General features: G+C 41.6%; 1 long non-coding RNA gene across 1 annotated transcript; it reads right to left on the bottom strand.

Moving 5' to 3' along the window:
• Window positions 1-19,135: 19,135 nt before the first annotated feature.
• On the bottom strand, window positions 19,136-23,410 carry LOC138370942 (uncharacterized). The gene is made up of 4 exons (XR_011230269.1): window positions 23,373-23,410; window positions 20,766-20,855; window positions 20,409-20,455; window positions 19,136-19,797 (listed from the first exon to the last, which is right to left on the bottom strand). It is a non-coding gene; the product is annotated as an uncharacterized lncRNA (long non-coding RNA).
• Between the last annotated feature and the right edge of the window lie 48,679 nt (window positions 23,411-72,089).

Here is a 72,089-nt window from a genome sequence, read left to right as displayed (position 1 = left end):
TTTGTATTTATATCTTTATGCAATTAAATGACTGAAGTAAATAAATACAATGGATTAATAATACATTATTAATCCGTTTTAAATTTTTAATGGATCCTGTAATTAATTAAAATTAAATATATTTAAAATATTTTCATTGTTGAAGGTTCTGACATGTTCCCACGGATTCCAACTTGAACTTGACCCCATTAGCTTTAACTCTGTATCTTTTAAAATACCTATTTGGTAGAATATCACAAACTTCGCAAAGTCTACATGTATAATAACATATTAATACAATACTCTCACCCAGAACGGGTAATGGAAGTGCAAATACCCTGTGAGAGACAGCCAGGACAAGGCTGCAGTAAACAGGCAAAGTTACAACTTCTACTGTAATGTACACTTGAAGCCACTCATTAGAAATGCAGTGGTTTAAAATTTGTGTATAAAGTGCAGGTATAAGAGTATCCTATAACCTTTGATTCGTAAGGAAATAAAACTTTTTCAACAATGTGATATAGAAGCAAATTGTTCTTCTACACATTCACTCAAGTCTCAGAATACAATACAGTTTTCCTACACATTCGCAGCCTCCACTTAGCCTCCAGCTCAGTGTTGCACTCACTAGTAGTACAGAAGTGTGGCTTCGTCGGTTGGTTCACGCCTTGTGGCTGACAGATCAGAAGCGAGGGCTTATATATCCCACTGTCATCAAATCACCTCCTTCTTGTTTCACCCTGTAATCATCTGGGCGAGCGGTCCACTTTAATCAGGTTGATAATTTCTATAATACCTCGCCTTTCAGCACATTTCCACACTATTCTATACGATCTGCTGTGTGAGTATCAGAAAGCCAGGAATATGTCAGCATAGTAGGTACTGTTGTGAGTTTTTATAGCAGATCGTACAGAATAGTGTAGAAATATGCTGAAAGGCGAGGTATTATAGAAATTGCCAATCTGGTTAAAAGTGGATCGCTCGCCACGATAATTATAGGGGTGACAAGAAGGGAGATATGGGGGGAGGGGGGATGATAGAGGTATATATAAGCTTTCGCTTTCGATGAGTGAGTTACAAGGCGTGAACCAACAGACGAAGCCCCACTTCTGTACTACTGGTGAGTACAACATTGAGCTGGAGGCTTAGTGGAGGTAGCGAATGTGTAGGAAAATGGTGTTGTATTTTGAGACTTGAGTGAATGTGTAGAATAACAATTTTCTTCTGTGACTTGAATGAATGTGTAAGACAGCAGATATTGTGGGCGACAGGTGTCCCTGAAGAGGCATATATCACATTGTTGAAACAGTTTGATTTCCTTATGAATCAAAGGTTATAGGATACTCTTATACCTACCTGCACTTTATACACAAATTTTAAACCACTGCATTTCTAATGAGTGGCTTGAAGTGTACATTACAGTAGAAGTTGTAACTTTGCCTGTTTACTGCAGCCTTGTCCTGGCTGTCTCTCACAGGGTATTTGCACTTACATTACCCGTTCTGGGTGAGAATATTGTATTAATATGTTATTATACATGTAGAGTTTGCGAAGCTTGTGATATTCTTCCTCACGAAAGAATGGATAAAAAGATAGAGACGAATAATTTTGGATAGGTAATCTTAGAATCAATTTGGAAATAGTTACTTTAAAAGATACAGTGTTAAGGTAAATGGAGTCAAGTTCAAGTTAGAAACCGTCGGAACATGTCAGAACCTTCAACAATGCAAGCATGTTTATTATATATAATTTTAATTATTTACAGGATCTATAATAATTTAGAACGGATTAATAATGTTTATTAATCCATTCAATTTATTGACGTAAGTCCTTTAATTGAATAAAGTAGTATTACAAAAATGCTCTATCCCTCAACTATATTAACGTTCTTATATTATCTGGTCAAGGTGTTCACCAGTTTGTTATTACAAAGGGAGGTTGGTATACCTAGAATGTACAGCATATTAAACAAGAAATTTAGTACATCCATTAGAAATGTCAGAGGAACTGTTAAGCAAAGATTTCTTATGATATGCCTGACAACTGTTAAAGGTGTGTGTTTACAGTTCTCTTGTAAGATTGTAGTCAATTATAGTTAGGGTAAACAACTAAACACTTTTGCCAGACAACTAAAAGTAAAAAATGAAGAATGTCAGGAGACCAGTCCCAGGAGACCAGTCCCAGGAGACCAGTCCCAGGAGACCAGTCCCAGGAGACCAGTCCCAGTAGGCCAGTCCCAGCAGACCAGTCCCAGGAGACCATTCCCCAGGAGACCAGTCCCAGTAGACCAGTCCCAGGAGACCAGTTCCAGTAGACCAGTTCCAGTAGACTCGTCCCAGGAGACCAGTCCCAGGAGACCAGTCCCATGAGACCAGTCCCAGAAGCAGAAAGGAAATCATCTCCCCAACAGAGTCGAGAACCCGTCGTCCATCAACCACCACAATGAAGGTGTTAATGGTTATCTTCCTGACGGTTGTAGTGATGCTGGCATTTGCCCAACGCCGCAGTGGTGAACATGAAGGTCACAGCGGTGAACGCTGAATTCGCGCGTGCCTTTGTATGTATTATTGTGTTAATTGTTATGATGTTATTTGTACTAACAACTGCTACATTAGTCGTAACAGCAGCAGCAGTGGTAATATAAGTATGAATTATTGTTATGTTAGCTGTACTAACGAGCAGCTGAAGTAGTAGTAACAGCTGCAGCTTTGGTAGTGGAGGTGTTAATAATTTACTAATATTAATAATAATGTTATTAATAATGGCAATAATGTTGTAATAGTGTTAGCTGTATTAACAACAACAGTATTAGTAGCGGTTGTGGCGTTAGCTGTACCAGCACTAGTCATAACAGCAGCATCAGCAATGGTTGTATAAGTGTTAATTGTTGAGGTGGTTGCTGCACTAATAGAAAATGTGATCTCATCATCACCAGCAACGGTAGGGAAAGTAGATCTTGTTGTCTTAATAGCAATATTAGTCAATATTGAGATAGAAAATGCAATTATGGTTGAGAGTGAGAGTTTAGAAACTCCTTAAAACTAGATGAAGATCTAAAGCCACACTTGGGACGTTATTAGAACCTATGATATTCACCGTTGAGCGACATTACAATTTACATTTAGGCTTACTAATCTTTATAACGAGACCTGTGAGAGAAAGAAAGAGTCAAAGAAGTCAGTCAGAGAAGAAAGAGCAAGAATTTGGATCTATATAAACACGATCATGAGGATGTTAGAAAACTGATCGTTGGATATACCAACAATGAAATGAAACAAAAAGTGATATAATCCGAGGTTTTAAAGGAATGCGAGGAAGAGCTATGATATCCACTGAGGGTTAGTTACAAAATATCGCTCTACGAGGCGAAATTTATAAATTCATGGAAAAGTTGGAGAAAATATAATCCGGCATTAGGGAAGCCCTGTTGTGAACAGTAAGCCTTATTGTTGCAAGTGAAGTTTCCAGGACGCTGACAAAAGAATCCTGACCCTAAAAAATCGTTTCGAAGGAAATAGATACAAAATATGAATGTCAACAGCATGTTACACGATGTGAAATGCAAACACAAACATAAGCATGGGGTATTAACACTTTTTAAAAAATTGGTGATATTTATGTTATTTTACCATGTGTTACAGATCAGGTTTGTGGCAACAGCACAACTGTGTCAAAGCCCTGAAGCTTTCAGGGTGTGAGGATTTTTTTCTACGCCTACCTCCCTTAGGAGGTGGATGTTACGGCCCTCTCGGGACGCAACGGGGTTCTTACTCTGATGTTGTTAGAGGAAGTTGTATCCGACCCCAAGCCAGTAGTGGCTTTCAAGGGATGTGATCCATGACGCAAGAAACCTAAAGGGGGAAGGGAAAGAAAGTTAAGAACTTAAGACTATAATTGATACCATCACCAAATAAATAATATATAAAAGAGTGCACAAGGGGGGAGGGGGTATTTACACTGTACAGAGGAAATACACAAACTTCTTCTGCTGAAGACTCTGGATCCAGATTCTCGGTGCTGAGTCCTCGGTGCTTACGTGGCCTCACAACGAATCCTCTGAGAATGCTGAGCCTACCCTGGCCACAGGTCAGCCAAAACACAAGTCCACTGGGGACACCGCCGTGGAGGCCGTCAACCACACGTCCAGCAGGTCTGCTGGCAGGTTCCGGATCAGCAAGGCTGGTCAGGCCACTCCACGGGCGATATTAGGGTAACGCCCTAGACAGGAGCCTCGTGTGATATCACAAATCACTCTCCTGTCCTCAGTACCCCAGTGGATAATCTTCTCCAGCAGTCGGTCCCGGGTATGACGATCCTTCTACTGCCACTCCACTGGCAGGGTAACACCACAGTGTTCTTCCGGGAAGCGACTTCACAGCTGCTACAGCAAAGCACAAGGTCTGGGGACGGCTTCCTCGGGTAGACTGACTCAACTTTCATCACAGCAGTCCCAGGTCGACTCTAAGCAGACACGTCATCAATAACTGGGACACACTAAGGCACCTCACTTACAGGCTCAGACACAAACGCCCACCTATCCACTCCATAGATGGCGCTAGTGTCTGAGCACCACCTCACCAGAGGTCAGCAGCGGCGGTGTTGTGAGCTGAACAGGACTGGAAACTGGCCCTTGTGGCCGGTACACTCCGTCCTCACCAGGTGTCGTCGTCCGTTTGGAGGGGGTTTCGGGAGCTGACCCACAGATGGCGCGGTCGTCACTGCTCCGTGCTCGGACGCTGAATCCGGGTTCGTAACACCTCCCCACCAAAAAGAATTTGGTTTGAGGTTCTATAAAAAGAGACACAAACCAAATTAGTACGGCGACACTACTCCAAATGGACTCACATGCTTTATATACTGGAACGGCGAGGCTGTCTCGTCCACAGAACTGTACTAAGGGGAAACCCTGGCACAAAGGGAACTTAAAAATGGCAGGCGATGACCTGCCTGACGTAATTTTCCACATCTCCACTGCGATGTCAAGCAGGGGCATCATCTCACATCTCTCAAGTAAGGATCGGTGTGGACACGATCTGGGGCGACTCGACACTTCCCTATGTCGTGGCACCGATGATGGCTGGACACAGACGGCATTTCTGGTACCGATCCGGCGGTCCTTCAGGGAGACGGGAACTTGGAATACAGGGGTCTAATAATTCAGAGTGATAGCGACAGTGGGTAAGTCAATACTTACTGCATACGCCTCTATTAGGCTTACACCTAGTTTCAACAGGCCTCCTTGCACAACGAAGATGGCATTCGCTCTGCCACCGTCAGGTCGACCAACGTTCCTCATAACGCTGCATTGAGGCTCAGCAGTCACGCGGGGGGTGTCAACCTGTCGGAAACAGTCACTCACATTATCATATCTCGTACCTCCTGTATCAACCATCACCTTCCAGGTCCACTCTTCGACTGCACTACTCACTGTGCACGTCTCCAAACCCTGGGACCTCTTCCCGATGTTCAAGGGAGCCATCATCCTTCGAGTCGTCCACTGATCCTTACCGAGACCACACACGAGAATAAAACAAAATACTGCTAGGAAACATTTGGTCACCTGAGGGATAAGCTTCCTGAGCTTGAAATGTCCATAGCCGGCTACATTCATTAGCCTGGTTTGGACCAAAGAGGGCACTAGACCTTTCGAATACACCTCACATACCTCTGACGTCTGGGGAATCTCTGGCCGGTTCAATGAACGTTGTACCTTGCCATACCGCAAGTACACCTCCGCCTTTGCTCCAGACTCGTTGGTATCCGTGGGTGCCAGCACACAAGGCCTCTCTTCTAGCTCAGGTACTTCTGCCATCGTAACCTCATGTTCCTTGTCGAGAGAATTAGGAGACACTGTTAGAACACTGTTGATCTGCGGGTGAGAGGACAAATTAAACATGTTTAAATCCGGGTCTGTTTTTACCTGGACATTACCACGGCCCGTCGTTACCTCAGACCTTGCTGTTCTGGCTGACTCGTCCGTTATCTTGGGATGATTGGTGCTCCAATCGGTCACCAAGTCGTTGGCTAGTACCACGTCAATCCCAGCCACAGGGAGGGTATCGACTACTGCCAACACACATGTGCCGCTGAAGTAAGACGAGTCGAGATGTACCGGCACTAAGGGGGCGATGTACTGCGTCCTAGGAAACCCAACCAGGACAACCTGTTGTCTCCCATCCACACTTACTCCCTCGGGTAACGAGCTCTTCATGATCAGGGACTGGGCTGCTCCACTATCTCTGAGCACTACTACTGATCTACCAGTATGATCACTCGATACATACCCGCCTGAAGTGTGAGGGGAAAACAATCTGGGTTCTTCCTGCGCAGTCGTAGACTAGTTTCCAGCTGGTGATGTTCCACAGCTCATCAACATCACCTCCCTTCGTGCGCCGCCACCTCTTCTGCCTCGGCACATAGCAGCTACATGCCCTTTCTGCCCACAAGTCCAGCACACCATATTCCTCCTCGGACTCCGGTGTTTCGGACTACTAGGACTAGTCCTTCGAGGGCTACTTGGGGGCGTCTTTTTAGCGTTTCGTGGGATGGGAGTCTCTTCTTCCTGAGGTTTATCGAACCGGCGTTGGTAATGCCTTGGGACGTACTTAGCAGAAGGCCTATGCGTCAGGATATACTCTTCAGCCATGGTGGCTGCCGCACTCAAGGTCTCTACCTGCTCTTCCTCTAAGTACGTCTTCAGGTCTCCAGACAAACAATCCTTGAAGTCCTCTAGCAGTATCAGCTGCTCGAGGTCTTCCTTGGTCTCCACCTTCCGAGAGGCACACCATTCCTGGAATAGTCGCTCCTTGATTGTGGCGAATTCGGTGAACGTGTGCTCTGAGGTCTTTTTCAGGTTTCGGAACTTCTGCCTGTATGCCTCAGGTACCAATTGGTACGCCATGAGCACAACCTTCTTCACCTTGTCATAATCGCCGGAGTCGTCAAGGGATAACGTGAAGTAAGCGATTTGGGCCTTCCCAGTCAAGACTGACTGTATCATGATGGCCCAATTCTCCCTTGGCCACTCCAAAGAGGCAGCGACTTTCTCGAAGGCTGCAAAGAACTTCGAAACTTCCCTCTCATTGAATTTGGGGACCATTTTGATGTTTCCTACCGGATCGAAACCGCTGGTGTCCGTTGTTGGCCTCCGACCACCGCCTAATCGCAATACTTCTAGTTCATGTTGTCTCTGTCTTTCTTTTTCTTCTCTCTCTCGCTGTTTCTCTTCTCTCTCTCTCGTTCTTCTCTTTCTCGTTTCTCTTCTCTCTCGTTTCTCTTCTCTCTCTCGTTCTTCTCTTTCTCTTTCTCGTTCTTCTCTCTCTCGTCTCTCTTCTCTTTCTCGTTCTTCTCTTTCTCGTTTCTCTTCTAATTCTAGACGCCTCATCGCCAATTCCTTTTCTTTCATCTCGATTTCTTTATTTTTCATCTCCACTTCTTTATCTTTTAATTCTCGTTCTAATTCTAACTTCTTCCATTCTATTTCGCGATTTATCTCTAGGGCACGCATTTTGACTGTTAGGAAGCTGATATTAAGCTCACCTGCATCACTGTCAATGTCACTGCCCTTATCTTCCTTTTCCGTGGAAGCTATTTCCTCACCTTCCTTTGTACTAGGAGCCTCGCCTTCCTGTTTCTCCTCTGCCTTCAAGTGCCGGTGAACCTTGGACAAGATCTCCACACGGGAATCACTGGCACGGATCTTGATCTCCAGGTAGGCGCTCACTAGTACAAGCTCTGGTTTGCTCAGATATTTTAATCTGGCAAGACAGTCCTCTCTGTTCAGAAAAGCCTGAACATCGTCCAGATCATCGATGGTAGCATTTTCTGCCATTGTCACAGACGGAACACTTAGCACTTAACACACCGCTTACACGTTAGTACTTAGCGCACCGAGCACTGTTCTACGACAATATTGCACTTTATCGCACCAAACACTGCACTTGCTAATTTTGCACGTAATTACTTCGGGCACCGCACTACCCAATATTGCACTGAATCACAGCGAACACTTCGCTCTACAGTATTGCACTGAATCACTGAGCACCGCACTACTCAATATTGCACTTAATCGCTTAATCACAGCGAACACCGCACTGCACAATATCGCACTTAGTCACTCTTGAGCACCGCACAGGACGTATAACGTCCTAATCGTCGCACAGGGCTAATTATATACAGGGATTACGCCACTTCACCACCCCTGTGAAACATACTTAACAAGGGGACGGATCCCGCTGGGGATACCAATTATGTTACGGCCCTCTCGGGACGCAACGGGGTTCTTACTCTGATGTTGTTAGAGGAAGTTGTATCCGACCCCAAGCCAGTAGTGGCTTTCAAGGGATGTGATCCGTGACGCAAGAAACTTAAAGGGGGAAGGGAAAGAAAGTTAAGAACTTAAGACTATAATTGATACCATCACCAAATAAATAATATATAAAAGAGTGCACAGGGGGGGGGGGGGGGGTATTTACACTGTACAGGGGAAATACACAAACGTCTTCTGCTGAAGACTCTGGATCCAGATTCTCGGTGCTGAGTCCTCGGTGCTTACGTGGCCTCACAACGAATCCTCTGAGAATGCTGAGCCTACCCTGGCCACAGGTCAGCCAAAACACAAGTCCACTGGGGACACCGCCGTGGAGGCCGTCAACCACACGTCCAGCAGGTCTGCTGGCAGGTTCCGGATCAGCAAGGCTGGTCAGGCCACTCCACGGGCGATATTAGGGTAACGCCCTAGACAGGAGCCTCGTGTGATATCACAAATCACTCTCCTGTCCTCAGTACCCCAGTGGATAATCTTCTCCAGCAGTCGGTCCCGGGTATGACGATCCTTCTACTGCCACTCCACTGGCAGGGTAACACCACAGTGTTCTTCCGGGAAGCGACTTCACAGCTGCTACAGCAAAGCACAAGGTCTGGGGACGGCTGCCTCGGGTAGACTGACTCAACTTTCATCACAGCAGTCCCAGGTCGACTCTGTAAGCAGACACGTCATCAATAACTGGGACACACTAAGGCACCTCACTTACAGGCTCAGACACAAACGCCCACCTATCCACTCCATAGATGGCGCTGGTGTCTGAGCACCACCTCACCAGAGGTCAGCAGCGGCGGTGTTGTGAGCTGAACAGGACTGGAAACTGGCCCTTGTGGCCGGTACACTCCGTCCTCACCAGGTGTCGTCGTCCGTTTGGAGGGGGTTTCGGGAGCTGACCCACAGATGGCGCGGTCGTCACTGCTCCGTGCTCGGACGCTGAATCCGGGTTCGTAACAGTGGACTACAAGTTTAAATGCTGCTCACGGCAGTTAAGCATGAGTCCAATAGAAAAAGGAAAAGCGGGAGCAAACTGCCAGGCCTCCACCACTAGGGGTAAAAACCTTTCCACAATAGGCCGCTGGCTCCTGCTAGTTAAACAGGACGTTAAAACTAATAAAGGGTAACCGACGGGTTCTCTCAATCAAATATTTATATTTGATGTGGCGCTATGAATTGGAATTCGAATTCCCAAGAACAGCCGCCTTATCAAGATCACATCAACATTTAATAATATGCAGAAATATGGTGGAATAATATGGTTGAAGGGTTGACAACAAAGACCGTTTTCTATAACATAACAATTTAATAATAACAAGAGACTAACTACTACATTACCGAGTTTACGTTACGTTAATGTCCATCCAGTGGCACGATAACAAACAGCTAAATAGCTACCCTTGCTGTGCGGCTGCATACTGAACTAACCTGAACACAGGTGTGCCCACTGATGACGCAATATTGCAAATAAAAAAAAAAATATCACAGACTAAGTTACTCCACAGCGAATGGTTACGTTATTGTCTATCCAGTGGCAATTGCAACACAGCTATTCAACAGCCCCTCGAGAAATGACAGCATGCTCCATCTTGCTGACACTTCGGGCTGACAAGTGAACTAACTGAACAATGATGACCACTGAAGACGCAAGCATGCAATCAATAGTGTCACGGCTTCCCTGACAGCTACTATAAACACAAGCTTAAGGGTCCTCCCGCCCCCCAGGAGAGACCCACGTAACTAGGCGGGAAGTCCAACAGTGACTCTCCCTATCACAACCCAGTGTGAACACTCTTTGCAACTCCCTACAAGAAGTTGCACTGTAAACAGTAAACAAAGACAGGCAAGGCGGGATTCTGGGACACAGCTCCACAAATCCCTAGATTACTCTACTCTCGTCACCAGACGACAACCAAAAGAAATTGCCTTAATCAATACGTTGATTATGTGATTAATTACGTTAATTGACTGATCGCAGCAATCAGCAACAAAGTACTACGGTAATCACAAACAATTGTCTCTCACTAGACAACAACATGATGATACTCTACGTTAATCTTTAACACTTGTCTCTCTTGTTAACAATAACTCAAACTTATATTACATCACACTTGACTCCTTGCAAGTATTCAGTGAGTAATTCTTAATTAAGGTCAAACGGACCACTAATTACATCCCCATTGAGCTACGTTAACTAAGCCTACCCTAACTTGGTAGCTTCTCAACAGTCTGTGTCAAAAAAATTACTAGTGAGTGTTAATTACCCTAATTAACTCCAAGCAATTAAATAACTGTCACCAGGACCGATAATTAATCATCCATAAATACGTCTCACTCCGCACTGCCTAAGCAGGTCTCATCAAACACTGTGAATTCCTGGGAATGGAGTTAATTACCCCTAATTAACCTGAGTGCAATTAATCCACTGTCCTCAGACAGAATATGATTAATACAACGATTTATGCTAGCTCCATGACCTCGCTTTACCGAGTCATCTGAGCCCTCCAGACGTTAATTACTCCACTAATTAACATGAGCCACTAATTGCTATACCCCAGAAAGGTAATTAGTCTCGAGCAAATTACTTTAACACAAATACTGACAGACTCTGACAGATCCTCTCCCACTACGTGAATTCATGATGAGAAGGCTAATTACATAATTAGCTAGAGTGGTCAATTAGTTGTCACACGAACAATTAATTGCTCCCAAGACGTATCTCACTCAAGCTCAACGCTGTTCTCTCATAACAGCCCTCACTCACTCAACAATAAGTGTGCACCCCTTATCCAGTTAATTACCCCAATTATTAACTCACTGAATCCTTAAGTCCTCAACACAACTTAAAGAAACAACGTAACCCCAGTGTTATATAGGTCACACTACAATGGCATGCAACAACACAAATGCACTGCCCACATACGGTTGCAGCTACTGCAACTTGTTAATTACTGTGCCCACACAATAATGCCACACGGTTGTGCAACAACAAGAGTATACCAATAATACTGCCCCCCCCTTATCTTGCAACCGTTGCAAAGGACTACTGTGAGCACACACTTACCTCAGCAAGGCAATTAACCAAACAACTGCCTGCTCTCATTAAGTACTGTGAATTCCTCTGAATAATCCTAGAGGTCCCTTAAAACCTCAACACAGCTCCCAGGGCAGCAATATCGTATAAACGTATAACAACACTGCACAAACCTGCAACATAATGATGCCGTCAGCATACCCTACATGCTAATGACATCATTAGCCCACCGCCGGCACTCGGAGCACTATTTAGGCACTTGGGCACTATTTATGCCCAAGATTACTATCCGAGTGCCGGCGGTGGGGTGGTTCAAATAGCCTCGGCTATCACCTCATTATGTCCGGTCGTGATGGTCAAGTGGATTAAGGCGTCTTGTACATACCAGTTGCGTTGCTTCTGGGAATATGGGTTCGAGTCACTTCTGGGGTGTGAGTTTTCAGTTGCATATTGTCCTGGGGACCATTCAGGCTTGTTCACATTTGTGTTCCTCACGTGTGCCCCAAAGAATGAGGTGATTTGGTAAAATGCTATGCCCAAGATTACTATCCGAGTGCCGGCGGTGGGGTGGTTCAAATAGCCTCGGCTATCACCTCATTATGTCCGGTCGTGATGGTCAAGTGGATTAAGGCGTCTTGTACATACCAGTTGCGTTGCTTCTGGGAGTATGAGTTCGAGTCACTTCTGGGGTGTGAGTTTTCAGTTGCATATTGTCCTGGGGACCATTCAGGCTTGTTCGCATTTGTGTTCCTCACGTGTGCCCCAAAGAATGAGGTGATTTGGTAAAATGCTATGCCCAAGATTACTATCCGAGTGCCGGCGGTGGGGTGGTTCAAATAGCCTCGGCTATCACCTCATTATGTCCGGTCGTGATGGTCAAGTGGATTAAGGCGTCTTGTACATACCAGTTGCGTTACTTCTGGGAGTATGGGTTCGAGTCACTTCTGGGGTGTGAGTTTTCAGTTGCATATTGTCCTGTGGACCATTCAGGCTTGTTCGCATTTGTGTTCCTCACGTGTGCCCCAAAGAATGAGGTCATTTGGTAAAATGCTATGCCCAAGATTACTATCCGAGTGCCGGCGGTGGGGTGGTTCAAATAGCCTCGGCTATCACCTCATTATGTCCGGTCGTGATGATCAAGTGGATTAAGGCGTCTTGTACATACCAGTTGCGTTGCTTCAGGGAGTATGGGTTCGAGTCACTTCTGGGGTGTGAGTTTTCAGTTGCATATTGTCCTGGGGACCATTCAGGCTTGTTCGCATTTGTGTTCCTCACGTGTGCCCCAAAGAATGAGGTGATTTGGTAAAATGCTATGCCCAAGATTACTATCCAAGTGCCGGCGGTGGGGTGGTTCAAATAGCCTCGGCTATCACCTCATTATGTCCGGTCATGATGGTCAAGTGGATTAAGGCGTCTTGTACATACCAGTTGCGTTACTTCTGGGAGTATGGGTTCGAGTCACTTCTGGGGTGTGAGTTTTCAGTTGCATATTGTCCTGGGGACCATTCAGGTTTTTTCGCATTTGTGTTCCTCACGTGTGCCCCAAAGAATGAGGTGATTTGGTAAAATGCTATGCCCAAGATTACTATCCGAGTGCCGGCGGTGGGGTGGTTCAAATAGCCTCGGCTATCACCTCATTATGTCCGGTCGTGATGGTCAAGTGGATTAAGGCGTCTTGTACATACCAGTTGCGTTGCTTCTGGGAGTATGGGTTCGAGTCACTTCTGGGGTGTGAGTTTTCAGTTATATATATATATATATATATATATATATATATATATATATATATATATATATATATATATATATATATATATATATATATGCCGTACCTAGTAGCCAGAACGCACTTCTCAGCCTACTGTGCAAGGCCCGATTTGCCTAATAAGCCAAGTTTCCTGAATTAATATATTTTCTCTAATTTTTTTCTTATGAAATGATAAAGCTACGCATTTCATTATGTATGATTTAATTTTTTTTTTATTGGAGTTAAAATTAAAGTAGATATATGACCGAACCTAACCAATCCTACCTATATATATATATATATATATATATATATATATATATATATATATATATATATATATATATATATATATATATATATATATATACTATATGTATCTACAGTGTGGTACCGTGTACAACATCTATCTCCAGGTACTCTCAACCAGTCACCTGGATGAGCTACAGACAGCTGTCTCTCAGCTGCTTCCCTAGCCTGGCAGGGCTATGGGATAACACAGCTTTACCGAGAATTTCCCCTAATACTGAGACACTGTTACATACTAACTATTGTACTCACGTTTTCCTCTCATTTCACTCATTTCCCAGGTTACTACCTCTCTGGCTGTCAACACTTAGCTTGTTCCTCGTGCGTCGACAAGATGTGGCCCTAGGCTGTCCTGGGAAAGTGGCCAAGTGGCCCAAGGGGGTGGCCAAGGCATGTGGCCACTGCGTGGCCCACAGCGCCCCTCCTGAGCTGAGAGGGTGGGGGGGTAGCCAGCGCGCTGGTGGCCTGGGGTAGCCGGCGCGCGGACAGGCGGGGTGGCCGGGCGGGCGGGGTGGCCGGGCGGGCAGGGTGGCCGGGCTGGGCGGGTGGCCTGGGTGGCCTGGGTGGCCTGGGGGTGGCCCCCGGGCATACACACATGGATGGGGAATCAGCAACAACCCCATCAAACCAGAGCCTGCCTTGCTCTACACTGGGGTGACAATGGCCGGAGGCGTCCCCACACTGACGCCGCCTGGCGGAATTCAAAGTCCAACCGGGGCCTGTAATCTCACAACAATTTCACTAGGATGCCCTGCCCATATTCCGCCAATTGTCCATCAACACTAGACAGGTTATTTGAACTACCTGTTACACCATGAGGCTCTGCCAGCTGTTTCATGGGTGCCCACTGTCTCTGAGGCTATTTTACTGGTCCTTCCGTACCTCATCGGCCCTAAATTTCACGAAAACTGGGCCTAGACACAACTTGGGATGGCAGGAGTGCCATCCCTGCTGAACAACACGGTAACATCCGCGATTAATGGGGGTGGAGGGGGGAGACTTCCCCCTCCACCCAGCTATGTCCTCGTCCACCTGCTACCCTGCTCAAACTAACGATTTCGTGGGCTAAGGAAACTCAAAATGCCCATACCTCCCCCCTACTTTGTCTTGACCAATCAGCAGGAAGCCGGCACACCACTATGGTGCCGCTTCCAATCACAGCTGTTCGCGCCAACACACAGCTCAGAGGAGAGGGCCTAACCCAATCACAGGCCTCACTCACCCTCAGGCGTCCCGTGACGTCACAAGGAGGGGGAGGCTATCTTGAGGTTATCTTGAGATGATTTCGGGGCTTTAGTGTCCCCGCGGCCCGGTCCTCGACCAGGCCTCCACCCCCAGGAAGCAGCCCGTGACAGCTGACTAACACCCAGGTACCTATTTTACTGCTAGGTAACAGGGGCATAGGGTGAAAGAAACTCTGCCCATTGTTTCTCGCCGGCGCCCGGGATCGAACCCGGGACCACAGGATCACAAGTCCAGTGTGCTGTCCGCTCGGCCGACCGGCTCCCTCCTCGGCCGACCGGCTCCCGGCCTAAAGACAGTGGCGCACTGTCTCACTTGGTGGGGGGGGGGGGGTGGGCAACGTTCACCCCTCTGTCCCTTCCCCCTGTAAAACCGTTGGGAGAGTCAAGTACCTCCCTACACCACTTCACACTCAACTCCCATCCTATTTCACAGAAACAGGAAAATTTCTGTAATTCTCTCTACAGAGCAATCACAAACTCCTAACCAGTCCCAAACGAAAGTCCTTAACATAAGCTTTCATTCAACACCCCACAAGTATATGTTTGTTTGAAAGCTTCAGTTTCTTAAGTCCGTAGAGCGACTAGCCTAATCTAGAAACTAGGAAAACTAGCTGAGGGAATCTAGATTCCCTCACACAGGGAATGTCATTAAGGGCTGCGTAGGGTTCAGTAAGTATCTTTCACACCTTACGGTCTTCCTCACCTTGACTGACAGAGAGATTGCTCCATCTTCCTCACCTTACGTGACACAAAAGTGGCTCTGTCTTCAGTGACACTTCTGTATCACTATAATAATGCTAATTAACAATATAATTTTAAACATTGAAAACAATAACAGTATTACTAAGAATTTGAACTGTTTAATTAGCCGCCGTGACACCTCTGTTAATTTACGTAAGAAGACATAAGGCAAACATTTACTAATGTGTGCAATATTTCCAGATTGCACCAACGCAGCGACTGCGAGCACCTGTATCACCACAGCTAAGGTACGTCATGTGGCAACACTTTACAAATATTTAACACCTGACTACCTCAACCTTTGCTGTCTCCCACCGTCTAAACTTTTAACACGACACAAACGTGAGAGAAAGTCCTGGAGCCCACGCGTCCTGAACGTGGTTTTCTCTCGTTCTCAACTCGGGTAAAGCCACAAAAGTGACTTTACCTCCTGTGAATCTCTTTCTCTAGCCAGGATCACAGTTCATATAATATCGCTATTGATATATTATTACGATTTTCTACTTTGTACATTCTTGATCGTTATGGTCCACTTGTGAACATTGTTCTAATTAACGCATTAGAAAGAATAGGAGAGAGAAAGTCGTCACTTAGAGCTGTGGTGTAGAGGAAAGCTCAATTACACCATCTTTTGGTTAGAAAATACCGGTTAGGTGTTTGCAATGAAATTGTGACTTGACAGTCAATGGACAGTTAAGGAACAGTTTCAAGAAACGCTTTGGAATTAGACCTTTCCAAAAAGTCGAATTCATGTAATTGTATATGGCTAATAAATGGTTTCAAAATCTAATATAACTATGTTATATATATTGTGAATTAACATACTATATCTCAACAGAGCAACACATGTTTCACCACTACTGGCTGAGTTGAGTGCATCAACTACGTCCAGTCTGTCCTGCTGACGAACCGGACCACTATCACTGATGACGACTGACTTCGACACCATCTGTCGGCAACCATATTGGCTCACTATCTGTTGACATGCAGCCTGATTCACCATCTGTTGACATGCAGCCTGATTCACCATCTGTTGGCATGCAAGCTGGTCTACTACCTTTGTCGAGCAGCCTGAACCAACGTCTCGTGCAGCAAACCCCACCATCTGCCCAGAAAACTCCTGTCCACCACCTGCTGGCGTGTAACTAACTCTCCACGTTATCAAACACATAAATGACATAAAACAGGTCAAAGAGATGGTAAAAGATACAACAAATGTTAATAAATAAAATAAAATAAAATAAAATAAAATCTCCTAGCAGCACAACCTTCAAAAGCAGCACAAAATTCTTTCTTCAATTGGCAGTCATTTAACGTATCGTCTCCGCTCCTGCCCAGCGGCCGGAAGATATCTTTATTTTCACTCCGTTAAAATTTTGTCACTTACAGGTTTCAAATAAATTTGTATGTAGTAGACACTGTGTTTATAATTCCTGATAAATTGACATTTTTGCTGTAAGCTGACTCATCCTACATTAATATGGAACTTATGGGTTGTCCACATTGCCCAAGTCCTACATTGTCTGCTGCTATAAACGCGAACTTCGTCGTTCATTATTAATAAAGTCCTCTAACAACAATAATTTAAAACCTCATAAATTGAAAATATTTAATGTTGGAAATCACGAAACTTCTAAACTTGAGCTGACTAGATAGTAGTCGAGTCGGCAACAAGGAGGTTGCTAGATATACAAATGTTAGATCAAAAGGACAGACTCATGGAACTTCTCTTCATACAAAGTGTTAACAGGACAAATGAAAGAGACTTGATTACATCATAGAAGATACCTACAGACAGGTAGCAACGGAACGTAAGGTCACATCATAGAAGATACTTTCAGACAGGTAGCAACGGAACGTAAAGTCACATGTTAGATATCACGTGCGTAAAGCCACATGTACAATGTGACATGCGTGAGGTCACATATTTAAGGTCCCATGCGTAAACTCACATGTGAAAAGTCACGGTTTGGACACATACGGTATTTTATGGAAGGTCAGCGGCACTAACAACATACAAAGTTGTCTGGGTAGAAATGTAACACAACAGGAAAGTTGCAACCACCTGTTGTGTGTTGTGGGGAACACAACTCCGCAGATGGTCTTATACAGCACCATCACTAACACAGCACTGCGATATAAACATATCACAAATCAATATATTTATTGACAGTACTGTAATATGCCATTACTGAGGTTACAAGACCAAAACTAACAAGTTATTGTGTTGTAACATGTCACTAGATTCTTACCTTGCCATAAAAACCAAGCGAGGAAGGAAGCAGTCTAACATTCCTCCTCATTAACGCTAATAATATAATCATAGCCTCTTTCTCCACGTCAGGACAGGGGAGGTTTGGTTAGGAATGCTTGTCACAATAGAAGTAGAAAATCTGCCCGGAGTTCTTTCACTGCAAGCTCGGTCCCCACAGAATATGTTTCTTTTTTCTGATCGACTTATTCCTGTTGGATCAAGCTTTAGCTCCAAAATCCGGTCTTTCCCTTCGCCAATTGTCTAATGCAATGACAATTGCATAATTGAAACGGTTCCGAAATTTGCGACAAGGGTCGTCACTGAGATGCGAATAATGGGGTAGGAAGAGCGACTGAGTAAGAGGGTATTCCTGAACGACAGGAATAAATCGATCAGAACAAAGAGGCATATTATGTAGGGACCGAGGTTGCAGTGAAAGAACTCCGGGCAGATTTTCTACTGCTATTGTGACAAGCATTCCTAACCAAACCTCCCCTGTCCTGACGTGGCGAAATAGGCTATGATTATATTATTAGCGTTAATGAGGAGGAATGTTAGACTGCTTCCTTCCTTGCTTGGTTTCTATGGCAAGGAAAGAATCTATTGACATGTTACAGCACTATAACATGTTAGTTTTGGTCTTGTAACCTCAGTAATGGCATATTACAGTACTCTCAACAAATATATTGATTTTGTGACATGTCTATATCACAGTGCTGTGTAAGTGATGGTGCTGTATAAGACCATCTGCGGTGCTGTGTTCCAATAACACACAGCTGGTGGTGCTGTACAACACCATCTGAGGCGTTGTAGTGTACCCGTAACACGCAGCTGGTGGTTGTGACCTTCCTGTTGTGTTACATATCTACCCAGACAACTCTGGATGTTGTTAGTGACTGTGACCTTCCATGAAACACCATATGTGTCCAAATCGTGATTTTTCACATGTGAGCTTACGCATGGGACCTTAAATATGTGACCTCACGCATATCACATTGTACATGTGGCTTTACGCACATGATATCAAACATGTGACCTTACGTTCCGTTGCTACCTGTTTGTAGGTATCTTCCATGATGTAATCAAGTCTCCTTCATTTTTCCTGTTAACACTTTGTATGAAGAGAAGTTCCATGAGTCTGTCCTCTTGATCTAACATTTGTATATCTAGCAACCTCCTTGTTGCCGACTCGACTATTATCTAGTCAGCTCAAATTTAGAAGTTTCGTGATTTCCAACGTTAAATTTTTTTAATTTATGAGGTTTTAAATTATTGTTGTTAGAGGACTTTATTAATGATGAACGATGAAGTTCCCGTTCATAGCATGAGACAATGTAGGACTTGGGCAATGTGGACAACCCATAAGTTCTATATTAATATAGGATGAGTCAGCTTACAGTAATAATGTCAATACATTATTGCTGTAATACATTAATACATCAGGCATTATAAATCAGGTATCAGGCAGTTAATACATTAATACATCAGGCATTATTAAAAAAACAGTGTCTACTACAAACAAATTTATTTAAAAGCTGTAAATGACAAAATTTTAAAAGAGCGAAAATAAAGATATCTTCCGGCCGCTGGGCTGGAGCGGAGATGATACGTTAAATGATTACCAATTGAGGAAATTATTTGATGATGTTTTTGAAGGCTTGTATTACAAGGGGATTTTTTTAATTTGATTTATTATCATTCGTTGAATCTTTTATGTTCTATCTTTTATCATTTCTTTCACCTGTGGTATGATATTTATATGTTTGATAACGTGGAGAGATAGTTATCCGCCAGCAGGTGGTGGACAGGAGTTTTGTTGGCAGATGGTAGATTTTGCTGCATGAGACGTTGGTTAAGGCTGCTCGCCAAAAGGTGGTAGGTCAGCTTGCATGCCAACAGATTATAAACCACGCTGCATGCCAACAGATTATAAACCATGCTGCATGCCAACAGATGGTGAGTTAGGCTGCATGCCAACAGATGGTGAGTTAGGCGGCATGCCAACAGATGATGAGTCAGGCTGCATGTCAACAGATAGTGAGTCAAAATAGTTGCCAAATGATAGTGTGGAAGTCAGTCGTCATCAGTGATAGTGATCCGGTTCGTCAACTGAACATGCTGGACGTAGTTGAGGCATTCAACTCAGCCAGTAGTGGTGAAACATGTGTTGCTCTGTTCAGATATAGTATGTTAATACACAACATATAAAATATAATTATATTACTTAGATTTCGCTAACCATTTATTCGCCACTTACAAATACATGAATTTGACCTTTTAGAAAGAACTAATTCCAAAATGTTTCTTGAAAATGTTCCTTAACAGTCTATTGACTGACCCTCGACGGTCAAGCCCAGTTTCATTGTAAACACCTAACTGATACTTTCTGACCAAAATATGGTATAATAGAGCTTTCCTCAACACCACAACTCTTCGTGACGACTCTCTCTCTCTCCTATTCTTGTTAATGCATTAATAATAATAATGATCTCAATGGGAGTATTATGAACGATCAATATTTTGCAAAGTACAAAAACCTAATGATGTATCAAGAGCAATACTACAGGAACTGAGATCCTGGACAGAGAAAAGGATTCACCGGAGGTAAAGTCACTTGTGTGGGTTTACCATAGTTGAGAACGAGAGAAAACCACGTTCAGGACGCGTGGGCTCCACGACTTTCTCTCACGTTTGTGTCGTGTTAAAAGTTTAGACGGTGGGAGACAGCAAAGGTTGAGGTGGTCAGGTGTTAAATATTTGTAAAGTGTTGCCTCAAGACGTACCTTAGCTGCGATGATGCAGGTGCTCGCAGTCGCTGCGTTTGTACAGTCTGGAAATATTACATGTATTAGTTAATGTTTACCTTATGTCTCCTTACGTAAATTAACAGAGGTTATACGGCAGTGAATTAAACAGTTCAAATTCTTTGTAATACTATTATTGTTTTTAATGTTTAACATTATATTATTAATTAGCATTATTATAGTGTCACTTAAGTTTCATTTAAGACAGAGCCACTTTTGTATCACGTAAGGTGAGACAGATGGAACCACCAGCGTGTCAAAGTCTGGGTGAGGAAGATGGAGCCACCTGTTTGTTAGTCAAGGTGAGGAAGATCGTAAGGTGTGAAAGATACTTACTGGACCCTATGTAGCCTTTAATGACATCCTTTGAATGTTTCAGGGTTTTGACGCAGTTCACACAGGTTGTGCTGTTGCCACAAACATTATCTGTAACACATGGTAAAATAACATAAATCTCACCAAATGTTAAACAAAAAAGTCTGTTTACCACGTGCTTATGTTTGTGTTTGTATTTCACATCGTATATCATGCTGACATTCATATTTTGTTCCTATTTCCGTCAAAAAGCATATTTCCCGCGCCCTGAGAACTACACTTGCAACAATAAGGTTTACATTCACAACAGAGCTTCCCTAATGCCGGATTATATTTTCTCCAAATTTTCCATAGGATTTAAAAGTTTCGCGCCCTAGAGTGATATTTTGTAACTAACCCTCAGTGGATATCATAGCTCTTCCTCGCATTCCTTTAAAACCTCGGATTACATCTCTGTTTTTGTTCATTTTTTTTTTTTAGTATATCCAATGATCAGTTTTCTGAATTCCTCATGATCTTATTTATATAGATCCAAATTCTTGCTCTCTCTTCTCTGACTTAATACACATTTCTCGTTATAAAGATTAATAATCCTGAATGTAACTTGTAATGTCGCTCAACGGTGAATATCATAGGTTCTAATAACGTGCCAAGTGTGGCTTTAGATTTTCATCTAGTTTTAAGGAGTTTCGAAACTCTCACTCTCAACCATAGTTGCATTTTCTATCTCAATATTGACTAATATTGCTATTAAGCCAACAAGACCTACTTTCCCTACCGTTGCTGGTGATGATGAGACCACATTTTCTGTTAGTGCAGTAACCCCCTCAACAATTAACAGTTACACAACCTTTGCTGATGCTGCTGTTATGACTAGTGTTGGTACAACTAACGCCACAACCGCTACTAATACTGTTGTTGTTAGTACAGCTAACAGAACAATAATTAATGCTTATATTTCCACCGCTGCTGCTGCAGGTACGACTAATGTAGCAGTTGTTAGTATAAATAACATCATGACAATTAACACATTAATACATACAAAGGCACGCGCGAATTCAGCGTTCATCGCTGTGACCTTCATGTTCACCACTGCGGCGTTGGGCAAATGCCAGCATCACTACAACCGTCAGGAAGCTAACCATTAACACCTTCATTGTGGTGGTTGATGGACGACGGGTTCTCGACTCTGTTGGGGAGATGATTTCCTTTCTGCTTATGGCTCCTGGGACTGGTCTCCTGGGACTGGTCTCCTGGGACTGGTCTCATGGGACTGGTCTCATGGACTGGTCTCATGGGACTGGTGTCCTGGGACTGGTCTCATGGGACTGGTCTCCTGGGACTGGTCTCCTGGGACTGGTCTCATGGGACTGGTCTCCTGGAACTGGTCTCCTGGAACTGGTCTCCTGGAACTGGTCTCCTGACATGCTTCAGTTATGACATTTAGTTGTCTGGCCAAAGTGTTTAGTTGTTTACCCTAACTATAATTGACTTCAATCTTTACAAGAGAACTGTAAACACACACCTTTAATTGTTGTCATTCATATCATAAGAATTCTTTGCTTAACAATTCCTCTGACATTTCTAATGTACATACTGAACTTCTTGTTTAATTGTGCTATAAATTCTAGGTCTACCACCTACCTTGTAATAACAAACTGGTGAACACCTTGACCGGATAATATAAGAACGTTAATAAAGTTAAGGGATGAAGCAGTTTTGTATTGATATCTTTATGCAATTAAATGACTGAAGTAAATAAATACAATGGATTAATATTACATTATTAATCCGTTTTAAATTTTTAATGGATCCTGTAATTAATTAAAATTAAATATATTTAAAATATTTTCATTGTTAAAGGTTCTGACATGTTCCGACGGATTCCAACTTGAACTTGACCCCATTAACTTTAACTCTGTATCTTTTAAAATACCTATTTGGTAGAATATCACAAACTTCGCCAAGTCTACATGTAGAATAACATATTAATACACCAACAAGGTCACAAACACTAGCCCCCCCCAGCCAATGTACTGACAACCCAACATAACACATACGCAAACAAACAACACATACAAAAATGTCAACCCATGGTGGACAGGCCACCGAACTTTCAAACCTCCTCTCTCTCTACACCCGCATCCTCATCCTGAATTTCATCTCCCCATCCCTCTACCTCCCCCATCCTTTCCATTCCCTATGGACATCAATCCGATCCATATTAATACAATATTCTCACCCAGAACGGGTAATGGAAGTGCAAATACCCTGTGAGAGACAGCCAGGACAAGGCTGCAATAAAGAGGCAAAGTTACAACTTCCACTGTAATGTACATTTAAAGCAACTCATTAGAAATGCAGTGGTTTAAAATTTGTGTATAAAATGCAGGTAGTTATAAGCGTATCCTATAACCTTTGATTCATAAGGAAATCAAACTTTTTCAACAATGTGATATATGCCTCTTCAGGGACACCTGTCGCCCACAATATCTGCTGTCTTACACATTCACTCAAGTCACAGAAGAAAATTGTTCTTCTACACATTCACTCAAGTCTCAGAATACAATACAGTTTTCCTACACATTCGCTACCTCCACTAAGCCTCCAGCTCAGTGTTGCACTCACTAGTAATACAGAAGTGTGGTTTCGTCGGTTGGTTCACGCCTTGTGGATGACAGATCAGAAGCGAGGGCTTATATATCCCACTGTCTCTCCCCTCACCCTAATCACCTCCTTCCTGTTTCACCCTGTAATCATCTGGGCGAGCGGTCCACTTTAATCAAGTTGATAATTTCTATAATACCTCGCCTTTCAGCACATTTCCACACTATTCTATACGATCTGCTGTATGAGTTTCAGAAAGCCAGGAATATGTCAGCATAGTAGGTACTGTTGTGAGTTATTATAGCAGATCGTACAGAATAGTGTAGAAATATGCTGAAAGGACTGTACCAATATTTCCAGACTGTACCAACGCAGCGACTGCGACCACCTGCATCTAAGGTACGTCATGTGGCAATACTTTACAAATATTTAACACCTGACTACCTCAACCTTTGCTGTCTCCCACCGTCTAAACTTTTAAGACGACAGAAACGTGAGAGAAAATCCTGGAGCCCACGCGTCCTGAACGTAGTTTTCTCTCGTTCTCAACTCTGGTAAAGCCACAGATGTGACTTCCTGTGAATCTCTTTCTCTGGCCAGGATCACAGTTCATATAATATCGCTATTGATATATTATTACGATTTTGCACTTTGTACATTCTTGATCGTTCATAATGCTCCACTTGTGAACATTATTCTAATTAACGCATTAGAAAGAATAGGAGAGAGAAAGTCGTCACTTAGAGCTGTGGAGCAGAGGAAAGCTCAATTACACCATCTTTTGGTTAGAAAATACCGGTTAGGTGTTTGCAATGAAATTGTGACTTGACAGTCAATGGACAGTTAAGGAACAGTTTCAAGAAACGCTTTGGAATTAGACCTTTCCAAAAAGTCGAATTCATGTAATTGTATATGGCTAATAAATGGTTAGCAAAATCTAATGTAATTATGTTATATATATTGAGAATTAACATACTATATCTCAACAGAGCTACACATGTTTCTCCACTACTGGCTGAGTTGAATGCCTCAACTACGTCCAGTCTGTCCTGCTGACGAACCGGATCACTATCACTGATGACGACTGACTTCGACACTATCTGTCGGCAACCATATCGGCTAACTATCTGTTGACATGCAGCCTGATTCACCATCTGTTGGCATGCAAGCTGGTCTACTACCTGTTGGCGAGCAGCCTGAACCAACGTCTTGTACAGCAAAACCCACCATCTGCCCACAAAACTCCTGTCCACCACCTGCTGGCGTTTAACTAACTCTCCACGTTATCAAACACATAAATGACATAAAACAGGTGAAATAGATGGTAAAAAATAGACCAAATATTAATAAATAGAATAAAATAAAATAAAATCTCCTAGCAGCACAACCTTCAAAAGCAGCACAAAATTCTTTCTTCAATTGGCAGTCATTTAACGTATCATTTCCGCTCCAGCCCAGCGGCCGGAAGATATCTTTATTTTCACTCCGTTAAAATTTTGTTATTTACAGCTTTCAAATAAATTTGTATATAGTAAACACTGTTTTTATACAGCCAGATGTATTGACATTATTGATGTAAGCTGACTCATCCTACATTAATATAGAACTTATGGGTTGTCCACATTGCCCAAGTCCTACATTGTCTCATGTTATAAACGGGAACTTCATCGTTCAATTTAATAAAGTCCTCTAACAACAATAATTTAAAACCTCATAGATTGAAAATATTAAACGTTGGAAATCACGAAACTTTTAAACGTGAGCTGACTAGATAGTAGTCGAGTCGGCAACAAGGAGGTTGCTAGATATACAAATGTTAGATCAAGAGGACAGACTCATAGAACTTCTCTTCATACAAAGTGTTAAGAGAACAAATGAAGGAGACTTGATTACATCATTGAAAATTCCTGCAGACAGGTAGCAACGGAACGTAAGGTCGCTCGTTTGATATTATGTGCGTAAAGCCACATGTATAATGTGACATGCGGGAGGTCAGATATTTAAGGTCCCATGCGTGAGGTCACATATGAAAGGTCACGGTTTGGACATGAATGGTATTTCATGGAAGGTCACAGGCACTAACACCATCCAAAGTTGTCTGTGGTAAATATGTTATCTACCCAGTGTGTGTCCGTGTGCGTGTACTCACCTAGTTGTGTTTGCGGGGGTTGAGCTCTGGCTCTTTGGTCCCGCCTCTCAACCGTCAATCAACAGGTGTACAGATTCCTGAGCCTAGTGGGCTCTATCATATCTACACTTGTAACTGTGTATGGTGTCAGCCTTCACCACATCACCTCCTAATGCATTCCATTTGTCTACCACTCTGACACTAAAAAAGTTCTTTCTAATATCTCTGTGGCTCATTTGGGCACTCAGTTTCCACCTGTGTCCCCTAGTGAGTGTGCCCCTTGTGTTAAATAGCCTGTCTTTATCTACCCTATCAATTCCCTTGAGAATTTTGAATGTGGTGATCATGTCCCCCCTAACTCTTCTGTCTTCCAGCGAAGTGAGGTTTAATTCCCGTAGTGTCTCCTCGTAGCTCATACCTCTCAGCTCGGGTACTAGTCTAGTGGCAAACCTTTGAACCTTTTCCAGTTTAGTCTTATCCTTGACTAGATATGGACTCCATGCTGGGGCTGCATACTCCAGGATTGGCCTGACATATGTGGTATACAAAGTTCTGAATGATTCTTTACAAAAGTTTCTGAATGCCGTTCGTATGTTGGCCAGCCTGGCATATGCCGCCGATGTTATCCTCTTGATATGGGCTGCAGGAAACAGGTCTGGCGTGATATCAACTCCCAAGTCTTTTTCTTTCTCTGACTCCTGAAGAATTTCCTCACCCAGATGATACCTTGTATTTGGTCTCCTGCTCCCTACACCTATCTTCATTGCATTACATTTGGCTGGGATAAACTCTAACAACCATTTGTTCGACCATTCCTTCAGTTTGTCTAGGTCTTCCTGAAGCCTCAAACAGTCCTCTTCTGTCTTAATCCTTCTCATAATTTTGGCATCGTCCACAAACATTGAGAGAAATGAATCTATACCCTTCGGGAGATCATTTACAAATATCAGAAACAAGATAGGACCGAGTACAAAGCCCTGTGGGACTCCACTGGTGACTTCACGCAAATCGGAGGTCTCACCCCTCACCGTAACTCTCTGCTTCCTATTGCTTAGGTACTCCCTTATCCACTGGAGCACCTTACCAGCTACACCTGCCTGTCTCTCCAGCTTATGTACCAGCCTCTTATGCAGTACTGTGTCAAAGGCTTTCTGACAATCCAAGAAAATGCAGTCCGCCCAGCCCTCTCTTTCTTGCTTAATCTGTGTCACCTGGGCGTAGAATTCTATTAAGCCATTCAGGCAAGATTTACCCTCCCTGAACCCATGTTGGCGATTTGTCACGAAGTCCCTTCTCTCCAGATGTGCTACCAGGTTTTTTCTCACGATCTTCTCCACCACCTTGCATGGTATACAAGTCAAGGACACTGGCCTGTAGTTCAGTGCCTCTTGCCTGTCGCCCTTTTTGTATATTGGGACCACATTTGCCGTCTTCCCTATTTCTGGTAGGTCTCCCGTCTCCAGTGACCTACTATACACTATGGAGAGTGGCAAGCAAAGTGCCTCTGCACACTCTTTCAGTACCCATGGCGAGATCCCGTCTGGACCAACAGCCTTTCCAACATCCAGATCCAACAGGTGTCTCCTGACCTCCTCTCTCGTAATTTCGAACTCTTCCAAGGCCGCCTGGTTTACTTCCCTTTCTCCTAGCACAGTGACCTCACCTTGTTCTGTTGTGAAGCCCTCTTGGAACCTCTTGTTGAGTTCATCACACACCTCTTTGTCATTCTCTGTATACCTGTCCTCGCCTGTTCTAAGTTTCACTACCTGTTCCTCACTGTTGTTTTCCTTCTGTTGTGACTGTGGAGTAGCTTTGGTTCGGTCATGACTTTGTTTGCTATATCATTTTCATAACCTTTCTCCGCTTCTCTTCTCACCCTGACATACTCATTCCTGGTTCTCTGGTATCTCTCTCTGCTTTGTGTGTGTGTGTGCCCTCAATGTCACGTACACGATCATGTATGTCCTTGATACAAAAATCCTACCAAACGTACAAAAAACACAATATTAAGGGTTTTGAAATAATAATGATAACACTGAGTCTCAATCGCCACAAAACTCCACAACATATATTATACAATATCTCGATAATGAACCAATACTATTACAACTCACAACAGTACCCACTAAAAGAGAGACCGACATTTTCATAGCTTTCAGAAACTGACAAAGCAGGTCGTATAGAATAGTGTGGAAATATGCTTAAATGCGAGATATAGAAATTGTCAACCTGGTTAAAAGTGGACCGCTCGCCCAGATGATTATAGGGTGAAAGAGGAAGGAGGTGATTGGGGGGGGGGAGGGAGGGAAGGAGTGACAGGAATATATAAGCCCTCGTTACAGATCTGTCAGTCACAAGGTGTGAACCAACGGACAAAGCCACACTCCTGACCTACTGGTGAGTGCAGCACTGAACTGGGGGCTTAGTAGAGGTAGCGAATTTGTAGGAAAACGGTGTTGTATTCTGTGACTTGAGGGAATGTGTAGGACAGAGCATATATTGTGAGCTTCAAGTGTCGCTGAAGAAGCATATCTCATTGTTGAAAAAATTTGATTTCCTTACGAACCAAAGATTATAACATACTATAATACCTACCTGCACCTTATACACAAATTTTCAACCAGTACATTTCTAATGAGTTGCTTAAATGTAAAATAGATTAAAAATCGTAACTTTGAATGTTTACTGCAGCCTTGTCCTGGCTGTCTCTCACAGGGTATTTGCACTTCCATTACCCGTTCTGGGTGAGAATATTGTATTAATATGTTATTACACATGTAGACTTTGCGAAGTTTGTGGTATTCTACCTCTCGAAAGAGTTGTTAAGAAGAGAGAGACGCATAATTTTGGATAGGATGTCTTAAATTCAATTAGGAAATGGTTTCCTTAAAAGATACAGAGTTAAGGTAAATGGAGTCAAGTTCAAGTTGGAAAACGTGGGAACATGTCAGAACCTTCAACAATGAAATCATGTTTAATCTATTTAATTTTAATTACAGGATCAATTAATAATTTAGAATGGATTAATAATTTATTATTAATCCATTCAATTTATTAACTTAAGTCCCTTAATATAATAAAAATAGCATTAAAAACTGATTCATCCTTCAATTTTATTGACGTTCTTATATTATGTGATCAAGGTATTCAACAGACATAGAATTTAAAGCATATTAAATAAGAAGCTATGTATATACATTAGAAATGTCAGAGGAACTGTTAAGCAAAGATTTCTTATGATATGCCTGACAACTGTTACAGGTGTGTGTTTACAGTTCTCTTGTAAAGATTGTAGTCAATTATAGTTAGGGTAAACAACTAAACACTTTGGCCAGACAACTAAATGTCATAACTGAAGCATGTCAGGAGTCCAGTCCAGGGAGACCAGTCCCATGAGACCAGTCCCATGAGACCAGTCCCAGGAAGGAAGTCTTCTTATCTCCCACAGAGTCGTGAACCCGTCGTCCATCAACCACCACAATGAAGGTGTTAATGGTTGTCTTCCTGACGGCTGTAGTGATGCTGGCATTTGCCCAACGCCACAGTAGAGAACATGGAGGTTCCAGTAGTGAACGCGAAGACAGCGCGTGCCTTTGTATGTATAAATTGTGATGAAGTTATTTGTACTAACAGCTGCTGCATTAGTCGTAACAGCAGCAGTAATCGTAAAGACAGTGTTAATTATTGTTTTGTTTCCTGTACTAACGAGCAGCTGAAGTAATAGTAACAGCAGCAGCATTGGTAGTGGAAATGTTAACGATTGATGCAAATATGTTAATAATAATGTTATTAATAATGGTAATGATGTTGTAATTATGTTAGCTGTACTAACAAGAACAGCATTAGTATCGGTTGTGAAGTTACCTGTACCAACAGTAGTGATAACAGCAGCAGCACCGGTTGTGTAAATGTTAATTGCAATGGTGGTTGCTGCACTAACAGAAAATTTAGTCTCATTATCAACAGCAACGGTAGGGAAAGTAGGTCTTGTTGTCTTAATAGCAATATAAAGTCAATATTTAGAAAATGTAATTATGGTTGAGAGGGAGAGTTTCGACACTCCTTAATGCTAGACGAAGACCTAAAGCCACACTTGACACGTTTTTAGAACCTATGATATTCGCCGTTGAGCTTCATTACAATTTACATTCAGGATTACTAATGTTAATAACGAGACCTATGTATTCAGTCAGAGAAGAGAGAGCAAGAATTTGGATCTATATAAATAAGATCATGAGGATGTCAGAAAACTGATCGTTGGATATACCAACAATGAAATGAAATATAAAAAGATATAATCCGAGGTTTTAAAGGAATGCGAGGACGAACTCTGATATTCACTAAGGGTTAGTTTCAAAATATCGATCTACGAGGCGAAACTTGTATATCCATGGAAAATTTGGAGAAAATATAATCCGGCATTAGGGCAGCCCTGTTGTAAATAGTAAGCCTTATTGTTGCAAATGTAGTTGTCAGGAAGCGGGAAAAATAATTATGAAGGAAACAGGAGCAATATATGGATATCAACAGCATGATACACAATGAGAAATACAAACACAAACAGAAGCACGTGGAATTAACACACTGTTAAGCATTTGGTGATATTTATGTTATTTTACCATGGGTTACAGATAAGGTTTGTGGCAACAGCACAACCTGTGTGAAATGCGTCAGAGCCCTGAAACTGAAAATTAGTGTCATGAAGAGATGCCTAGGCACCAGTAAGTATATTTCAAACCTTACCATCTTCCTCACCTTGACTGACACACATGTGCCATCTACTTCACCTTACGTGACATAAAGCTGGCTCTGTCTTAAGTGACACTTTAGTGACACTATAATAATGCTAATAATTAATATAATTTCAAACATTAAAAACAATAATAGGATTACTAAGAATTTGAACTGTTTAATCCACTGTCATACAACCTCTGTTTATTTTCGTAAGCAGACATAAGGCAAACTGTTACTAACACATGTAATATTTCCAGATTGCAGCAAAGCAGCGACTGCGAGCACCTGCATCACCACAGCTAAGGTACGTCATGTGGCAACACTTTACAAATATTTAACACCTGACCACCTCAAACTTTGCTGTCTTCCACCGTCTAAACTTTTAACACGACACAAACGTGAGAGAAAGTCCTGGAGCCCACGCGTCCTAAACGTGGTTTTCTCTCGTTCTCAATTCTGGTAAAGCCAGAGAAGTGACTTTACCTCCTGTGAATCGCTTTCTCTGTCCAGGATAACAGTTCGTATAATATCGCTATTGATATATTATTACGATTTTGAACTTTGTACATTTTTGATCGTTCATAATGCTCCACTTATGAACATTATTCTAATTAACGCATTAAAAAGAATAGGAGAGAGAGAAAGTCGTTACGTAGAGCTGTAGTGTTGAGGAAAGCTCTATTACACTATCTTTTGGTCAGAAAATACCAGTTAGGTGTTTGTAATGAAACTGTAACTTGACAGTCGATGATCAGTTAAGGAACATTTTTCAAGAAACGTTTTGGAATTTGATCTTTCTAAAAAGACAAATTCACGTATTTGTATGTGGCTAATAAATGGTGAGCAAAAACTAAGTTATTTAATTATGTTATACATATTGTGAATTAACATACTATATCTCAACAGAACAACACATGTTTCACCACTACTGGCTGAGTTGAATGCCTCAACTACGTCCAGTCTGTCCTGCTGACGAACCGGATCACTATCAGTGATGACGACTGACCTCCACGCTGTCTTTTGGCAACCATATTGGCTCTCTATTTGTTGGCAACCATATTGGCTCTTCATCTGTTGGGATGCAGCCTGGTTTATAATCTGTTGGCATGCAAGCTGCAAGTTGGTTCAGGCTGTTGGTATGCAGCCTGAACCAACGTCTCATGCAGCAAAACCCACCATCAGCCAACAAAACTCCTATCCACTACTTGCTGGCGTTTAACTCTCTCACCACGTTATCAAACACATAAATGGCACAAACAGATGAAAGATATAGTTAAAGATAGAAAGAATGTCAACAAATAAAATAAATACAAATATTCCCCCTAGCAGCACAAGCCTTCAAAAGCAGCACGCACTTCTTTCCTCAATTGCCAGTCTTTTAATGTATCATCTCCGCTCCAGCCCATCGGCCGGAAGATATCTTTATCTATACTCTATTAATGTTTTATCATTTACAGCTTTAAAATGAATTTGCTTGTAGTAGAAACGTTTTTTTATAATTCCTGGTGTATTGACATTATTGCTGACAGCTGACTCATCCTACATTAAAGCCTAAGTCCGACATTCTCGTGCCAGCAAAGGTAAGAACAGCAAAAATGATGTACCTCTTATATATTAGATCACAGATCAATTACGTTGCACCTTTCCTTGCTCTAGTGCCTAGCGAAACAATTGCTGGAAGGGCTGGAAAAGATGCTAAACAAAGTCATGAGGATCATCCTCGCGTTCACTCGTGCAACTTAAATTACTAAACATGTGGAAGAAACTGAATATCCCATGTGTAAGTGATCGGATCATTGAAATCAATGCTTTAATTGGTATTAAGATTATTAATAACTGATATTTATAAATTGGTATAAAAACGGTGCTATTAAGCTAACCTGTCCCAACCCCTGCATTGACGCCCTCGATGCCTTCTTTATTGATGGCCAGAATCCTTCCAAATGGATTACAAAAACTTCAAATATACTCAGAATGAGTAATGTTTATGAGCTCTTCGAAGAGAGATGTACTTTCCTACACCTTGAAAAATCACCCTTTCCAAATTTCTATCTCGCCCCCCCCCCTTCCCATCCAAGAAGCTGATTACAGAACCCTTGCTTTGACAGCAAACAAAGTACAATGTTTTATACCAAATTGATAGTTTGGTCAAAGAGAGCTCCCGCTTCCATATTATTCACACTGATGGTTTCTTGCACCAGTCCCATGGCGCAGCTGGAGTGCAGTTGTTGTGACAGCGGGAGATAGCTCCCTCTCCTATGAGTGGGGAGTTTGAATAAATAACTGGGCCTCAAGTTTTCAAACATAATTGATTGTCATAATCCATGCTCTCAAACGAGTATATGTACCCAATGTCGACACATTAGTTGTAAGTGACTCCATGTCATCCTTGATTGCACTCATCTAACCAAGGCATAACTGTGACGTGCTCCAGTCTGAAGCTAGGCACAGATATAATGACATTATCAGTGAGGAAAACAAAGATTGTTTCCTGTAGATTCCTTCTCATATTGGTCTCTGAATGCATGATAGAACTGACGAGTTAGTCAAAACATTTACTAGTAACGGAGAAATTGTTACCGATTTTAGATTGTCTTTCATTAGGCTGAATGCTTCCTGTTAACTACTAGTTAATGATTTCGAGGATCAATGTCCCCGAGGCCCGATCTCAGACATCAGCACTGCTGGTTGCAATTCTGAGCAATTCGTCGAACAGCCTTGCTGTTCGACGCGACTACTCGCAGCCTGGCGTACGAGTCACAGCCTGGATGATCAGGAATCCTTTCAAGGTGCTTGTCGAGTTCTCGTTTGTACACTGCGAGAGGCAGGCCATTTATGCCCCCGTATGTGTAGAGGAAAAGTGTTGAAAAGTCTTGGGCCTACGATGTTGATCGAGTTCTTAGCGTGCCTATTGCACCTTTGCTTTTCAGTGGGGGTTATTTGCACATCTTGCCATGCCTCTTGGTCCTATGTGCTGTTATTTCTTGCGGTCCCAGTAATTTAGACGTTTCATTGAGTGAATTGTAGCGGTAAAGGAGCTTTGCACGTTCTCCAGGTCAGCAATTTTTCTAGCTTTGAATGGGGCTGATAGTGTGCAACAATATTTCACTGTAGTGAGCCTTAGTGTATAAAAAAGTATCATCATTGGCATGGAATCTCTTATTTGGAAGGGTCTGGGGCCGGATTCAGGAAGGTACTTACGAAGGTTTTTCCTCTTAGCTAAGAGCGTTTTCCGTCTTAGCGCCTTCGTGGCGGCTACGTCCGTATTCAATTAACTACCCTAAACGGAAAAACCTTCGTAAGTTCATTCCGGGATTTAAGCGTGGTTTCGACCACTCGTAGCTTTACGTAAACTGGATATAAGTCATTTTTTCTCTACTACATAACACTGGGATCGATTTATGATATTGGAACATGACCAAAATATTATAGCTGGTGAATCTAGTGAAGAGTAATCCTTCGTGTTAGTTATATATGCATTCTCTGCTTGAAACTTGAAGTAAATATGTGTATGATGAGAGTAGAATTAGTTTTATAATAGCAAGATATTATACCAGTAGTTATTAAGTAAATAAACACTGGTGAACATGAAATATGAGAGAAGGTGATGAGCCCTGCCTGATGGGATTATTTACTATCACCAAATGCCCCTGTTCACCTAGTAGTAAGGGTGTACCTTAGCTATACATACCCATTTCTAATTTATTTAGTTTGGTTTTATTTTGAAATTAAATCTGGGTGAGACATAAAATAAAAATATGCTGCACAAATTATGTTAGGTAAGGAAAAGGGTAAAAATGTCAAAAACTTTATTCATTGAATACTTAAAGCTATAATTATGACTATATAGATTATTAAAAAAGAGAGAGGGAAGTAGGGGTCCAAGACCTCTTCCTGTTACACAATTTGGGTGTGGAACAAGTAATTATCAAAAGAAGGCACCATGCCAGGAAGGCTATGTAGCAGTAAGGCAGTGAGGTGAGGCAGCTACTTATTTGAGAAATGCTTATTTTATTTACCTTATAAGCTGAGGCAACTTATTTTATTTGAGGAATATTCAGCTGAGTCCTCTACATTTAGCATGGAACAAATTTGTGTCCAAGACCTCTTCCTGTTACTCAATTTGGCTGTGTGTAACCAAACTAGAAGTGCTCTACAAATCAAGGGACCCAGAATGTGGAATGACCTCCCGAATCATGTCAAAGGCTGTACCTCTCTCAACCAGTTTAAGAGTTAAACCAAGTACTGCCTAATTAACGCCATGTAACCTAACTTACCTCCTAAATGTCAACCCATGTCTTGCTATTTTTTAAAAAAACGCTGTTCACCAACATGTGCAATTGCTGATTTATGCTATGTTAACCCCCTTTTTATATTTTTTATTCCTTCTTTCAACACAATTTATACCTAATCCCGATTTCTATTAAGTTTTAGTCTGTGTTTCCCCCCCCCCCCCCCACACCTTGCCCGAAATGCTATGAGTATTAGTGGCTTTAGGTATTGTATGTACTAGCTCTGCCTATAAATCCAACATTATGTTTGTAAATCAACTGTATGTACTTTTCCTGAATAAAATGTATTTATTATTATTTTTTTAATCAGTAAGTATTAAAAGAAGGCACCAAGCTGGGAAGGCTATGTAGCACCATTGTGTGTAACAATAAACCAAATTTTTTTAACAAATAATGCACCTGTATGGGAAAACAAATCCTGTCAGCTGTAAAAATATTGATGCAGTTATATAAATGAAAAATATAATGAAAGAAATATTACTGGTTTATTTTTATCCTATCTTTTTGTACTGTACAGTATATCCAAGTGAAAAATTGAGACATAATGCACAATTTAATGAATGATTAGCATGGATTAGCAGTTCAAAAGAAATATGACTTGTATTACATATCAACATGAGATCTTAATGATCCATGGTCAACATGATTTAATAAGGATAATACAGTACTGTATTTGTAATAATACAAACTATAATTTAAAATCTTTATTACTGATTTTTTTTATTAAGAAGATTAGGTATACACAGCAATGTGCTGCTACCCTATTCTATATGGAATATTACACAGTGTAGATAAAAAACTAGCTATAAGTTTATCTAATACTCCCATCTCACAGGATGGTTAGACATACTGTACATGGAATCAATTTAGAAAATACCAGCCTTAATACAAAAAACAAATCAACTCTGACTAAACAACTCTAAGCAATTTTCACAAGAGGTAAGCACTGAATCATGGAAACATTATATTATAATTACTCTTACCAGTTTCTACAAAACTCCTCTCAAACAATGTATTTTTAAACATGTTTAGGTATACACAGCAATGTGCTGCTTCCCTATTCTGTATAAAGGACCACACAGTGTTGATCAAAAACCAGCTACAAGCTCACCCAACATCCTCACCTCACAGGATGGCCAGTCATACATGGAATTAGGAGAGAACAAAATACTTAATGCTGATCTATTAGCCTCCACTGGCAAAATCTGCGTGCAGCACAAGAATATCTTCCAATATTCCTTAGTTTATGAAGTAATTACAGAGCTCAAAATACCTCATACCATTTGGTATGAAGTCACTGATAACAGGACAATCACAGATATAGTGTTGGAGAGTATGTTCTCTCAAGTAGGACTGAAAACATATGTTTTTTTTCCACCAAGAGGGCTTAGTGGAAAAAAAACCCATGGAACCCATGGAACCGCCTACCCGCAAAGCCGTAAATGCCAAATTCAAGCTAAAAAGTATCATTAAGACAATTGGCGGGCCCTTTAACAAGCCGCCGGCTTTCTGTCTTCTTCGAGGTCACTAGATAGTTAGTGGCCCTTGGGTAAATTCAGTAAATATATACAATAATTGTCAGCGCATCTTCCGAGCAACAAGGACAGCTACACAGTATCTCTTAGAATTACGTAGATAAACAACAAATGTAACATATTTGTTTACTACAATGTCGGTGCTGGCTGTAGAAGTTGAAAAAACATTGTTTTACTTCGAAATATACTAATTTTATAAGGAAATTCGACGTAAATAGGAGGCAGTAGAGCTCCGATAAGCCAGCGCTAAATCTTCAATATGAAGAATGTTGCTGCTCTCTGATTGGCCAAACGAAACACAGTAGTGACCTCTATCGGCACGCAAGTGAACCAACGAATATCTTCCTAAGTGGACCTTATTGAATCGCACCTAAGCATCTTCTTAAGGCGCACTTAGGAACCTTCGTAGCAAACCCACTTACGAAGAAAGACACATAGCTTCCTGAATCTAGGTCCTGCTTATCCAACCCGTCATTTTTAATGCAGTTGTGATAGCAATATTGTTATGTTTCAAAAATTAAGATCTTCCGACATCTTGAGGTTATCTTGAGATGACTCGGCGTCCCCGCGACCCGCAGTGCAGTCATTGGAACCTATCCTCATTAAACATCATGTTTTTTTCTGTGGCCCATTGAAAGACTTTATCACCATCAGACTGGAGGTTTGCTGAGTCCCGGGAACAGCAACAAAATCTAGCAGAGTTAAGACCAAGTTTAATTCACTCCAGTTTTCCATTTATCATCATTCTATTATGCCATGGATATCCGCACACATATAAGGTCAGCAGATTTGTAGACGTTACCACAGCTAAGCTTAGACAACACCTGCAAGTGTTGACATGACTAACTGTAAACTCTGTCAGCAGAACTTTTCATATAATTTTGCACCACTAAGTAATATCTGCATAGGATATCAGATATTGTGGGCGACAGGTGTCCCTGAAGAGGCATATATCACATTGTTTAAAAAGTTTGATTTCCTTATGAATCAAAGGTTATAGGATACTCTTATAACTACCTGCACCTTATACACAAATTTTAAACCACTGCATTTCTAATGAGTTGCTTCAAATGTACATTACAGTGGAAGTTGTAACTTTGCCTGTTTACTGCAGCCTTGTCCTGGCTGTCTCTCACATGGTATTTGCACTTCCATTACCCGTTCTGGGTGAGAGTATTGTATTAATATGTTATTATACATGTAGACTTTACGAAGCTTGAGATATTCTACCTCACGAAAGAGTGGATAAAAAGATAGAGACAAATAATTTTGGATAGGAAATCTTAGAATCAATTTGGAAATAGTTACTTTAAAAGATACAGAGTTAAGATAAATGGAGTCAAGTTCAAGTTGGAAACCGCCGGAACATGTCAGAACCTTCAACAATGCAAGCATGTTTAATATATATAATTTTAATTAATTACAGAATCCATTAATAATTTAGAACGGATTAATAATGATTATTAATCCATTCCATTTATTGACGTAAGTCCTTTAATTGAATAAAGTAGCATTACAAAAATGCTCCATCGCTCAACTTTATTAACGTTCTTATATTATGTGGTCAAGGTGTTCACCAGTTTGTTATTACAAGGTAGGTAGACCTAGAATTTATAGCATATTAAACAAGAAGTTCAGTATGTACATTAGATATGTCAGAGGAACTGTTAAGCAAAGATTTCTTATGATATGCCTGACAATTGTTACAGGTGTGTGTTTACAGTTCTCTTGTAAAGATTGTAGTCAATTATATTTAGGGTAAACAACTAAACACTTTGGCCAGACAACTAAATGTCATAACTGAAGCATGTCAGGAGACCAGTCCCAGGAGACCAGTCCCAGGAGGCCAGTCCCATGAGACCAGTCCAAGGAGGCCAGGCCCAGGAGGTCAGTCCCTTAGATCAGACCCATGAGACCAGTTCCAGGAGACATAAGGTGATTGTAAGTGTTCTTCTCGCCCCACAGAGAGTCGTGAACCCGCCGCCCATCAACCGCCACAATGAAGGTGATAATGGTTGTCTTCCTGACGGCTGGAGTGATGATGGCCTTTGCCATAGCGGGCCGTCACCACAGTGGCGAGAGTGGAGGTCACAGCGGTGAACACAGAGGTCACGCGTACCTTTGTATGTATTATTTGTTATGATGTTATTTGTACTAACAGTTACTGTATTAGTAGTAGCAGCAGCAGCACCGGTTGTGTAAGTGTTAAGTGCTGTGACGTTTGCTGCACTAACGGAAAATGTAGTCTCGTTATCACCAGCAACAGTAGGGAAAGTAGGTCTTGTTGTCTTACTAGCATTATTAGTCAGTATTGAGATAGAAAATGTAATTATGTTTGAGAGTGTTTCGAAACTTCTTAAAACTAGATGAAAATCTAAAGCCCCACTTGGCACGTTATTAGAACCTATGATATTCACCGTTAAGCTTCATAACAATTTACATTCAGGATTATTAATCTTTATAACGAGACCTGTGTATTCAGTGAGAGAAGAGAGAGCAAGAATTTGGATATATATATATATATATATATATATATATATATATATATATATATATATATATATATATATATATATATATATATATATATATATATATATATATATGTATATATATATATATATGTCGTACCTAGTAGCCAGAACTCACTTCTCAGCCTACTATTCAAGGCCCGATTTGCCTAATAAGCCAAGTTTTCCTGAATTAATATATTTACTATAATTTTTTTCTTATGAAATGATAAAGCAACCCTTTTCTCTATGTATGAGGTCAATTTTTTTTTATTGGAGTTAAAATTAACGTAGATATATGACCGAACCTAACCAACCCTACCTAACCTAACCTAACCTATATTTATAGGTAAGGTTAGGTTAGGTAGCCAAAAAAAGCTAGGTTAGGTTAGGTTAGGTAGGTTAGGTAGACGAAAAAACATTAATTCATGAAAACTTGGCTTATTAGGCAAATCGGGCCTTGAATAGTAGGCTGAGAAGTGCGTTCTGGCTACTAGGTACGACATATTTATATATATATATATATATATATATATATATATATATATATATATATATATATATATATATATATATATATATATATATATATATATATATATATATATATATATATATATATGTCGTACCTAGTAGCCAGAACGCACTTCTCAGCCTACTTTGCAAGGCCCGATTTGCCTAATAAGCCAAGTTTTCATGAATTAATTCTTTTTCGACTACCTAACCTACCTAACCTAACCTAACCTAACTTTTTCGGCTACCTAACCAAACCTAACCTATAAAGATAGGTTAGGTTAAGTTAGGTAGGGTTGGTTAGGTTCGGCCATATATCTACGTTAATTTTAACTCCAATAAAAAAAATTGACCTCATAAATAATGAAATGGGTAGCTTTATCATTTCATAAGAAAAAAATTAGAAAAAATATATTAATTCAGGAAAACTTGGCTTATTAGGCAAATCGGGCCTTGCATAGTAGGCTGAGAAGTGCGTTCTGGCTACTAGGTACGACATATATATATATATATATATATATATATATATATATATATATATATATATATATATATATATATATATATATATATATATATATATATATATATATATATATATATATAAGATCATGAGGAATTGAGAAAACTGATCGTTGGATATACCAAAAATGAAATAAACCAGGAGAGATATAACCCGAGGTTTTAAAGGAATGCGAGGACGAGCTCTGATATCCACTGGGGGTTAGTTACAAATTATCGCTCTAGTACGCGAAACCTGAAAATCCATTGAAAATTTAGAGAAAATATAGTCCGGCATTTGGAAAGCCTTGTTATGCATAGTAAGCCTCATTATTGCAATATGTGTCCTCACGAATGTCAGATTATACATGTGGCTTTACGCACATGATATCAAACATATGACCTTACGTTCCGTTGCTACCTGACTGTAGGTATCTTCTATGATGTAATCAAGTCTCCTTCATTTGTCCTGTTAACACTTTGTATGAAGAGAAGTTCTATGAGTCTGTCCTCTTAATCTAACATTTGTATATCTAGCAACCTCCTTGTTGCCGACTCGACTATTGTCTAGTCAGCTCAAATTTAGAAGTTTCGTAATTTCCAACGTTTAAAATTTTTTAATTCATGAGGTTTTAAATTATTGTTGTTAGAGGACTTTATTAATGATGAACGATGAAGTTCCCGTTCATAGCATGAGACAATGTAGGACTTGGGCAATGTGGACAACCCATAAGTTCTATAATAATATTAATACAGGATGAGTCAGCTTACAGTAATAATGTCAATACATTATTGCTGTAATACATTAATACATCAGGCATTATAAATCAGGCATCAGGCAGTTAATACATTAATACATTAATTCATTCATACATCAGGCATTATAAAAAAAACAGTGTCTACTGCAAACAAATTTATTTAAAACCTGTAAATGACAAAATTTTAACGGAGTGAAAATAAAGATATCTTCCGGCAGCTGGGTTGGAGCGGAGATGATACGTTAAATGATTACCAATTGAGGAAATAATTTTATGCTGCTTTTGAAGGCATGAATTGCTAGGGGATTTTTTTTTATTTGATTTATTATCATTCGTTGTATCTTTTATGTTCTCTCTTTTATCATCTCTTTCACCTGTGTTATGTTATTTATATGTTTGATAACGGGGAGAGATAGTTATCCACCAGCAGGTGGTGGACAGGAGTTTTGTTGGCAGATGGTGGGTTTTGCTGCATGAGACGTTGGTTAAGGCTGCTCGCCAAAAGGTGGTAGGTCAGCTTGCATGCCAACAGATTATAAACCACGCTGCATGCCAACAGATGATGAGTCAGCAACCCGTTCTCGCAAATTTGTAAAGTCAATATTGACTTATTAACTACGTGCATAGGTGATATACTAAACATAATAGATACACTTAAAAAGATTCATAGAAAACACCGACCTTACCTAACCTTGTTAGTATCTTAAGATAAGCATCTCATTGCTTCGTAATTACAATTATTACTTAACCTATACCTATTATAGGTTAGGTAATAATTGTAATTACGAAGCAATAAGATGTTTATCTTAAGATACTAACAAGGTTAGGTAAGGTCGGTGTTTTCTATGAATCTTTTTAAGGGTATCTATTATGTTAAGTATGTCACCTATGCACATATTTAATAAGTCAATATTGACTTATTAAATTTGCGAGAACGGGTTGGAGTCAGGCTGCATGTCAACAGATAGTGAGCCAATATGGTTGCCAAATGATAGTGTGGAAGTCAGTTGTCATCAGTGATAGTGATTCGGTTCGTCAACTGAACATGCTGCACGTAGTTGAGGCATTCAACTCAGCCAGTAGTGGTGAAACATGTGTTGCTCTGTTGAGATATAGTATGTTAATACATAACATATGTAATATAATTATATTACTTAGATTTCGCTAACCATTTATTAGCCACTTACAAATACATGAATTTGACCTTTTAGAAAGAACTAATTAAAAAACGTTTCTTGAAAATGATCTCTAACTGTCCATTGACTGACCCTCGACGGTCAAGCCCAGTTTCATTGTAAACACCTAACTGATACTTTCTGACCAAAATATGGTATAATAGAGCTTTCCTCAACACCACAGCTCTTCGTGACGACTTTCTCTCTCTCCTATTCTTGTTAATGCATTAATTATAATAATGATCTCAATGGGAGTATTATGAACGATCAATATTTTGCAAAGTACAAAAACCTAATAATGTATCAAGAACAATACTATAGGAACTGAGATTCTGGACAGAGAAATGGATTTATAAGAGATAAAGTCACTTCAGTAGCACTACCAGATTTGAGAACTAGAGAAAACCACGATCAGGACGCGTGGGCTCCACGACTTTCTCTCACGTTTGTGTCGTGTTAAAAGTTTAGACGGTGGGAGACAGCAAAGGTTGAGGTGGTCAGGTGTTAAATATTTGTAAAGTGTTGCCACATGACGTACCTTAGCTGCGGTGATGCAGGTGCTCGCAGTCGCTGCGTTTGTACAGTCTGGAAATATTACATGTGATAGTTAATGTTTACCTTATGTCTCCTTACGTAAATTAACAGAGGTTATACGGCAGTGAATTAAACAGTTCAAATTCTTAGTAATACTATTATTGTTTTTAATGTTTAAAATTATATTATTAATTAGCATTATTATAGTGTCACTTAAGTTTCATTTAAGACAGAGCCACTTTTGTATCACGTAAGGTGAGACAGATGGAACCACCTGCGTGTCAAAGTCTGGGCGAGGAAGATGGAGCCACCTGTTTGTTAGTCAAGGTGAGGAAGATCGTAAGATGTGAAAGATACTTACTGGCGCCTACGCAGCCCATTATGACATCCCTTGAAAGCCTCAGGGCTCTGACGCAGATCACACAGGTTGTGCTGTTGCCACAAACCTTATCTGTAACACATGGTAAAATAACATAAATATCACCAATTGTTAAAAAATAATGTGTTAATACCACATGTTTATGTTTGTATTTCACATCGTGTAACATGCTGTTGGTATTCCTATTTTGTACCTATATCCTTCGAAAGGATTTTTTTGGGGTCAGGATTTTTTATCAGCGTCCTGACAACTGCACTTGCAACAATCAGGATTATTGTTCCCAACAAGGCTTCCCTAATGCCGGATTATATTTTATCGAACTTTTCCATGGATTTACAAGTTTTGCATCCTAGAGTGATATTTTGTAACTAACCCTCAGTGGATATCAGAGTTCGTCCTCGCATTCCATTAATACCTCGGGATATATCTCATCTGGTTCATTTCATTGATGGTATATCCAACGATCACTTTTCTGACTTCCTCATGATCGTATTTATATAGATCCAAATTCTTGCTCTCTCTCTTCTCTGACTGAATACACAGGTCTCGTTATAAAGACTAATAATCCTGAATGTAAATTGTTATGAAACTCAACGGTGAATATCATAGGTTCTAATAACGTGCCAAGTGTGGCTTTAGATTTTCATCTAGTTTTAAGGAGTTTCGAAACTCTCACTCTCAACCATAATTGCATTTTCTATCTCAATATTGACTAATATAGCTATTAAAACAACAAGACTTACTTTCCCTACCGTTGCTGGTGATGATGAGACCACATTTTCTATTAGTGCAGCAACCCCCCTCAACAATTAACACTTATACAACCATTGCTGATGCTGCTGTTATGACTAGTGTTGGTACAACTAAAGCCACAACCGCAAACTAATACTGTTGTTGTTAATACAGCTAACACTATTGCAACATTATTACCATTATTAATAACATTATTATTAACATTAGTAGATCAATCATTAACACTTCCATTACCAAAGCTGCAGCTGTTACTACTACTTCAGCTGCTCGTTAATACAGCTAACATAACAATAATTAATACTTATATTACCACCGCTGCTGCTGTTACGACAAATGTAGCAGTTGTTAGTACAAATAACATCATAACAATTAACACATTAATACATACAAAGGCACGCGCGAGTTTGGCGTTCATCGCCGTATCTTCCATGTTCATAACTGCGGTTTTTGGCAAATGCCAGCATCACTACAGCCGTCAGGAAGATAACCATTAACACCTTCATTTTGGTGGCTGATAGACGACGGGTTCACGACTCTGAGGGGGAAAAGAAGACTTCCTTTCTGCTTATGGCTCCTGGGACTGGTCTCCTGGGACTGGTCTCCTGGGACTGGTCTCATGGGACTGATCTCCTGGGACTGGTCTCATGGACTGGTCTCATGGGACTGGTGTCCTGCGTCTGGTCTCATGGGACTGGTCTCCTGGGACTGGTCTCATGGGACTGGTCTCCTGGGACTGGGACATGGATTAATAATACATTATTAATCCGTTTTCAATTTTTAATGGATCCTGTAATTAACTAAAATTAAATATATTTAAAATATTTTCATTGTTGAAGGTCCTGACATGTTCCGACGGATTCCAACTTGAACTTGACCCAATTAGCTTTAACTCTGTATCTTTTAAAATACCTATTTGGTAGAATATCACAAACTTCGCCAAGTCTACATGTATAATAACATATTAATACAATACTCTCACCCAGAACGGGTAATGGAAGTGCAAATACCCTGTGAGAGACAGCCAGGACAAGGCTGCAGTAAACAGGCAAAGTTACAACTTCCACTGTAATGTACATTTGAAGCAACTCATTAGAAATGCCGTGGTTTAAAATTTGTGTATATAGTGCAGGTAGTTATAAGAGTATATTATAACCTTTGATTCATAAGGAAATCAAACTTTTTCAACAATGTGATATATGCCTCTTCAGGGACACCTGTCGCCCACAATATCTGCTGTCTTACACATTCACTCAAGTCACAGAAGCAAATTGTTCTTCTACACATTCACTCAAGTCTCAGAATACAATACAGTTTTCTTACACATTCGCTGCCACCACTAAGCCTCCAGCTCAGTGTTGCACTCACTAGTAATACAGAAGTGTGGCTTCGTCGGTTGGTTCACGCCTTGTGGCTGACAGATCCGAAGCGAGGGCTTATATATCCCACTGTCTTCCCCCTCCCCCCAATCACCTCCTTCCTGTTTCACCCTGTAATCATCTGGGTGAGCGGTCCATTTTTAACCAGATTGGCAATTTCTATAATACCTCGCCAGTATTATTTCAAAACCCATTAATTTTATGGTTTTTGTACGTTTGGCAGGATTTCTGCATCAAGGACATTCATGGTAGTGTACATGACATTGAAGATACAATCACACACACACACACGCACACACAGTGCGTGTGTGGTTGCTGTGGGTATTAAGGAGCAGGAAGGATCTAATAGGACAGAGTGGAATGACAAGGACAAAGCAGCAGTGAATGAAGTACTAAAGGCACTAGACATGGAAGGGGCTGAGCATAGCATTGAGAAGGTTTTCAGGCTAGGCCAGTACAACAAAGACCGAGACCGAATGATAAAGATAGTGTTTGCAAACGAGAACACAAAGGAGAAGATCCTATCAAGGAAGAGCTCCCTGAAAAACGTGGGAAAATTAAAAAATGTATTCCTCCAGAGAGACATGACAAGGGAGGAGAGAGCCGTGGCGGCGGAAGCAAGGAAGAGGCGCAGGGCGAGAGGGGAAAACCAGGAAGTCACAGCTCCCAGCACAACACCCCCAGAGGCGAGGGGGGAACCCACAACCAGCTACCCAGTAACACCAGAAGGGAGGACAACCCCGCCTCCCTCCTCTGCATAGAAAACCCCCCTACCCCAAACCCTCCCTGCCCCCACTCAAATGTTCAGCCAAATCTCCCTTTCCCCATACCCAATCCCCACCCTTCTACCCCTCCCCTCCTCCCGAGTCCTCCCTCCCCCCCTTCCTTCCCGTCCTCCCTCCCCTTTCGCCCCATACCCTCCCCCTTCACTGGATCCCCCGCCCCTCATCCCAGTATCCTCTGAGACCCTGTTATCCACCTCACAGGTCCTCACACCCATGGAACAGCCTCCCCCACCAGCGGAACACTCACCAAGGAGGCGATTTGAGAAGGGACAGAAGAAAGTGAGCCTCAAAGCGATGTACACTAACATAGATGGAATTACAAATAAAGCAAATGAGCTTGGAGAACTGGTACTAGAGGAAAACCCAGACATAATAGCCCTCACAGAAACAAAGATCACGAAAACGATAACAAATGCAGTGTTCCCACAGGACTATTATGTTATGAGGAAAGAGAGGGAAGGAAGAGGTGGGGGTGGTGTAGCTCTGCTGGTAAGAAAAGGCTGGGATTTTGAGGAGATGGATATTCAGGGCTGTGAAGGTTTCAGTGACTACATAGCAGGTACTGTAACAAATGGAGGGAAAAAAATTATAGTCGCAGTCATATATAATCCACCACCAAATGACAGAAGACCTAGACAGGAATATGATAGAAACAACATGGCCACCATTAACATAATAGAAAGAGCAGCTTCTGTTGCTAGCAGGAATGGATATGGACTACTAATTATGGGAGACTTCAACCATGGGAAGATAGATTGGAAGAACAGAGACCCGCATGGAGGACCAGAAACATGGAGAGCTAAGCTGCTGGACGTGGCAACAAGAAACTTTCTAAGCCAGCACACCAAAGAACCAACAAGAATGAGAGGAGAAGATGAACCAGCAATGCTTGATTTGATATTTACCCTAAATGAATGGGATATAAGGGAAGTTAAGATGGAAGCGCCCTTGGAAATGAGTGACCACAGTGTATTGAACTTTGAGTACCTGGTAGAGCTAGGACTTATCTCCCCCCAAAAAGAACTAGGAATCAAAAGGCTGGCATACCGAAAGGGGAATTATGAACAGATGAGAAGTTTCCTAAGTGAAATACCTTTGGACACAGACCTCAGAGACAAGTCTGTACAGGGTATGATGGACTATGTTACCCAAAAGGTTCATCCCGGGCCAAAGGGAAAAATCCGAGAAGCAACAGAAGAATCCATGGTATAATAGGGCATGTATGGAAGCGAAGAAACTGAACAAAAAGGCGTGGAGGAACTTCCGGAATAACAGAACACCAGAAAGCAGAGAGAGATACCAGAGAACCACGAATGAGTACGTCATGGTGAGAAGAGAAGCAGAGAAAAATTTTGAAAATGATATAGCAAACAAAGCCAAGACCGAACCAAAGCTACTCCACAGTCACATCAGAAGGAAAACAACAGTGAAAGAACAGGTATTGAAACTTAGAACAGGCGAGGACAGGTATAAAGAGAATGACAGAGAGGTGTGTGAGGAACTCAACAAGAGGTTCCAGGAGGTCTTCACAATAGAACAGGGTGAGGTCACTGTGCTAGGAGAAAGGGAGGTAAACCAGGCGGCCTTGGAGGAGTTCGAAATTACGAGAGAGGAGGTCAAGAGACACCTGCTGGATCTGGATGTTAGAAAGGCTGTTGGTCCAGATGGGATCTCACCATGGGTACTGAAAGAGTGTGCAGAGGCACTTTGCTTGCCACTCTCCATAGTGTATAGTAAGTCACTAGAGACGGGAGACCTACCAGAAATATGGAAGATGGCGAATGTGGTCCCAATATACAAAAAGGGCGACAGACAAGAGGCACTGAACTACAGGCCAGTGTCCTTGACTTGTATATCTTGCAAGGTGATGGAGAAGATCGTGAGAAAAAACCTGGTAACACATCTGGAGAGAAGGGACTTCGTGACAAATCGCACACATGGATTCAGGGAGGGTAAATCTTGCCTTACAGGCTTGATAGAATTCTACGATCAGGTGACACAGATTAAGCAAGAGAGAGAGGGCTGGGCGGACTGCATTTTCTTGGATTGTCGGAAAGCCTTTGACACAGTACCGCATAAGAGGCTGGTACATAAGCTGGAGAGACAGGCAGGTGTAGCTGGTAAGGTGCTCCAGTGGATAAGGGAGTATCTAAGCAATAGAAAGCAGAGAGTTACGGTGAGGGGTGAGACCTCCGATTGGCGTGAAGTCACCAGTGGAGTCCCACAGGGCTCTGTACTAGGTCCTATCTTGTTTCTGATATATGTAAATGATCTCCCGGAGGGTATCGATTCATTTCTCTCAATGTTTGCGGACGATGCTAAAATTATGAGAAGGATTAAAACAGAAGAGGACTGTTTGAGGCTTCAAGAAGACCTAGACAAGCTGAAGGAATGGTCGAATAAATGGTTGTTAGAGTTTAACCCAACCAAATGTAATATAATGAAGATAGGTGTAGGGAGCAGGAGGCCAGATACAAGGTATCATCTGGGAGAGGAAATTCTTCAGGAGTCAGAGAAGGAAAAAGACTTGGGGGTTGATATCACTTCAGACCTGTCTCCTGCAGCACATATCAAGCGGATAACATCAGCGGCATATGCCAGGCTGGCCAACATACGAACGGCATTCAGAAACTTGTGTAAAGAATCATTCAGAACTTTGTATACCACATATGTCAGGCCAATCCTGGAGTATGCAGCCCCAGCATGGAGTCCATATCTAGTCAAGGATAAGACTAAACTGGAAAAGGTTCAAAGGTTTGCCACCAGACTAGTACCCGAGCTGAGAGGTATGAGCTACGAGGAGAGACTACGGGAATTAAACCTCACTTCGCTGGAAGACAGAAGAGTTAGGGGGGACATGATCACCACATTCAAGATTCTGAAGGGGATTGATAGGGTAGATAAAGACAGTCTATTTAACACAAGGTGAACATGCACAAGGGGACACAGGTGGAAACTGAGTGCCCAAATGAGCCACAGAGATATTAGAAAGAACTTTTTTAGTGTCAGAGTGGTTGACAAATGGAATGCATTAGGGGGTGATGTGGTGGAGGCTGACTCCATACACAGTTTCAAGTGTAGATATGACAGAGCCCGATAGGCTCAGGAATCTGTACACCTGTTGATTGACGGTTGAGAGGTGGGACCAAAGAGCCAGAGCTCAACCCCCGCAAACACAACTAGGTGAGTACAACTAGGTGAGTACAGGCGCACACACACACGTGTCGCACAGTGAGTGATGGAGGATGGTCACGTTGCGCCGCGCTCGTCAATAAGGCTTCATATTTCGGGACATCAGAGGGATACACGGGAAATTCGGTGTTCAGTGATAATACAAAGTGCAACACACCAATTTGAAACTAGAAAACTTATGGATAGTGTCCGATAGTGCATATTAGACAAGATCAGGGGTACGACATCAGTGACAGGACAAGCACGTGGGCCACTGCTTGGTCAGAGTGTACACAACTAGAGGTGATAGTGATGATCATAACAAATAGTGAATAGGATAGTGAAGAAGTGATTCTAAGCGTGTGGCATTGAACTAAATCAGTGCTAAGAGGAATAAGAAGCAGAATACTGGTGATATACAGCGACAAGTTGGAGGGACCTACGCCTGGCAGCGGCGTGGATGGAGACAGCAGGCCTACACACCACTGTCAACAGTACTTAACACCTGTTTGTGCTGCGGGATGTTTTGAATTGGCGGTAAGGTAAGGCCTCTCACAAAGTCAGTCAGTCAATCGGTGTACAGTGTTATTGCTTTTTAATAGTTAGTCTTGGATATAAGTTAACAAACGGAAACGAATCTCAAGGGAAATGTGCGGCTCATGTGGGATCTAGTTTGTGACACCTAAGTGTGAAAAAAACCACTACGCCCTACACCCGGACAACTCTCCCCTCCCCCTTTCTCTCATCCCCACCCCCTCCCATCAGAGCAACAACAGTTCACACACGGCCTCCCAACCATATGGTCCATACCCTCCCGTTAACCTTCCCACTCTAATCCCTCCACACACCCTCACATTCCCTCCTTCTCTTCCACCTCCCTCCCCCCCCCCCAATAGACACTCAGACACACCTCTGTCTCTCCCCCTCTCTCTCTGTCTCCCTCTCTCTCTCTGTTTCCCTCTCTCTCTCTCTGTCTCCCTCTCTCCCTTTCTCTCTCTCTCTCTCTCATAGGAAAAACATGGAAGGGACACGAACTCGGGGTGACAAACGCAGGATGACAACCGCGGCCGGAACAAATTCAGAGGATGGGGTGGAACAGGAAGCCTGGATGAAGGAAGTACTCCAGCAAATGTGGGATGAATTCAGTGAAGGACTGAGGGTAATGAGGGAGACAGCTGCCAACCTGCAGGATGAACTAAGTGCAGCAAAGGAGGAGATAAGAAGCCTGAAGGAGACTTCTCCACAATACCAGACACAAACCGTGCCTCAGGAAGACAGGAATGCTACTGTGGAGGGGACCTCCACACCTCAGCTCTCTTTTGCTGAAATGCTTAAAATGAGCCCTGAAGCTAGGTCTGCAGTTAAGGAAGTTGCCATGGAAGTGGCCACCTCTCAGAAAGCAGCTAGATGTACTAGCCAGCTGATAAAGAGAGAAAAAGAGCAGTAGTAGTAGCAGGCATTAAAGAGCAAACAAGGACCAGACCAAAGGAGCGGAGAGACAAGGACAAAAACATAGTTAAAGAGATCCTTAAAGAGGTAAGGATGGAGGGAACTGAACAAAATGTTAAAGAGGTTTCCAGGCTTGGAAAGTAGAACAAAGACAGAGACCGAATGATAAAGGTGGTATTCATGAGCGAAATCACAAAAGAGGAACTGTTAGAAAGGAAGTGCTGTTTAGCAAATGTAGAGAAATTCAAAAAAGTATTCCTGCAGAGGGATATGACAAAGGAAGAGAGAAAGCAGGCAGCAGATGCGAGGAAGGAGCGCAGGGAGAGAGAAAGGAATCAGGGAGCTACAACCCCGATCCCTACAATCCCAGAGGGGAGTGGGGAACCCTCCTCAAACAGTGCACTAGCCACAGGGAGTGCGTCACCACTCCCACATTCTACCCAACAGACACCCTACCTGCCCCAACCCCTGTCAGCTCCCCACTAAGTACCCACCTAAGGCACCCTCCCCCCACCCAACCCCCTCCTCCCACTCACCCCCTCCTCCCACTCCCCCCTCCCCCCAGGACCTCCCTTCTCCCCCATCCCCCAAGCCCTCTCTTCTCCCACATGCCCTCTCGTCTCTCCCACCCACAAGCCCTCCGTTCTCCCTCGCCCCCCAATCTCCCCCACCCCACCTAAGCCTTCCCCTCTCCACCACTCCCCAAAACCCTCCCCTCTTCCTCACCCACCTCAGCCTTCCCTTTCACCCCAAGCCCTCTCCCCTTTACTGCCCCCCCAAACCCCCCCCCCCTTCTCCCCCATCCCCCCAAACCTCCTCCTCTCACCCCCTTCAACCCTCCCCCTCTCATTCCCCCAACCCTCCCCCTCTCACCCACCTCCTTACCCTCCCCCTCCTCCCCACCCCCCAAGCCCTTCCTCCTCCACCAGTCTCCCCGTACCAGATCCTCCCTGCTCCCGCTGACACCAGACCCCACAGGTCCCCCCCCCCCTCAGAGGAGAAGCAGAAGAAAGTCAATTTCAGGGTAATGTACTCGAACATAGATGGGATCACAAGCAAGGCAAGTGAACTAAGGGAAAGAGCAGAAGAAGTGAACCCAGATGTAATCGGACTCAGTGAAACAAAACTCTCTGGAATCATAACGAATGCCGTGTTTCCACAGGAGTACACAGTAATAAGGAAAGAGAGGGAAGGTAGGGGAGAGTAGTAGGGATGGCTGTCCACAGGGGAATTTTTATTTTTTTTGGAAATTCCCCTGTGGACCGCCAGGGTTTTCAAGGGAATTTGGGGAGTCACAGATTTGGGATTAAGGATTTCTTATGAGCGAGTAATTTCTGAGATTTTAGAAGTTTGTTACAGTTTCTTATGAAGAAAATAAGTTCATACGAGTTTGTTAAAGTTCTTATAGGAGAAATTCAAAATTCCCCTGTGGACCGCCAGGGTTTCCAGGCAAATTTGGGGAGTCACAGATTTCGGATTAAGGATTTCTTATGAGCGAGTAATTTCTGAGATTTTAGAAGTTTGTTAAGGTTCTTATGATGAAAATAATGTCATACGAGTTTGTTAATAGTTCTTATGGGCAAAATTCAAATTTTTTTTCAGAGTTCTTACCAAGAATAAACAGATATATAGGCTGTATATGTTTAAGTAGAATTCTTACTTAGAAACTAGTATATGTCTATATAACTGGATCATTACCCTGCCATCCCCCTCCCCTGCCTTCCCCTCCCCCTTCATCTCCGGCTCATACCTCACACCCCCTCCCTTCCCCCTTACCTCACAATCTCCCGCGTCACGTGTGTTTACTTTACACCGTCAGCCAGCCAGCCAGACTCTATCTTCAGGCCACCTCCATAATCTTATCTTCTCCGTAATATCTGGACCATCCCTCCACCCTCTCTCTCTCTCTCTCTCCTTTCATTCAGTTCAGCTATTTTCTGACATTGTATGTTTGCTCCTTTTCATTAAACAAGTCAGTTTTACACAAATAAATCATGTTAGTAAGCAAGTTCTAGCTCGCGTTCCCCGCCTTAGTCCCCTGTCGTATAATGAATGCTAACAGTCCAATCCCTCTAAAATTTAAATAATCATATTTCAAACGTAGTTCAATACAGTAATTTAGTTACCGAGCTCCAGCTCTTGTCCTCCACCCTAGTTCCCTCGCACATCTTCGTTATTAACCCATTATTTTTCATGAAATTTTAACCCGCCATACTTCTAACTGTGTAAGTAAAGATAACACATTTACCAAACTCTAGCTCTTATCCTCCGCCTTAGCTCTCTCTCGTATCTTCGTTAATACCTATTCAAATTCCCCGAAATTTTTACCCACTGTATTTCAGACATAGTTTAGTAAATGCAAACAGTTACCGAAATCTAGCTCTTATCCTCCGCCTTAGCTCTCTCTCTCGTATCTTCGTTAATACCTAATCAAATTCCCTGAAATTTTAACCCTCTGTATTTCAGACACAGTAAATAAGATCAAGTCCGTTACCGAGCTCCAGCTCTCGTACCCCACCTTACTTCCCTCTCGTGTCTTCGGTAATATCCTATCAAATTCCCTGAAATTTATACCCTCTGTATTTCGGACACAGTAAATCGGATCCAAACAATTATCAAACTCTAGCTCTTGTCCACCACCTTAGTTCATTTGTACAAGATCGTTAGTAACAGACCAATTTTCCCTAAATTTAAAGCAGACATACTTCAAAGTTAGTAACTAAAATCAAGTCAGTTTTCGAGCTCCAGCTCTTGTCCCCCAGCTTAGTTCATTTGTATAAGTTCTTAGTAACAGACCAATTTTCCCCGAAAATTAAAGCAGACATACTTCTAAGTTAGTAAATCAAATATAACAGTTATCGAGTTTCAACTCTTGTCCCTCAGCTTAGTTCATTTGTACAAGTTCTTTATTTTCGAACTAAATCACCTGAGATTTAAGATCACCTTATTTCTAACGTAGTAAAATTAATCAGGGCATTAGCCAAGCTCTATTTCCTCAGCCTTAGATCATCAGACATAAATATATTCGATCAAGTCCATCTCCAGCCTAACTCTTTATCAGAGTAGTCACATAATCCCAACCTGTGTAATTATCTTTCATCCCCTCCCACATTCCTCCGTCTCATCCAAGTCTCATAAATTTAAATGTAGCTGTTAATTTGCTTTCTTTCCCCGTTTATTGCATATTCTCTGTAAGTTCAGATCAGTACTTAGTCTTACATGTAGGGGCCTCGTAGCCTGGTGGATAGCGCGCAGGACTCGTAATTCTGCGGCGCGGGTTTGATTCCCGCACGAGGCAGAAACAAATGGGCCAAGTTTCTTTCACCCTATGCCCCTGTTACCTAGCAGTTAATAGGTACCTGGGTGTTAGTCAGCTGTCACGGGCTGCTTCCTGGGGGTGGAGGCCTGGTCGAGGACCGGGCCGCGGGGACAGTAAAGCCCCAAAATCATCTCAAGATTACCTCAAGATACATATTCTCTAGTTCTTTCCATTTTATACAAGACTTAAACAACTATTACTGTGTCCCCTATGTTATTTAAACATGACTCATATGTAAATATACCTAACTCCTTCCATCCATTACAAGTCCTAGCGTGTTCACCGCCCAACTCACTACGCTTTTTCTACTTTACATGTTGTAGCATGTTTTCCGCGCATCTTCGTACCAACCCTTACAATCTCTCTCTCTCAATCCTTTACACGTCCCAGCATGTTCCCCCGCCCAACTTTCAACCCTTTCTTACAATTTTCCTCCATCCCTCCGCTACATGTTCTTACCCGTTCATTACAGTCCACTACATATTCTCTATTCATCTTTGTACTAATTCGTAAAAACTAGTTGTTTCTGTCATTTTAGTAAGTAAGTAGATCATCGTTATCAACAACAACAGTAACATTACTAATTCACAGTGAGTTACTACAGAGCATTTAGTAGTTATCCATTTTTTCAAATAAGGTCAATATAAATCATTCTAAGACATCTTCGTACAATTAAAGATACTTGCCTGTTCACTAGGTCATTACTTACAGTAGCATCTTAAGGCATTGTTTTCGTAACTCAGCTTTATTAAACATACACCTTCAGTAGTCAGAGGTAACTTTTCAAGTCATTGTAATCAATATTTCCGTTAAACTTACTACAACATGTCATTATTCAGTGGCATAATTAAGTACTTGTTTTAGTCCCCAATGTAATAAGCAAATTATTTTATTAAGGATAAAGAAATCTTATTTAGAAGAGACATCGAGTTTATTACAACATTTAACATATACAGGTAATCAAGAAATCATATACAGGTATTCAAAAAATCATATACAAGTGTTCAAGAAAATCGTAAACACATACAGTTAATCATAGTAGTTATGCAATTATTCAAGAAATCATAAATAGGTATTCAAGAAATCATATACAGGTATTCAAGAAATCATATACAAGTATTCAACAAGCAATTAGAATTATTATATATAAAATATTTCCTCTACAAATTGGACAGCATTTCAGAGATAAAAGACAACCGCTGCACGTCACCATATGTTTACATGGTAGTATTACAATATTTATATTTTTATCCATACAAACTCTGCATAAAATATCTTCTTCCCAAGATTGTTCTGTACAATCCTTGTTTTCAATAGTGCTATTACAAGTCTCCGGTAAAGTTTTCAATCCCAGATCTTCAGGCGTAACTTCTTGTTCCTCTTTATCATCAACTGCTTCATAAATTAAGTCCTGTACCCGTAAATAAATATCTGTACCCTCTTGCATATACCTCAACACTATTTCTAGACATCTACTTTGTATAATAAAAGGAAATAAATCTCTGGATTCCTTAAGGTACTCACTTAAAGCATATCTTATACTCTCAACAGGTATTAATTTTTGATGAATCAGATGTTTGAACTTATCCATACCCTCCATTAGGATATTAATTAAATCATCGTCTATAGGTTTAATAGGTAATGGTATTGTCAATCCAGCATTCTTAACAAATTCCTTGCCCCTTACAAGAATAATGTAGGCACATTCAGGACTACATCTCGCATGTAACGTCCAAGGATCATCTTCTGGTCTCCAATTTCGTATTCCACAGGCGCAGTGATAGAAGCAGACGTGGTCACTTATACCTGAAAACCATAAAACAATCCAGCATCATCTCGTTACTATCTTTTAACTAATATTCATTATTCCTTTACTTATAACTCTATTAAATTCAAAATAGTTAAACATTTCATACCACAGTAAAAAAAAAAGACAGCTTCTGCCAGCTCGTGAGAAGTTTGCTTAACTCTTCCAGGCCATGTCATATCAAATGTCTCTAGGCGACGTTTATAAGTTACCATTCCTGGATTCAGCGATTCCCTAAATTTTATCAATCCCAGATCTTCCTTGGGAGGAGCACCACCTAAAAATATAATGTAGTTATGTAAATTATTCTTTAGAAGAAGAAGAAGAAGTATCTATTAAAGCAAGTTTTGTACAGAGTATATAAGACTGACATAAGAATACATCATAAGAATATATACTTACTACTATCACTTATTTTCTTATTTCCCAGTTCTATTTTAAGGGAAACAAATTCCAGTCCATATTGGAAAGCTATCTCAGACACCTCTAAAGAAACATTGTCACCCCTCCTGCCTCTAATAAAGGCACAGTCTTGATTAATCAACTTATGACGTCTTCTGGGAGTATCACCAACAATCCATGCACCTACTATACAATAACAAAATGCACACAAACAGTAATCACTATTGCGGAGGTAATATAATCCATCTTCAACTAAGTCAATAGGGTATAACCACTTAACAGGCCAATCCACAAATGTTTGTAGTCTAACTCCTGCACATGTAAGGCTTTCTATACTGTAAAACTTCCTGGCACACAAAGGATCCATCGTGTGAGGGCAGCACTAACTATTAGAGTAGGATAAGCAAGTATATATATCCCTAAAAATAAGTATCGTACATCGCTACATATTTAACAGTTTCCCCATTTATAATAGACAGTAATTTCCTCTAAATACTTCTCTACTAAAAAATCCATAAAGTTTCATAATTAAATAAAGCTCTTATATAAATACTTAGTAAACTACATTCATTATTTCTTAACCTCATTAGAAAAAAATACGTCACTTTGGCAATCTTGCTAGAAGTATACTGTTACGTCATTATTCGTAGCTGCCATACATAATGATAGATATATATAATTTAGTAGAAAATTCTTATTTAATCTAATTAAAAATATACTTAAAAGCATCTATATCTTAAAATGAAATATACTATTAGTTATAATGTCATATATAATAATATTCTAGGGTAACAAAAATCCTTATTAATATATTCAAATAAGTGGTAACTTTTACATTCCCCAATATAAGAGCGCGGACCTCGCATTAGGGATATTATTACGACTATCTGGATCGTATCTACTACCTTACGAGGAAGAAAATTTACCATGAATACTGTTCTGACAACTTGTCAGGGTTATTTAACCGACGATTCATTTCGTAATAATGAAACCTGTATTGTATATGGAGTGAACTGTATATCCTGTGTTCCCCGAGGAATGGCCCTAGACTTAGCCAAGAAATATCCTCATGCTGACGCTTTTAATGTTTGCCGACACTTGTACAGTCTTAACAGATGTATTCCTGAAGATCGGCCAGTACCAGGAACAATTCATATCTCTAAAGGAGAAAATCTTCCGTATATTGTTGCTATAGCCACTCAATACGGTATTGGATTACCTATAGAAAGTAATAACATTGCTCAGGGAATTATAGAAAAATCAAAAGACAGAAACATGCTCGCTGGATTAAACGAAGATACATCCATTAATCGTCTCGTCTACTTCAACAATGGTATGAAAGATTTATTTAACTTTATTAAGGACTCTCCTCAAATTATGAGAGTTATAATACCAACGGGAATTTGCGTACCTGCGTTCGAAGAGATAAAGTTTGGGAAAACACTTATCTTCCTGTTATTGAAGATATGTATAAACAGTTAAAACCCTACGGAGTGGAAGTTAAATTACTGTTTAACGAGGAGATTATGCAGAGGAAGAGCAACTAACACTTGGCAACCCTTTGTGTGCGCAGTATTTCCATGCGCAGCCTAAAAGATGTATATATGCTTCCCCGGAGTGATCTCTTACGGTATCCTCCTCTTCTTGGATGACAGAATCTACTTCAAGCTCGGACATTCAAGGCCATGGATATCAAGACTATTGTTGGGGACTTTGCCTCCCTGCCTGTCTACAATAATCACGACTGTTTATTGTATGATCTTGATGCAACGAGTGTACAAATGTGTAAAATTGTGCAAGGATTGTGGGATCGTTTCCCATATGCAAGATTACATCGTGAAAACTTTCCTTACAAAAACCGGGCTGTTGTATCTTATCGCAGTAACCCTGGCAGTATACATATTGGAGAACCACCTGAATTTAACAACAGGATGGATGAAGATCCCCATCTACCCCTTATTATTGGATTAGTGACTCAGTTTGCTAGTAGACCTGCAACTTTACCAGCATATGAAAATCCTCCGTGTGAAGTACGAAGTTTAGATGAACATTTTTACGATGGACTTGAAAAAGACACAGAACATCAGAGATGGCGCTGGTTTGAAAATGCTCTGAAGGAAGCCCTTGTTTACATTCTTAAAATATGTGTTAAGAGAATTATTATTCCATATGGGTTTGGCATGTCAAGTTATTTGGACAACTGCGCAGTATGGGAAAGTAAATATTTGCCTGTATTTGAGAAAATAGGACAAAAACTACGAAAACGAGGTATTGTACTCTTAATAGTACGTCCCAAAAACATCGTTCCTCCTCAGTCATCCACCCACGGCATCTTTGAAAATAAGATTCCATACATTGCTGTTCTTCAAAATGGACCCACAACTAATGCTACTGATGCTGCTAGGACACCTGCAGATGATGCTACGCCTGCTACCGCTGATGCTACTTCACCTTCTATCAGCACTAAGTTGTCTGATACAATTAATTCAACACCTGTTAATGTTACTACGTCTGTTGATACTAATGTTACAATGTGTGTTAGTAGTAGTTTTACAAATTTAGAAGAGAAGATGAATTGGGAATAATAATGTCTGTAAATGATTTATACTTTGTACATTTTTTACATATTAAATAACAAAAATAGAAACTTGTGTGTTTATTTTCTCCCTTTTTTAATGTCTAAATGTCAACTCTACTTTTCGGTGTATATAGGAAGAGGTACGAAACTTTTTCTGCCTTACTTCAAGATGGATTGTTCTATGTACATGCAAGTGAAGCTTAAGCGTTTAAATAAGTGTATTATAGATGCTGATTTTACTAGTGATGAAATTCTAAAACCTGAAGACTGTCTTGTCTACGATTCTCATAATTTATCTGGCGGATTTGCACAACTGTTATGGGAAAAATATCCTTACAGTAAAGTTTCCGAGTGTGAAGTGGTACAGAATAATATAACTCCTGGTGGTATAGTACTTGCTTTATCTCCAGAACCAGAAATAAAACCTCATATTATAGAACTTCAATACAGTAGCTCTAATGAAGATCTAGGATTACAGAAAGATATTATTAAATGTTGGAGTTTTAAATCTGCAATAAGACAAATTTGTCGTCAAGCAAGAAATTATAATTTAATCCAGCGTATAATTATTCCATATGGTATTGGGTTTAATGACGGAATAGGATGGAGTAAAGAAGAAGAAGAATGGGAGACACACTATTTTCCAGGACTAGCCCATTTAGCTCATGTTTTAAAGAATAATAAAAAAGAATTATTAATGGTTCGTATACCTCACGGAGAAGATGTTACTGGGACTGGGAGAGAGAAGAAACAAGTAGAGGGTGGATCTAATAAACGAAAGAGAATGTCATAGTTAAAACTAGTAGATCTAAAATAATACATATAACTAATTTGGAAACTCTACAACTAAGAGAGAGGAGCGGAGCGTAACTATCTCTGATGTGATAAGCTAAGTTGGGATATATCTTACCATAAACTCCCCATCTTGGTCCTGCAGTGAGAAGACATACTTGGATCGATGGCTGCTGTATACAGTAAGTGCTTATTGTATGATTTATTTACAGTATTTGTTTATATTTGTTGTGATATAATTTTTGCTTGTTATTGAATATCTTTTAGTTTTGAAATATTATGATTATTTAATAGTCCCTGTGTTAAATATTGTATTTTTCTTTTTATTTAAAGATTTGCCCAATGTGGTGGATGTGTAGACACTAGCAGGGTTTGGAAGTACGCCTGATCTTGTGTCAGATACTATATGGCAATGTCCAGCTTCGACTGTTTTGTAGAAGAATATGCCCCTGGCGGAAAAACAGACTTATAAAGTCATGACCCATACTGATAAATGTACGCATGAGAAAATTGTTCCGGCTCTAGCAAAGTTTATTGGCAAAAGTGAAAATGTTTTAATAATTAATGATACTGATCGGTCGTGATTCTATAAAGTTGAAAGAAGAACTTCCATTGTTAAAATGTAACATAGTGTTATTTAGCTTTAAAGAGAGTGTTACAGATGTACTCAAGAAACATGAGAATTGTCAAGTGTTGTTGCTGACGAAAATTCCTAGTAAGGCTGAGATTAAGAAATTTTCTTTGTTATTTAAAGGTGATAAAATAATTTGCACTTTTAGACCTAGACCCCGTTTTAAATACATATTTCCAGAATTTGAAGAAGTGCCTATAGGATGTAACTTAAAGGATAAATTTTTTATAAGAAAATTTGTGGATGAAAATGGATCTCCAAATGCTGCGAACTGGTTTATTAATAAGTTAAAATCTGAAGAACGAGAAGTGTATACTATAATGAGCCAGGATGAACTGCAACAGCAGGTAAATAGTAAGACTGTGAAAGAGCTTAGTATTATTCACCCTAAAACGGAAGAAGACGAACATTGGAGTTTAATTGATCATATGGAGGAGAGCTTTCCATCTTTTCCGTTAAATTTAATAAAAATGAGACCAGAAATAGGATATCATACCCCCAAAAAGATAGAAATAGAAGCAGTGATGAGATTTATAGGACAGGATCCTGTACTTGGTGTTTTCTCTGGTGTGGCCTTTATTGAAAATCTAATTAGGATAAGACATACTAATGTGGTACGAGCTACAGATAATTACTCAAATATGGGTGAGAGTAAGTGGATGGAGGTTGAACAAATGGATGCTGTAGAAGCAGTTAGGACTTATTGTAATGACAGAGAAGTACTTCTAATGTCCTGGCCTGAATTGATCTAAATTCTAATGTTTATTTCTATATAAGACTGTAGTGTTTATGATTTCTTGAATAATTGCATAACTACTATGATTAACTGTATGTGTTTACGATTTTCTTGAACACTTGTATATGATTTCTTGAATACCTGTATATGTTAAATGTTGTAATAAACTCGATGTCTCTTCTAAATAAGATTTCTTTATCCTTAATAGAATAATTTGCTTATTGCATTGGGGACTAAACAAGTACTTAATTATGCAACTGAATAATGACATGTTGTAGTAAGTGTGAGGGATCTAGATCCCTCAGCTAGTTTTCCTAGTTTCTAGATTGGGCTAGACACTCTAGAAATTGAAGCTTTCAAATTAACATATGCTTGTTGGGTGTTGAATGAAAGCTTATGTCACGAACTATCACTTGAGAGTAGTTAGAAGTCTGTGATTGCTCTGTAGAGAGAATTACAGAGATTTTCCTGTTTCTGTGAAGTAGGATGTGAGTTACTTGGACTAAAACCGTTAGAGGTGGGGGGGAGCGCGGGGTGAGCGCTGCCTCTTCCCCCCCCCCCCACATGGGAGACATCACGCCACTCTAGGCCTCACCCTCCTTGTGACGTCACGGGACGCCCGAGGGTGACGGAGAGAGGTGATTGGTTTGGGGCACGTGTGGTCCAAGCCTAGTATTGGCGCGAAGAACTCTGATTGGGAGCGGCATGAGGAGCAGTGCGGGCTTCCAGCTGATTGGTCTAGGCATTGTAGGGAGAGATTGGTATCTGGTGTCCTTTAGCCCGCGAAATCTTCAGTTTGAATTGGGCGGCCAGGGAAGGAAGAGGTGTTTGGGTGGGGGCGGCACGCTTGCCGCCTCCACCCCCTGTTAATCGCTTCTGTTGTCCAAATTACTCGATTGGTGGCACTCCTGCCATCAGGGGTTGTGTCAAGGCCTAATTAAGTGAATTGGGGCCAGGGATTTACGGAAGAAACAGTAAAAAGCTAAGGGACAGTTGACTGTGTGAACGCATGAGGCAGGCTGGCAGAAGCCTCGTGGAGTATCAGATTGATCCTTCATCCCTCGGGTCTGAGTATCCTGTCTAGTGGCAATGTACAATTGATGTTGGGCAGTGTACGCGTATGTGATATTGCAGGCCCATGTTGGACTTTGCATTCCGCCAGGCCGCGTCAGTATGGGGACGCAGCCAACCATTGTCACCCCAGTGTAGAACAAAGGCAGGTTCTAGAGTGATGGGGTGGAGATTCCCCAGCCGCGTGGGTACTCCTGTGGGCGGCACCCATGTGCGCGCCCGCCCGCCCGCGGGTGGCTTCCCACCCAGGCAAACACCACCCCGCCCGCCCGCCCGGCCGGTGGGGTGGTATCACGTCATGCGCCACTCAGGCCACCCGCACGCCGGCCACCCCAGGCCACCAAACCCCCCCTCTCTCAGCTCGGGAGGGGCGCTGTGGCCACCTGCCTTGGCCACATGCCTTGGCCACTTTCCCGGGACAGCCTAGGGCCACATCTTGTCGACGCATGAGGAGAAAGCAAGCTAAGTGTGTCCACTAGTGTGGTAGTCTTTTTGGTAATGAGGAAAAATAAGGGAAAGAAGGCAGTAGAAAGGAGCCGTGAGTACAATAAAAGTTTGTTACAGTGAGGAAGCAGCTGAGAGACAGCTGTCTGTACTGTCGTCCAGGTGATTGGTTGGGATGTACCTGGAGATGGATGTTGTACACGGTAGCACACAAGTAGTTATATATATATTTATATAAGTGTGTAGACTGACTGGAGTGTGTGACCAGTCAGTGTAGAGATTTACCATATAAGTGATCCAGCCTGTCGATTCTATATAATCGTTCATGCTGGATTAATGCCATAGAGTACGATAAAATTATAATCATTAGAGGTAGTCAGGAGTGTCAGTGAGGACCCCTGAAGTCTGTGTAATTAGTACATATTACTTGGTGATATAATTTTCAGAGAGTATATGAATGTCATTTCGATGTGTTCATTTGCATGTTTGTGTACTGTGTTGTGTGGCAAGTCAGTAGGTGTGATTGCTGACTGATTGCCTAATGATGTCATTAGCATGTGGGGTATGCTGACGGCATCATTATGTTGCAGGTTTGTGCAGTGTTGTTATCAGTATACAATATTATTGCCCCAGGAACTGTGTTGAGGGTAAGGGACCTCTAGGATTATTCATGGGAATTTTCAGTACTTAATGAGAGCAGGCAATTGATGGGTTAATTGCCTGGCTGAGGTATGTGTGTGTTCACAGTATTCCTTTGCAAGCGGGTGCAAGAAGTAAAAGAGGGAGAGGGGCAGTAATATTAGTATACTTGTGTGTGTTGCACAACCGTGTGTTTTTATTGTGTGGGCACAGTAATTAGCGAGTTGCAGTAGCTGCAACTATATGTGGGTAGTGCGGACATCATGTTGCATGCCATTATAGTGTGACCTATGTAACGCTGGGGTTACTTTGTTCTTTAAGTTATGTTGAGGACTTAAGGATTCAGTGAGTTAACTAAGTGGTAATTAACTGGATAAGGGGTGCACACTTAGTATTGTGGAGTGAGTGAGGGCTGTTATGAGAGGGAACAGTGTTGAGCGAGAATGAGATACGTCTCGGGAGCAATTAATTGTCCATGTGACAGTTAACTGACCACTCTAGCTAATTATGTAATTAGCCTTCTCATCATGAATTCACGTAGTGGGAGAGGTTCTGTCAGAGTCTGTCAGTATTTGTGTTAACGTAATATGCTCGAGACTAATTACCTTTCAGGGGTATAGAAAGTAGTGGCTCATGTTAATTAGTGGAGTAATTAGCATTGGAGAGGTTCGGTGACTCAGTAAAGCGAGGTCATGGAGCTAGCATAAATCGTTGTATTAATCATATCCTGTCTGAGGACAGTGGATTATTGGCACATCTTGTTAATTAGGGTAATTAACTCCTTTCCCGTGAATTCACAGTGTTTGATGAGACCTGCTTAAGCAGTGCGGAGTGAGACGTATTTATGGATGATTAATTATCGGTCCTGGTGACAGGTAATTAATGGCTCAGCAGTAATTAGTGCCCTAATTAGGGTAATTAACACTCACTAGTAATTTTTTTACACAGACTGTGGAGAAGCTACCAAGTTAGGGTAGGCTTAGTTAACGTAACTCAATGGGGATGTAATTAGTGGTCCGTTTGACCTTAATTGAGAATTACTCACTGAATACTTGCAAGGAGTCAAGTGTGTTGTAATATGTTGAGTTATTGTTAACAAGAGAGAGACAAGTGTTAAAGATTAACGTAGAGTATCATCATGTTGTTGTCTAGTGGAAGACAATTGTTTGTGATTACCGTGGTACTTTGTTGCTGACTGCTGCGATCAGTCAATTAACGTAATTAATCACTTCAGGCAATTTCTTTTGGTTGTCGTCTGGTGACGAGAGTAGAGTCATACTAGGGATCTGTGGAGCTGTGTCCCAGAATTCCCGCCTTGCCTGTCGGTGTATCGGGTTACAACAGGGCAACTTCTTAGTGGGAGTTGCAAAGAGTGTTCACACGGGGTTGTGATAGGGGGGAGTCACTGTTAGACTTCCGCCTAGTTACGTGGGTCTCTCCTGGGGGGCGGGAGGACCCCTGAGTTTGTGATTATAGTAGCTGTCTGGGAAACCGTGACACTATTGATTGCCTGCTTGTGTCTTTGTTTCAGTGGATCCTTCATTTGTTCAGTTAGTTCATGTGTCAGCCCGAAGTGTCAGCAAGATGGAGCCTGCTGTCACTTCTCGAGGGGCTGTTGAATAGCTGTGTTGCAAATGCCACTTGATGTACAATAACGTAACCATTCGCTGTGGTGTAACTTAGTCTGTGATATTTTTCTTTGTTTTGCAATATTGCGTCATCAGTGGGCACACCTGTGTTCAGGTTAGTTCAGTATGCAGCCTCACAGCAAGGGTTGCTATTTGGCTGTTTGTTATCGTGCCACTGGATGGACATTAACGTAACGTAAACTCGGTAATGTAGTAGTTAGTCTCTTGTTATTAATAAATTGTTATGTTATAGAAAACAGTCTTTGATGTCAACCCTTCAACCATATTATTCCACCATATTTTCTGCATATTATTAAATGTTGATGTGATCTTGGTAAGGCGGCTGTTCTTGGGAATTCGAATTCCAATTCATAGCACCACTTCAAATATAAATATTTGATTGTGAGAACCCGTCGGTTACCATTTATTAGTTTAACGTCCTGTTTAACTAGGAGGAGCCAGCGGCCTATTGTGGACAGGTTTTCACCCCTGGTGATGGAGGCCTGGCGGATTGCTCCCGCTTTTCCGTTTTCTACTGGACTCATGCTTAACTGCCGTGAGCAGACTTTAAACTTGTAGTCCATCTCTTAACGGAGGTAGGCGTAGAGAAAAATCTCACAGTAAGTTTAACGGAAATATTGATTACAATGACTTGAAAAGTTACCTCTGACTACTGAAGGTGTATGTTTAATAAAGCTGAGTTACGAAAACAATGCCTTAAGATGCTACTGTAAGTAATGACCTAGTGAACAGGCAAGTATCTTTAATTGTACGAAGATGTCTTAGAATGATTTATATTGACCTTATTTGAAAAAATGGATAACAACTAAATGTTCTGTAGTAACTCACTGTGAATTAGTAATGTTACTGTTGTTGTTGATAACGATGATCTACTTACTTACTAAAATGACAGAAACAACTAGTTTTTACGAATTAGTACAAAGATGAATAGAGAATATGTAGTGGACTGTAATGAACGGGTAAGAACATGTAGAGGAGGGATGGAGGAAAATTGTAAGAAAGGGTTGAAAGTTGGGCGGGGGAACATGCTGGGACGTGTAAAGGATTGAGAGAGAGAGATTGTAAGGGTTGGTACGAAGATGCGCGGAAAACATGCTACAACATGTAAAGTAGAAAAAGCGTAGTGAGTTGGGCGGTGAACACGCTAGGACTTGTAATGGATGGAAGGAGTTAGGTATATTTACATATGAGTCATGTTTAAATAACATAGGGGACACAGTAATAGTTGTTTAAGTCTTGTATAAAATGGAAAGAACTAGAGAATATGTATCTTGAGGTTATCTTGAGATGATTTCGGGGCTTTAGTGTCCCCGCGGCCCGGTCCTCGACCAGGCCTCTACCCCCAGGAAGCAGCCCGTGACAGCTGACTAGCACCCAGGTACCTATTTACTGCTAGGTAACAGGGGCATAAGGTGAAAGAAACTTGGCCCATTTGTTTCTGCCTCGTGCGGAAATCAAACCCGCGCCGCAGAATTACGAGACCTGCGCGCTATCCACCAGGCTACGAGGCCCCTACATGTAAGACTAAGTACTGATCTGAACTTACAGAGAATATGCTATGAACGGGGAAAGAAAGCAAATTAACAGCTACATTTAAATTTATGAGACTTGGATGAGACAGAGGAATGTGGGAGGGGATGAAAGATAATTACACAGGTTGGGATTATGTGACTACTCTGATAAAGAGTTAGGCTGGAGATGGACTTGTTCGAATATATTTATGTCTGATGATCTAAGGCTGAGGAAATAGAGCTTGGCTAATGCCCTGATTAATTTTACTACGTTAGAAATAAGGTGATCTTAAATCTCAGGTGATTTAGTTGGAAAATAAAGAACTTGTACAAATAAACTAAGCTGAGGGACAAGAGTTGAAACTCGATAACTGTTATATTTGATTTACTAACTTTGAAGTATGTCTGATTTAATTTTCGGGGAAAATTGGTCTGTTACTAAGAACTTGTACAAATGAATTAAGCTGGGGGACAAGAGCTGGAGCTCGATAACTGACTTGATTTTATTTACTAACTTTGACGTATGTCTGCTTTAAATTTCGGGAAAATTGGTCTGTTACTAACGATTTTGTACAAATGAACTAAGGTGGTGGACAAGAGCTAGAGTTTGATAATTGTTTGGATCCTATTTACTATGTCCGAAATACAGAGGGTATAAATTTCAGGGAATTTAAAAGGATATTACCGAAGACACGAGAGGGAAGTAAGGTGGGGTACGAGAGCTGGAGCTCGGTAAAGGACTTGATCTTATTTGCTGTGTCTGAAATACAGAGGGTTAAAATTTCGGGGAATTTGAATAGGTATTAACGAAGATACGAGAGAGAGAGAGAGCTAAGGCGGAGGACAAGAGCTAGAGTTTGGTAAATGTGTTATCTTTACTTACACAGTTAGAAGAATGGCGGGTTAAAATTTCATGAAAAATAATGGGTTAATAACGAAGATGTGTGAGGGAACTAAGGTGGAGGACAAGAGCTGGAGCTTGGTAACTAAATTACTGTATTGAACTATATTTGAAATACGATTATTTAAATTTTAGAGAGATTGGACTGCTAGTATTCATTATACGACAGGGGACTAAGGCGGGGAACGCGAGCTAGAACTTGCTTACTAACATGATTTATTTGTGTAAAACTGACTTGTTTAATGAAAAGGAGCAAACATACGATGTCAGAAAATAGCTGAACTGAATGAAAGGAGAGAGAGAGAGAGAGAGAGGGTGGAGGGATAGTCCAGATATTACGGAGAAGATAAGATTATGGAGGTGGCCTGAAGATAGAGTCTGGCTGGCTGGCTGACGGTGTAAAGTAAACACAGGTGACACGTGAGATTGTGAGGTAAGGGGGAAGGGAGGGGGTGTGAGGTATGAGCCGGAGATGAAGGGGGAGGGGAAGGCAGGGGAGGGGGATGGCAGGGTAATGATCCAGTTATATAGACATATACTAGTTTCTAAGTAAGAATTCTACTTAAACATATACAGCTTAAATATCTCTTTATTCTTGGTAAGAACTCTGAAAAAAAATTTGAATTTTGCCCATAAGAACTCTTAACAAACTCTAATGACATTATTTTCATCATAAAAACCTTAACAAACTTCTAAAATCTCAGAAATTACTCGCTCATGAGAAATCCTTAATCCAAAATTCGCCTGGAAACCCTGGCGGTCCACAGGGGAATTTTGAATTTCTCCCATAAGAACTTTAACAAACTCGTATGAACTTATTTTCATCATAAGAAACCTTAACAAACTACTAAAATCTGATGACACTGAACAACACTGATGACTAGGTGACATTTGCATCACTATAATTATAACCACTAGGAAATTTAATTTGATTATGTTATTAGGGACACTGAAGAAGGCACTCGGATATATTCCACCAGGAAGTGATATCTTCGTTGACCAGACCACACTCTAGAAAGTGAAGGGACGACGACGTTTCGGTCCGTCTTGGACCATTCTCAAGTCGATTGAGAAGGGGTCAAATCGACTTCAGAATGGTCCAGGACGGACCGAAACGTCGTCGCCCCTTCACTTCCTAGTGTGCGGTCTGGTCAACATTCTTCAGCCACGTTGTGACGTGGCTGAAGAATGCAGATATCACATCGCCTGCAGATATCACTGCAGGCGATGTGACTCATCGCCTGCAGTGATATCTTCCACCAGTAAGTGACAGGGGAATCCTTATCACAATCATAACGATATCGTAAACACGGGCCTCGGCCCATATAGCCAAACCCACACACTCTCCAGACTTGTTCCTTCAGCAGCGTCTACAGTGATTACAAAGTGTCCCCCCCCCCCCCCCTCCTATACGAAACGACCCAATCACCAAACTCAGCTAGGTGATTGGGTCGTTTCGCTGAGTAAATGAACATCTCAAGTCCATCTTCTACTGATAACCTATAGGTCTTTCGAGCTAGATATCTCGATATCTATAGGTCTCTCGAGCTAGATATCTCGATATCTATAGGTCGATATCTATAGCTCCTGCATTATTACGAGCTAGATATCACTTAATGACAATGAACTGGGAGAAGATTAATAGCTGCCACCTCGACCCTTTCTTACATTTGTTTCTTGTGCGCGGGACGTGCTAAATGGTCACCCTTCCAGGTTCTATCCAAAGTTAATAATGGTCCATCACAGTTTGCAGTTTTATGGATCTAAATCCCTGACCAGACGAGATATCTTGTGTTGTCTTGTCAGGCCAGATCTGTCATGAAGAATATTGTCTACAGGTGTTCTACTGTTCACCACAATGTTCTACTGCCCCTCACAACGTTCTATTGTTCTTCATAAATATTCTAACTTGTTCAAGATCAAAATTAGAGGATTCCTAGACTCTTTTACATTGTAGAGCTGTAGAGAACTGCTTCAGTTCGCCAGTTAATGGTGAGGTGCCATGACGCTGTCCTTTTGACAGCCATGGGACAGTTAATAGACATTAATAATAAACAGGAAGGAAATAGGTTTTTCTGAAAGGGGTGAGTTCATGTTCTTGTATGATAACAAAATTATTAGCAATAACTGAGTGATGATAATATTATTTCATATATATCTCAACAGGACTCTGGATGTCTCCCCACTACTGGTTAATTAAGTTGAGCACTTCAACTACGTCCAGTACGGTCCACCACCACTTGACTTCCGCACCATCTGTTGACATCCTACAAAAATGACAAAAATATTCGGCTAGCAGCACCAGCATTCAGTAGCATGTTGTTGTTGTTAAAGATTCGCTACCCGGAACGAAGTTCCAAGCAGCACGGGCTATGGTGAGCCCGGAGTATCGAGTGGTAGCACGCGAGTCTTTCTCAATTGGCAGTCTTTAAAACTTCTCATCACCACTCCACCTACATCAGCTGCTGGAAGACATTATAACCCTCCCAACTGCTGGAAGACGTCTTGATCTCCCGACTCCACTCCAGCAGCTGGAAAGCATCTTTATCCTCACTCCATCAGGGCTTCATCAATTTTAACTCTTCAATAAATTTGCGAGTAGAATTTATTGTTTTTATAATTCCTGGTATATTGCTATCATAGCTTTAGGTTGGCTGATGCTACCTCAATTTAACGATCTTTAGTTTCACCAAAACCCGGAGTCCAACATTCGTGTTGAAGAGAAATTTATCATGGAAAAAATATTGATGCATTTCTCATTATATATATGAAAGTAACATAAGTTATCATCGTGTGTAAACACACACAAGTAATTATTGTCAATAGTTGTAAATAATAACATAATTACTAACAGCTCCTCAATGTACATATTAGTCAACACACACTATATGCTCACTCATAAATACTTACCTCAAAAATTTTGTGTGGTCGTTGTTGGATTAACTTTAGCCTAAATATATGTTAATTTTGATTCATACGTGAATTTCTTTTTTGACTTTGGCAAAGGAAAAAGACACACATTCGCCAGTTTTCTCATTAGACATTGCTGAATTTCAAAACATTACTGTCCAGGTCACACAAAAACTTACGTTTAAGTGTAATAATAGCCATTTTCTATACTTTTTTAGACATGTAAGCTATTACTACCCCAGGAACAGAAATTGTGTAGCTTTGTGAGTTATGAGATGCTGGAGAAGTTTCTCATACATTTTGAGATATTAGAGGATCTTTTTCTTTTGAGACACATGAAGACCTTCTCCTGTTTTATGAGTTTTTAGAAGATCTTACAATGTGTTATGAGATGCTTAATAACCCTTTTCATTATGAGATGTTTGAGAACATTTCTGTTTATTATCAAATTAAATAGCATCCTTCTGTATCCTGCCCGAAACGCTTTGCGTAATAGTGGCTTTAGGCATTGTATGTACTAGCTCAATCTATAAATCCATCAACGTTTTGTATCTCACCTTGTATGTATGTACTTTACCTAAATAAATATTTGATTTGATTTGATTTTTGATTTTGTGTATTATGAGCAGCTTGAGGATGTTCTCCTGCATTATGAGTGGCTAGGGGACCTGCTCCTGTATTATGAGTGGCTAGGGGACCTGCTCCTGTATTATGAGTTGCTATGGGAACTGCTCCTGTATTATGAGTTGCTATGGGACCTGCTCCTGCATTATGAGTGGCTAGGGGACCTGCTCCTGTATTATGAGTGGCTAAGGGACCTGCTCCTGCATTATGAGTGGCTAGAGGACCTGCTCCTGCATAATGAGTGGCTAGGGGACCTGCTCCTGCATTATGAGTGGCTAGGGGGACCTGCTCCTGCATTATGAGTGGCTAGGGGACCTACTCCTGCATTATGAGTGGCTAGGGGACCTGCTCCTGCATAATGAGTGGCTAGGGGACCTGCTCCTGCATTATGAGTGGCTAGGGGACCTACTCCTGCATTATGAGTGGCTAGGGGACCTGCTCCTGCATTATGAGTGGCTAGAGGACCTGCTCCTGTATTATGAGTGGCTAGGGGACATGCTCCTGCATTATGAGTGGCTAGGGGACCTGCTCCTGCATTATCAGTGGCTAGGGGACCTGCCCCTGTATTATGAGTGGCTAGGGGACCTACTCCTGCATTATGAGTGGCTAGGGGACCTGCTCCTGCATTATGAGTGGCTAGAGGACCTGCTCCTGTATTATGAGTGGGTAGGGGACCTGCTCCTGCATTATGAGTGGCTAGGGGACCTGCTCCTGCATTATGAGTGGCTAGGGGACCTGCTCCTGTATTATGAGTGGCTAGGGGACCTGCTCCTGCATTATGAGTAGCTAGGGGACCTACTCCTGTATTATGAGTGGCTAGGGGGCCTGCTCCTGCATTATGAGTGGCTAGGGGACCTGCTCCTGTATTATGAGTGGCTAGGGGGACCTGCTCCTGCATTATGAGTAGCTAGGGGACCTGCTCCTGCATTATGAGTGGCTAGGGGACCTGCTCCTGCATTATGAGTGGCTAGGGGACCTGCTCCTGCATTATGAGTGGCTAGGGGACCTACTCCTGCATTATGAGTGGCTAGGGGACCTGCTCCTGCATTATGAGTGGCTAGGGGACCTGCTCCTGCATAATGAGTGGCTAGGGGACCTGCTCCTGCATTATGAGTGGCTAGGGGACCTACTCCTGCATTATGAGTGGCTAGAGGACCTGCTCCTGCATTATGAGTGGCTAGAGGACCTGCTCCTGTATTATGAGTGGCTAGGGGACCTGCTTCTGCATTATGAGTGGCTAGGGGACCTACTCCTGCATTATGAGTGGCTAGGGGACCTGCTCCTGCATTATGAGTGGCTAGGGGACCTACTCCTGCATTATGAGTGGCTAGGGGGACCTGCTCCTGCATTATGAGTGGCTAGAGGACCTGCTCCTGTATTATGAGTGGCTAGGGGACCTGCTTCTGCATTATGAGTGGCTAGGGGACCTACTCCTGCATTATGAGTGGCTAGGGGGACCTGCTCCTGCATTATGAGTAGCTAGGGGACCTGCTCCTGCATTATGAGTGGCTAGGGGACCTGCTCCTGCATTATGAGTGGCTAGGGGACCTACTCCTGCATTATGAGTGGCTAGGGAACCTGCTCCTGCATTATGAGTAGCTAGGGGACCTGCTCCTGCATTATGAGTGGCTAGGGGACCTGCTCCTGCATTATGAGTGGCTAGGGGACCTGCTCCTGCATTATGAGTGGCTAGGGGACCTACTCCTGCATTATGAGTGGCTAGGGGACCTGCTCCTGCATTATGAGTGGCTAGGGGACCTGCTCCTGCATTATGAGTGGCTAGGGGACCTACTCCTGCATTATGAGTGGCTAGGGGACCTGCTCCTGCATAATGAGTGGCTAGGGGACCTGCTCCTGCATTATGAGTGGCTAGGGGACCTACTCCTGCATTATGAGTGGCTAGAGGACCTGCTCCTGCATTATGAGTGGCTAGAGGACCTGCTCCTGTATTATGAGTGGCTAGGGGACCTGCTTCTGCATTATGAGTGGCTAGGGGACCTACTCCTGCATTATGAGTGGCTAGGGGACCTGCTCCTGCATAATGAGTGGCTAGGGGACCTGCTCCTGCATTATGAGTGGCTAGGGGACCTACTCCTGCATTATGAGTGGCTAGGGGACCTGCTCCTGCATT

The sequence above is a fragment of the Procambarus clarkii genome, chromosome 34 (assembly GCF_040958095.1).
Source record: "Procambarus clarkii isolate CNS0578487 chromosome 34, FALCON_Pclarkii_2.0, whole genome shotgun sequence".
In the NCBI taxonomy this organism is placed as follows: Eukaryota; Metazoa; Arthropoda; class Malacostraca; order Decapoda; family Cambaridae; genus Procambarus; species Procambarus clarkii.
Note: the sequence above shows the minus strand (reverse complement) of the source record. Positions and strands in the feature narration are given on the sequence as shown.